The sequence below is a fragment of the Phragmites australis genome, chromosome 6, assembly GCF_958298935.1.
Source record: "Phragmites australis chromosome 6, lpPhrAust1.1, whole genome shotgun sequence".
Taxonomy (NCBI): domain Eukaryota; kingdom Viridiplantae; phylum Streptophyta; class Magnoliopsida; order Poales; family Poaceae; genus Phragmites; species Phragmites australis.
Genome location: NC_084926.1, coordinates 9,697,552 through 9,769,640, shown reverse-complemented (window position 1 = coordinate 9,769,640; position 72,089 = coordinate 9,697,552). Strand labels below are relative to the sequence as shown.

Below are 72,089 nucleotides of genomic sequence, written 5' to 3'. Positions count from 1 at the left end.
AGACAACATTAAGTTAAACCCCAGCTACAAGGATATAGATAATCAATATCTCAAGACAGGGGATATAATGCATCAATATGGGTTCTACCCAAACCAAAACCCGACACCGACTTGATAACATATAAACATACATAAAGCATATGTTATCATATTAAACATATATGATCCAAATTAATGGTAGAAATATGCTTAGATGTTTATCTTGCTACTCAGATGGCTGTTTGATGCTACCCACATAGAATTCAAAGAACTCATGTGGCTCGGAGTCACCTTCAACCACACCCGCGTCAAGCTCCGAATTCTCGTTCACTAAAGAAAAATGCGTGCAATGATGAATATGAATGAAATGCAACAATATATACTACAATATGCATAACAATAAGCTAAAAGTGCAAGATATACGAAACAATAGTAAACTTTGTGATCTAAACAATTTTGGAAAGTTAACAGGAGGTCGAAGACTCTGGGTTGAACTCGGAACCTTTGGGTTCCAAAACCTCCGGGTTGTACTCCGAACGAGGGTTCTCGATTAGCCATTTCTGAATTAACTCTGAAGGCTTGGGTTGAGTCTGAAACCTCCGGGTTAGGCCGAAATGTCCTGGTGAGGCTCCGAGCGAGGATTCTTTGCTAAATCTAAATTGAATTAAACCTGACCCTCCGGGTTTAACCTGGACTAGCCAGGTTGGGTGGATTATCCAGGTGATGCTCCAAGTGAGGGTGCTCGGTTAAAAGCACTGTGAATTATCCAGACTCTCCGAGTTTAACCTGGACTATCTTGGTTGGGCAAACTTGCAGTTCTCGATGATCTTCCTAGGCCGATTCGACTCAGATGTTAAATATATCCTACATAAACATACATATACACTATACAAAGGGTTCTAGACTCAACTTGCACCATAAATCCTAACGATTTTTTAGCACAATTCATCGAGGTTTTCACTGGGCTACCTGGACTATCCGAGTTCTACTCGGACTATTCGGGTTGTCCAGAGAGGTTGCTTCGAAGGGAAAAACTCAGCCAATTTGATTTGTGAGTCTCTCCAAACCAAAGGAAAACATGTTTGAGATAGTTCATAGACTCACCAACCTAGCAACACAATTTCTAGCACAAAACTCATCTGAATCTTTTCTTTTTGCTTCACAGCTCAAGAACTCGAGAACTCTGTAAACTTAGCTCCAACTCAGAATTTATCAAACTAAAACGTGCATCCTTGCCATGGGAGTTTAGGAGACTCAACCAAGATGTTTTTTCAAGGTTGGTGACTGTCATTGAAGGTGGAAAAGCTCGGGAAGAGGAAGAACATTGGTACTCCTCGTGCTTCAACCAAGAACACCAAAAGACATCAAAACCAGCTTGAATCCTTCGTGAAAACGAAAATGAATTGGATCGATGAAGAGCTTAGAAGCTAAGGATCATATTATTAACACATGGATACTTCGATTTCTTCTTTTGAGGTGGGATTTTGGGGAGAAGGAGATAGTGATTGAGAGAGGGAGGGGTTGCTCGGGCTGCATGCTGGGAGTGAGAGAGAGATGGGGGAGAGAGGGAGTTGGTGGGGGCTGCTGCCCCAAGAGGAGATGGGGTGGTTGGCCACCCATGTGGGCCCCACATGCTAGAGAAAGAAGTTCGTTTCAATTGCGAATTCATTTCTTTCTCTCCCAAATTTCTTTCTCTCATCCAATTGATTTAAAATCAAGTGCTCTAATACTCCGAAACAAAATTACACAAAAGTAAACATAATGCTTAATAAGCATGATTATGTTGAATTACGTGATTACGGTTTTAGGACGTGACAAGGGATCTCCGTGCTTGGCTTGGCCGATGAAGCACCATCGGTGGCCAATGGCCTTGGTGGCTCTATGGTGGTTCAGGAGAGAGGGGAAGGGGTTAGGCAGAGGAGCGAGGGAGGTGAAGGGTGGTCGGGTGAAGCTCGCCGCAAGGCCTAATTGGCCGGCGACGGTCTTTGGTGATGGATCAATGACGGTTGTCATCAGAGGGAAAAATAGTGAGAGCGAGAGAGAGAGAGAGAGAGAGAGAGAGAGAGAGAGAGAGAGAGAGATGAGTGTAGGGAGGAGCTTTCCTCGGTGAGCTTGGCAAGTGGCGGTGAGGTGCGAAGGGCGAACGACCGGGCCTTTATAGCCAGGCGAGGGCTACAGCGGTCGGTGGTAGGGTCTAAGTGTCTAGCTTCACTGTGGTATGACGTGCGATGGGTTGTCAACGACAACGGGACACAGCGATGCAGCATCTTTGGATGAGCGTGGCATGGGCAGAAAATTTAGTGCAATAGCCGAGATGGTGGTGGCTTTTCCATGCGTGCGTGCTCGCACCGGCGAGGTTTTCAGACGCTGTCGTCGTGCGGCACCAAAGGAAGAGGAGCGACGAGGTGGCGGTGTAGATTTCAAAATCACTGAAAATTTGGGATGTTATAGTTGCCAAGCTTGACATTGGTGACTTGATTGGTGTTGCTGGCCACTATAGCGTGTTGCTCTCGACCTTGAACATGTTTGGGCTGCTGCTCCCAGCTGGCACGCAAACTAACACACCTCGGGTGATGACCTTGTACGACGGCATCATCACAGCATCATCATGGAACACCGTGCTATCCTCACTGCCAATGAACATCGTTCATGCCGTCAGCCACTGCGGCATCCATCCCTACCTTAACCGCTTCTGGGTCACACTCCAGCTCATTATAGACGCGGTAGATCGCAAGGTATGCCTTGGGCGCCACTGTGAATGTCGTGATGTACTTGATCCCAAGAACTATTATGCACTGCATGGAATTGCCATCTGCATCACTCGTCGGTTGTGCTGCGTGCCCATCCTTGCTGATGGACTTGGTGGAGCCCATAGCTCACCTCATGTCCATGAATGTCCTCAATCCAATCAACATGATGTTGCACGTTTCACCATGGTCACACCTGCCCTTCCACTTGGCATGAGGCGAAAGCATCCCTTTGCCTTCGAGGATGATCGGAAGGTGACCATTGGTGGCACTAGTGTCAAGAACGCAATGATCATCCACACACCATCCCAGACATAATCGAGCCTAGAGAGCAACTGCGTCGGTGTTTCGACGGCCATCAGCTTGTAGCTCTTGTGTAGTCCACTTCACAACTAGGGTTGTTGCATTGCAGTCCACTTCGCAGATGGATGAAGGGGATAAGGAATCAAATTGAGGTCCTTGAATCTTGCCTTGGGCAAGTCTCATTGTTTGCTGTGCTGCTCCATGTCCAATGTTTTGCTGCTTACACTATGCGGAGAGACCCGATAGTAGAGCAGTGAAGAGATGGTGGGTGTTGGACAAAGATTAGCTTTGGTGATGCATGACTGCAACTTAATTTCAGTCTTTAGACGAATCTCAAAAGTTTAGGTACGTGTGAAATTCAATTCCTTCTCGGGGTAGCGACACTTCAGCCTTGTTTGGATGCAAGGGGAGGGAAACCCAGGGGAAAATCCCCAAGGGGGGTTTACCGGTTTAGAGGGCACTTCATTTCCCTAAGGAATTCCTGCCATTCCCTACTACTTTTTGGGAGAAGGGGTCAAAATCCCAGGGAACGGAAAAATTTCTAAAAAAATCAGAAAAAATCAAGAAAAAAAATCGATAACATAAGAAACATGTTACATGATCTACATCAACATAACAAAATCATGAAATATTCAAGAAAAAAGTAGCTCAAATCTGTACCAACATTCAAATTAGAGTTGTATCCATACAACCGTATATATATTTCAAATATAAAAATGAAACATGAGACAATTCATGCAAACTTTGAATTAAAGTACCATCAAACATCTAGCCAAGTTAATCTATAGCAGATGTTTCTCTCGATCCATACATTCGCATAGATAATTCAAAAACAAAATGAGGCATGTGTGACTTCACTAGTGTTGCCTCACATAAGTCCTTTAGAACATGAGCATGATGATGTAATAAACAAAACGACACATGATTTTGAAGAGGAACCATATGGCATTAGCTTGTGGTATGCTCATATACATCTTTGTTGCAACTGAACTAGATCTCTAATCCAAAAAATTGCATGTCCCTATCCACTTCTGCTTCTAAAAAAATACTTTTGAAGAGATAAAATGTGAAATAGTTGTTAGAAAACCTTCTCTCATTCACCTCCAAGATGCATCAACATTTGGGTGCCGCAACCCTCGACACCTGAGATTGCAAGGGAACAAAAGTAAAACAAACTCAGTTAGGCGGCATAATTATTTTGCACACGGTAGATTCAAAATTAAACATCAACAACTTTACATGCATTTTCCCATTTGGTATGTGTACTGTCAGCAGGATTTCGCACCTTTGCAGGTGTATCTTGCTTACTACAATCTATCTCATATTATTAATCCTCTTGTAGAGTCCTACTCACAAGCTCAAAGCAAAGTAGCATATGCTACTCCATAAACCCATATTATAAACAAAAGCTAACTAGATTATATACATGTGTGTACATGAACACATCATACCACTCAATCAATCGAGTCTGTATACAGTCCTGTACAAACTCCATCTTTATCTGAATTCCATCCTTTTCAATTATCATAATGGTGGAAAATCCTATCCCATTGCCTTATCAATTGATAGCAGATACTAGGCACATCACCCAGCGAGTTCGTCCAAACTAAAAAAATGCAGAAATTACCTACTAATGTTTCAATAATTGGGAGTCTATATGCAAATCACACCGCATACAACTAAAAGCACACAATGAGAAGGACCACATAAGAATGATCCTTGTCAGATTAGGATGTCAAAAAACAACCTTAAAAACAACATATGTGTGGACCATATCAAATTGAAGAACACACTTTACCAAGATTTGTAAACAAGTGTACATGAAAATATATAATATCTGCATCAGGGAAATGAAAAGAATTACAGAAAAATGATCATAGATTCAAATGCTTCATGAATGAGGTCAGTGTAAATGGATCATGAATGCCTATACGAAGAACCGAAGACGAACATAAAGACATATGTAAACGAAAATGGCACAATACATCTTCACAAACTATCAGATCGAACTAGACATGTTGAACAATGGCAAACTCGTGCAAGTGGCAATTAGGCAACGATAGGGTTGCAGAGAGAAGTACAGGCAACAATATCAACATGCTATTGTAATTACTCGTATAACAGGAGGAAAATATCTGGTTAGGTTTGAAAGACACGGAGAAAAGGATCATTCACTGCTGCCATTCTTAAGCGCAATTGACAGAGGGACCTTGCAGATCACAGCGTACCCAACAAAAAGCACACAATGAGAAAGACAACAAAAGATATATGTACAGACTAAAGAAATCCGGCTAATTCACCAGAAGGCTACACAACTAACACAAGATCACACTAAACCACAAAGCCCAACCAGATCTACCAAATTTTGCATAAAATCAACACATGTAACTGCCGGATCAACCAAGAACAAGTACCAATCCTCCTCTATCGCCACCACATTTGAGGTACATGAGAGGATTTTGGCTCTATACCTTCGATTAGAGGGGGAAGGAAGAAGCATGTCGGCTTTCAGTGATATTCCCTTAGCCCTCAGTGATATTCCCTTCCCGGAGTCACCTTCCTCGAGATCATGCATGCACCCAACGATCTTCCCTTACCTGGATGCCTTTCTCGAGCTCCTACTCTCTGCTGCCGAGATATGAGAAGTTTAGAGGTGCGGAACCAAATCCCTCACAGCGTGTGATGAAACGCGAGAGGAGAAGGAGGGAGGAAGAAGAGTAGATTCACCTTATGCGCGAGATGCCATCACTAGAGTGAGAGAATGGGCCATGGGACGGCGAGCGAGGGAGGGGAAGACAGGGGCCGTGCCGACTCGCATCGTGAGCGATAGGTCGAGGTGAGGTCATGATTTAGCGACGGGGAATCATTTCCCGACCTCCTGAGGCGTGGATCATTCCCACGTGAAAATGATAGGATTTGGCCCGTGAAATCCATATCATGTGGGTTTCCAAATCCACCATAGGGGAGCTTGCCTCCTGGGTTTCGCACCCAAGGAATGGTCCAGGATCCCTATCGAAATTGGAGTTCCCAAACATACCCTTTAGATTTGATATTAGGTTTCATCACCTACTTCTCCTTCTTTGTTGGTAGAATCAAACACTTGTAATTTACAGTACCATATAGATCCCTCATGTGGCACCATATAGATCCCTCATGTGGCGTTTGGCAACTAGGAAAAGAGGAGTGAGATAGAGAAAAAAAAATAGAGTGTTAGGTTAGAAAGGTGGAAGAAAGGTAGATAACTAGGATTAAATTATGTTCCTATTCCAATGAGATATTATTCCCCTTTGCCAGTACCCAAACGGCATATTTGCAGTCAGCAGTACCAAGTCACATACACATGGGACCCATTTGTCAGTGAACCAACCATATTTTGCTTTTCTTCCTTTTCTGCTTCGCATTTCCTCCACCTCCGATTCGATTCTTGTACCCTCCTTTACCCGATCCGCCCCAAACCCTAACCCTCTAAAACCCCTTCTCTCTGATGGCCGCCGCCTCGCCGCCGCCCTCCCCTCCCCACACCAAGCGCCCCAAGATGTCCTCCTCCGACCCGGAGGCCGAGCCCACCTCTCCTTCCGCCGCCGGTGCCGACCCCGGGCAGCCCCGCCGCCGTTACAAGCGCCGCAAGGTGGCCATCCTCCTCGGCTACTGCGGCGCGGGTTACCAGGGCATGCAGAAGAACCCGGGCGCGCGCACCATCGAGGGCGACCTTGAGGAAGCGCTCTACCAGGCCGGCGCCGTGCCCGAGGACGACCGCGCCGCGCCCCGCCGTTACGACTGGGCGCGCGCCGCGCGGACAGACAAGGGCGTCAGCGCCGCGGCGCAGGTCGTCTCCGGGCGCTTCTACGTTGACCCGCCGGGCTTCACGGACCGCCTGAACGCCCAGCTCGCGCCCCAGATCCGCTCCTACGGCTACGTGCGCGTCACCAACTCGTTCAACGCGAAGAAGTTCTGCGACCGCCGGAGGTACGTGTACCTGCTCCCCGTGTTCGCGCTTGACCCGAGCGCGCACCCGGACCGCGAGGCCGTCATGGCGAGCATGGGAAGTGGGTGCGAGCTTGCGAAGTGCGTGGAGTGCTCTGAGAGGGGTAGGAAGGTGCCTGGTGTCATGGGCCGGGAAGGGAAGGTGCCCTGCCCCGGAGAGAATGGTGTTGATGCTCCCGTGGAGGGAATTGTCGCTGGCCATGGCGAATCTGGATCAATTGGGGATGTAAAATGTGAACCTACAAGCTCAGTTGGTGGTAATGCCAATTGCCATGGTGAAATTGGATCAAGTGGTAATGAGAAGCTTGATTTACCGACCTCTGGTAATGGAACTGAAGCTGAAAATGCTGAGCTGGGATCGAACTGTGTAGGAAAACATGATATTGTACCCTCAGGTAGTGGAATAAAATCTTCTTAAGTTCTAATCTTAATCTGTGCTAACCAGTGTTAATTTGACTTGTTCCAATCTGAATGCAGGTTCAGCTGATGCTTCAATTGTCAATGAGGAGGGGCATAAACTTGAGGCTCCAATTATTGGAGAGGATAAGGTGCAAGCTATGGATTTTGAGAAGAGCAATGTTGAAGAGATGTCCCCAATGAAGAGTACCTCTTCTTACACTGATGAAGTGAAGGAGAGATTCAGCAGGATTCTCAAGTATTATGTTGGAACCCACAATTTCCACAATTTCACCACAAGAACTAAGGCTGAGGATCCTGCAGCCAAAAGGTTTATCATTTCCTTTGGTGCCGATCGTGTTGTCAGCCTGGATGGAATTGATTTTGTCAGGTGTGAAGTTATTGGCCAGAGTTTCATGCTCCATCAGATCCGAAAGATGATTGGCCTTGCTGTAGCTGTGATGAGGAACTGTGCACCTGAATCAATCTACGATGTCGCTTTTCGCAAGTAATGTTCTTATAAGCTGATACATGTGAAACAATCTATATAACATATGTTTGCATGATAAATGATTACTTACGTTTTATTTCTGCTGCAGGGATGTCAACCTTAATGTGCCTACTGCGCCTGAGGTTGGGCTGTACCTAGATGAATGCATGTTCACCTCATACAACAAGAAATGGAAGGATTCACATGAGGCTGTTTCCATGGAACCTTATTTTGAGGAGGCTGAAGAGTTCAAGATCAAGTATATTTTCACTCATATTGCAGCGATGGAACACAAGGAAGGAGCTGTAGCTCTGTGGTTGCACTCATTGAACCACAGAAATTATCCAGATTTCCGCTACATGGAAACTGCTGGTACTGAGGACAGGGTTGGGGGTGAAGCTGAGGGTATTGAAGAAGTACAAATGCCAAGCGATAATGTCAGTGTGTAATCAATTTTGCCAAGGAGCCAGAGCGTGCAAAACTGATGAGGTCGTTTGTTGTATGCACCGAATGAGGGGCTTGAGACATTGCTTTTGGAATAAAATGGAGAGTGGAGGCTGTATCTATTCTCCAATGTAACATGGATATTAAAAGGCTAAGGTGCATGGCTATACATCACAGTGCTTTTTTTGGCAGTAAATCATGATCCCTAGGTTATTCTTCCCTGATAAGGATCTATAGATTGATTAACCTTATATCTGTACTTCGTTAGTTGCTTCCATATGGTTGTATAATAAATTGTGGCACCTGAAAGCTTCTGCAATATTTTGTTTGCTGAAATTATTATGAGATTCGTTAGGTTTATCTGATGACATGCAGCTGCATGTTCTTGCATTTTCCCTTATTGCAATTGGTGTTACTAACACATCTTTGTTTGAGTACATTGAGCCGTAGTGTTATTCCAGGCATGCAAAAATGAGACTTTGATATCATGTCTCAATGACAGACATGTTGCAGTTATCCTGCGTATTGTTGGGGGGGGGGGGGGGGCGATGACAGACATATTTGCCAGTTTTCTTACCTAGCCTTGAAGATATAGTACTTCATGATCTACCTTGATTAGTGATGCTTCTGTCTTGTACCTTGCTAGCTTGCTGGTGTAGAGCTTGGTAGACCTTGCGACCTGATTAACCAAGCTGATAGTAAGCTAGGGAAGCAGGCAGCTCATGCTTTGTTTCTTACACATGGCTGGTCGTGAGATTTTGGTGGCCGTTCGATCATTTGTGCTCGTTCGCAACCGGTTCCCACAGCGTTAGTAGTACCCTGCTAGCTGGCTTGCTGGTGTAGAGCTTGGCAGATCTTGCGACCTGATTAACCCAGCTGATAGTAAGCTAGGGAAGCATTCTTATACACAGGGCTGGTTCTGAGATTTTGGTGGTCCGAGGCCCTAAAAACAGGACCCCATTGAATTGAAACATCAACAAAATAATTAATTTATAAATTGTAAAGATAATATTTAGTGCTTAAAAATTGTTTCCAATAACCACTTAAAAGCATACCGAAAACAACGCATCTCAAACGTGCATGCTTTCTAGAAAACATGATAGGAAAAACTTGCTGAAATTTGAAAAAAAATATATTAACAGTTGAAAACTAGTGCAAAGCTATAAAAGCATCAAATCAACTTAAACAAATCTTACCAATTAACACGAGCTGATGTGAAACTCTTAAGAATTTGTATTCTCGAGACCCTAACCTGTGCTGTCAATTGATGGTTTACACCTAATAACTTACCGTAAAAGTGTAAATCTTACTAATTATATCAAGTCGCCGACGGAGATAATGATAATCTGTTTACTGCAAAAGTGCAATTGATCAGTCATCGTGTGCTGACATGCTATTGTGCTAATTATTACAATCAATCAAGTCATTACTGCAAAAGTGCATGTTGCTACTTCGCTAACAGGTTGCATGTAATCTGATTATGCATGCTTTGCATAAGTGCCCGATGCCCGTGTTAGGCTCTATTTGTTTCTGTTTCTGATTCTGCTTCTGCTGCTACTTAGAAGTTAGAACAAATAGAGTTTTAGATAAGTGGTTTCTGAGAAGTTAAAAACTTACTTCTGAGAAAAATAAACTAAAGTTGAGAAGCTCGCTGAGAGACATTTTATGAGAAGATATATGTTGAAAAGTCAAAAAAATGTTATAAAAACCAACATATTATTTTCAAAAACAGCTTTTCAGACAAATAAAAAACATAGCTTTTAAAAAAAATCCAAAAACAAAAGCTCAACAAACAAACCGTTAGTATATTACCTTGAGATTAAGTGATTGAGTCCTGCTCCTCCTACAGTCCTGCAGAGCGGCCACAGCCTCACGGGTCACCGTCTCACCGAATCACCAATCAGCCATCAGCGGCAGACTAGGGTTCTGCTGCGGCCAGTGTTTGCAGCCATCACCGAATCACCAATCAGCCATCAGTGCCCACCAACTGCTCGACAAAATGTATGAGCCCTAACGTCGACATACCAGGGTTTGCAGGCGTTCCAGGAGCTGCTCCATCGTCATCGCCAACCTCCATACTTCTGGGCATCCCCACCATGTGTATCGTAACATCGAGCCTGATGTCCCTCGTGCATGCCAACCAGGGTGGCCACCAGGTGTTCGAGGAATTGCCATTTGGCTTCGACGCCTTCCCTAGTTACGGCGGTGGCTTGAAGACACCGGGTAACATTTCTACGGCTGGTCCTACTTCGCCTCAACCCACCAGTGGCCTTCTTGACATGGACACCAGCTACATCGACTCTGAAGGTGACCTCACTATTGTGCACAATGCCAACTGGATGGGCGTACCTGAGCTGTGGGGAAATATCTGTGATGAGAATATGTTGATTCAATGGCTATTGTTGCTGAATTGTGTTGAGTGCCATGGCCGCTGCCTTCGAAAATGGAGTTCACAAGGGGTGGTGTTGAGCTACGGCCCATGCCATGGCCATCCTTCATCTTGTATCAGTTTGGAATTCCTTGTGGGTGTGCTTCATCGGACCTAAGGCCACCATGGCCACCACCTGCGCAGTTGAAGATCATGTGCGACCAGGCTGACCCAGACCATGGCCATCCTTTGGCTGCCATGAGTCCGGATTGCAGTCCAGTTCCATCATTGAGGTGCAACTAATTTCCAACTAGTTATTGACTCAAACAAATGTGACTGTACTCCAAGTGTTATATATTATGGAAGGATTTAGGTCCAGGAGCAAACCTTATGCACAAGCTAAATTGGCGGCCGAGAAAGCTTAGGGTAAGCTTGATCTCTCTCCTAGTCAATCTATTTTTATAGAGCTGCGCATATTCAGTTTGGTTGTTGAAAATTCACTGCGAACCCTTGATGCGATATGATGCAATGGTTGTGAGATGGTATACATTGGTGAGTTGTGGAGATGCAAACTGTACATCTATATGTTTGATCGTGGGGATATATTCACACCTGTTTGGTTGGTTCATCTTGATGAGGGTACTAGTTGTGTTGAGCCTAAGGTTTCAATGCCAGTTAGTTGGATGGGAAGCAACATTTCAGGCAGTAGAATCTTGTTTGAGTGGTGACTGGACCCCTGGAATTTATGTGACCTTGTGTCGGGTTGCTGCTCTTTTATTGTCTATACTCCATCAAGTGTCAGTGCTATACACTCAACATCAGGAGATGGTGGTCAATGACAAGTCAATCAAGTGATTCGGTTGTGAGCTAATACAGAGTCAAGGCAGCGGAAGTGTGGTAGTGTTTGTGGGTGTTTGGAGATGACACTCGTTATGGCCACTGTAAACAAATGCAGCTATCATCACTTTTGGTGCTTATACAGCCAATTATCATCATTTTTTGTCATGGAGATACTCACTGGTTTGATGTACGAGGAGCTCTACATGGTGCAAATGACCAGCCTCTTCACTTGCATAGCGAACAGAGCTACTATGACAGTGGCACGTGGGAAGAAAAATCATGCTATTATCAGATAAATTGTAAAGAAAATGACCTTACATTGAAGAGGTATACAAATGGCACATGCAGGAATTTCCATTAGCGTGCTAATATTCATAAACAATCTCAGTCCCAAGTGCTCATCAGGATGCTTCCACTACAAGATTTGGAAAGGAAACCACATGAAGATAATTTCTTAAAGGATAACAAGATTCTCAATACTGAACAATTGCTCTTTGCTGCTGTTGGTAAGTGGTTGCAGGACCTAGTGTCCTTGTCAATGATAATTGTGGATATCCAATTTTGGCCATCTCAAGTGTGTCACGGGCAAGTGAAGCTGCTGTCTGGCAGCATTGGCTTGAGTCCAGGAGGCTCAAACCAGATAACGCTCTAGCCAGATCGATAATGAATCGAACGTATCGTATTTACATTTATGTATGTTACAAATAACCCTCTTTAATAGATTGCTATATGAAAATGACATTTTTATTTTTCATTTGGCAAAATAAAAAATACTAGATTGGGAGGAGTTGTGTCAGTCTGAAGGCTTCACTAAATTGGCTTAGGGGCAAGCCAAAATTGAAAGGAGGGAATGTTAGAGAGTACTATGGATGGGCTGTCGCTATTTGGGCCGTGGCGGTTCAAGGCTAGGCCCAGCTGCAATTACGAGAACATACGAGCACTTGGAGGGGCAAGGAAGACAGGATGGAACGATGACCGGAACACACGAACTCCTCCATTCCAGTTTGTCTTCCTCCTCCCCTGTACTGTTACTGCTCTTCTTCTAAATTTTATAATACTCTATTCAAAAAGATTCTTATGAGATTTTATCCATACTATACATTCTGAAATTTAATAGCTACACATATTATTACAGGAAATAGAATTTTTTTATAAAATCGAATCATATAAAATTTGTTACCGGGTGGGATGGCGCGGTGTGGGCTTGCCATTGGACCGTCGCGCGGGGATGGGCGCGGGTGGTGGATGCGGGATCCCGGGAATATTTTGGTTGGAGGATGGAGCGGATTGGCTCGGCGTGGGGGAGGCGGGATCCGCAGGGAGCAAGCAGCAAACCGGGGAGCCCGTAGCGGGCGGCCAATGTACGTGCCTAGGCAGTCGTTCCTGTTATCCTGTGTAGACTGTGGAGTCGGTTGCCCGTAACGGATTGCCTCTGGGATCTGGATGGGTCGATGGGATGGGTGGCCTGGCCTGTGTAGACTGTGGACTCGGTTGATCCATTGCTGCCCGGAGATCTGTTCGTACAGACTACAGATAATTGTTTCTGCCGGTTGATTTTTCCTAAGTGCCGAAAAAATATATCTTGAGTTGGGAATCTTGACTGAAGCTGGTAGGTAACCTGCAGTGGCGATACATGGAGCCTAAGAGTTTATTTTTAGAGAGGCTTGTAAGCTCATTGAAAAATCAGATAAAATGGTAATTTAGGCCTGCAAGAAAGCCCAATGGAAGACGAAAAATAAGGGAAGCCCCATCGCCACATGTACGCGGCCCACAACACTTTGAGACTCGTTTTCTTCTCCCGAAACAACAGCCATCACGAGCGCTCCCGTCAGCGAGGAGATCCAGCAAAGGCTTTGGGCCTGGTCCAAACAACCATGTGGTTGCGATCCGCGATGAGAGCGAATTAGTGCAGTTCTAACCATTAAAACATATTTTTCAAAAATTATACGAGTCTTGTTGTTTATAATTTTTTATAACTTACAGAGGAGAAAAGTGTTAAGATTTAATCTATTTCGTGCTAAGAATTATCTCTTAAATTTTGAAAAGTATATTGTAGTTGTTAGAGCTGGAGCTGCCTTCAAAACTGTGACATGACATACTAGTGCTACTAGCGGCCCAGTGTCAGTAGGTAGATGAGGGTATGCTTCGGGAATCTCAAATCACAAGGAGTCTGGGCCGTGGTCAGAGAAGTCAGGAGGCACGCTTCGAACCATTCCATTCCCGGGCGGGCGTCGTCAGAGATCAGTGACTGAAATGACCGGAACCCTCTCATTGCACCACATACCCATTGCCGATGCCTTAAAAATACCCCAGCTGCTTGCCCAAGGCACACTATGCTTGGAATTCGTCAGAACATATTTTGGTTGTGTTTGGAAGCAAGAATATTAAGTTCCGTAGGTATTTTCTACTAAGTCTCAAACCTGCCTAAAAAAATGTGCCTTCACGATCCTAACGCGTAGCATAACGTGAGTAGGCCATCAACTATGATCATCATCACGCTTTTAAACGGCTGGGAATGGGACAAACGGAAAGCTCCGTGGCCATGCATGCCACCCGTAATGATCCTCCGGCCCGGATTGTTTTATAGTACTAGTACTGGACTGACCTGTATCCAGAAATATAAAACATTTCATGGCCATCACGTACGTAGGTTGCTCCACTCAAACCAGATTCGAACGCATCATACTCCGGTCAAAGCAGCACACGCATAAATGAATGCGGCATGCAGAGACGGGCAGGGGCAGCCGCAATGATACGCTCGGGCATTGGCCCTCTCAACAACTCTAATAATGTATCTATATTTTATTCTCTCTATTTTTATATAAATTGTTATTTATAAAGATCTCCTTTCATATTACTTTACCACTTCAGTAGTACATCTATATTTTATTATTTATATTATCTCTTATACTTTTTAATAGTATTTTATAAGTAACCATATATTCGTAACGACTATATTTTTTAACGGTTATATTTCTAACTGATATTTTTTCAACAAATATTTTTTCAACGATTATTTTTCTAACGGTTACTTTTCCAACGACTATTTTTTCAGATATATATATATATATATATATATATAAAAGTTCATTTATCATTCCTGAACGATCTCCTCTCTCCAACTCTCTCTATGTCTTTTCTCACATATCTTTGTCTCCTCTCTAACATCGTAATGAGGCGTCACAATATCTTCAAGCAAATTTTCATGGATTCGTCGTCAACCTCATTTGATGATGACAAACTTATTGTTGCTATAACATTCTAAGTGCACGATAAAAATCAACGTTTGAATGCTCGATGTCATGACGGTTTCGTGCCAGGCCATCAAGTAATTCATCATGGCAGAGAAACCGGACATGCTAGTCTATACACATACTACTTTTTAGAGGCTTCCACTATAGCCCGATTATCTTGTGACGCAGGTTTGTAATTAGTGAATATGTTTTTGTTCGCTCTTATGGTTTATCCTCCCATCTCATTTTATTATTATTTCTACGCAGATTTAGAATGTGTCTGTTCTATGTTTCTTTGTATAGTGCAATCTGTAGTAGAGCGTGATAGCTATTTCATGCAGAAAAGAAATGGTGCTGGGATTCTCGGGTTATCTCCTTTGTGGAATATTACCACTGCATTTCAAATGCTAGCTTGTGGAGTAACAACGGATGCTACTGGTGAATTTATTTAGATTGAAGAAAGTACTACTACAGAGAGTCTTAAAAGATTTGTACAAGCTGTTGTGTAAGTCTTTAGAGATAAGTATTTAAGATCTTCAAATAATATTGATACTGCTAGGTTATTTGAAATGAGAGAGACAAGAGATTTTTACGGTATGCTAGGGAGCATAGATTATATGCATTGGAAGTGAAAAAATTACCCTGTAGCATGGCAAGGAATATATATCGGTCATGTGCATGAGCCCACAATTATTCTGGAAGTCGTTGTTTCATAAGATCTTTGGATTTGCCACGCTTTCTTTAGTTTACCGGGGTCTCATAATGATATTAATGTTTTTCACCGTTCCCCTCTATTTGCAAAGCTAGTTGAAGGATAAGCTCCAAAATTGAATTACACCATCAATAATCACAACTATACAATAGGCTTATTACCCGTCAGATGGCATATATCCACCATGGGCAACTTTCATGAAGACAATAACATCTCCACAAGAGAATAAGAAAAATATTTTCTCGTAAGCTTAAGAAGATGCCAGGAAGGATGTCGAATAAGCATTTGGAGTTATACAGGCTCATTTTGCTATCGTTCGTGGACTAGCAAAGTTTTGAGATCAAGAGACACTCGGACAAATCATGACGACTTGCGTCATCATGCATAATATAAAAATTGAAGATAAGCGAGAAGACTTCGATTACGATCATGAGCCGGAAGACTTCCATTACGATCATGAGAGAGAAATGGTGGTAGTTTCTGATGAGCACACCCTTGAGCTATATCAATTTATGGAGTTCATTAAGAGCAATCATGATATCAGGGACCGACAAGCTCACTCTCAGCTTCAAGATAATCTAGTCGAGCACCTATGGCAAGTATGCAGAGTCAGAACTTATCAAGTAGTGTTTTCATTATGGAGGGGTGTAGTGTTTTCAAATTATGTATGATGTATGTAGTTCTTTCTGAATTAATGTATTATGTTCTTTTGACATAACTTATAGTTCGCACAATAAATAGCTCACACAACAAATGATAACATGGTTTGATATGTCAGAAGATCATAAGATAGACATCTTTAAACTCTTTATAGTTTGCAAATACAATTGCCATGTATGATATAGTCTTAAAAGGTTTGTACAAGCAGTTTATGGAGTTTATTAAGAGCAATCATGTTTTAAAGAACTGATAAACTCACTCTCAGTTCAAGATGATCTAGTCGAGTACCTATGACAATTGTATGCAGAATCGTAGTTCTTATAATGTAAGCATTTGCAATAATATAATTGGAACCTATTAAGTAGTGTTTTCATTATAAAAGGATGTAGTGTTTTCAAATTATGTTTGATGATGCATACAATTCTTTTTTATTAATGTATCATGCACTTTTAACATAACAAATTGTTCATACAACAAATAGTTCGTATAACAAATAGTTCATACCACAATACAGAATGGATCAATGCATCCTGCCTTCCAAAACGCTTCAATCTGGATTCTGGACCAGTGGAAGCCCCCTTCAATTTTTAATTGCTGAGACAAAATCAGTGCTACCTGCAAAGCAAAACTGACATAATCCATTTATGCTCACAAAACCATAGCTGCATACCCAGAAAGCACCACAATAAACACAAATGGAAGAGGCATAGACCCATACGTTGAACCAGCACACACAATTCGTCTACGACCCCAAGTGACAACCAAAAACTCGGTCACCTCTCCGTCACACCATTTTCACCAGGAGAAACAAGTTTCATCACTATGTAAAGCTATCTTCACAACTGAGAAAAAAGTCTATCGAGACTGATTACAAGGAGGACACACACAAAAAACACTGAAAAGTCTGGTTAACTAGCAAGCGGCAACATATAAGCATCATCAATGATGAATTCTACAAATGACCATCAACTGCAACAAAATTTGTAAATGTCAACCCTGCCATAACCACATAAATGGCATACTCAAGCCATATGTTTCTATGACCATAAACAATGCACACATAAAGGTAATTGATTCAAAACACTAGAATGTTCCTTGTCATCCGAACAACAATGGAAATCGATTTGGAAAGAATTGGAGCGCTCCAATCAATACCTTCAATGTTCTCTAGGGTCACACCCTAGGACTGCAAGACATCTCTAGGAGTTTTCATCACCTGAGTGATCTCCTTCATCCTCTTGACAATATCGATTGTGTTCGCTTGCATGGCCTCCATGAACCATCTCTTGTCTTCCTCACTGCAGCCAAAACAATAAAAAATATGAACAACACAACAATTTTGTCTTCCTCACTGCAGCCAAAACAATAAAAAATATGAACAACACAACAATTTGACAAGTCCAAGATCGATTGATAATCAGAGAAAAAAATGGAGAGGGGGTTATGTTTGATCACACCCTGATTTTGTTTCGTTGGAATGTCTTATGCTTGATGGGTTGCATCAATTCGCATAAAGCAATACAATGGCTGCAATGACTGTAAGGGAGGGAAGGAACTGGGGGATTGGGGAAATAAATTCTATAGGATTCTGTCAAGAAAGATCCTCGTGAGATCCTATTCATGCTATCTATCCTGTGATCTAATAGTTGGGCCGAAAAGAAGAGAGAGGGAGTGAACACGTGTAATCACAGAGGAGAGGATCTTTTGTAGGACTGGATCCTGAAGAATTTGCTTCCGGATCTGAACACAGGGCACTGTCACACACAACTGGATGCGAGCACGAACCTGAGAGCACGCGGCGGGTTGGTGTCATCGCGGTGGGCAAGGCTCTACTTGAGCAAGCCGTTCCAATCGGGGCCTCGTCCTTCGACAACTCTGCTCCCCGAAGAGGCCTTGCTGTTTTGGGAGTAGCGCGCTCAGGTGCGGTGTGGCTCGGCTCGAGCGCGGTTGGGGCGATGCGCTCGGGTGGCTCGGGCCCAAGGAGCAAGGCGCAGTCGAGTGGGAGTGGAGGGTTAGCCCTACCTATGGCGGTGCTGCTTGGAGATGTGCTCAGAGAGAAGAAAGAGGAACAGGGGCATGACCGAAGCATGGCTAGCGATGAGCGCCATGCGGGAGGGCCCGAAGCATGACCAAGAGAGAGGCGATGGCCTTGAGGGGTCGGGGCGGAGCCGTGACTCCGGATGATCACGGGAGCGAAAGGGGCGGAGCAGCGGTTGGGGAATGAAATGGGGGCGAGACACGTTAGAATTAGCGTGCGGGAGGAGCCGGATGAAGTGTGCGCTAAAGCAACGGATGCGATAGCATGTTTGTTGGAGATCGGTTTTCGATCCTTCTAGCCAAAAATGAGGATAGCGTGGGTGATAGCGTTTCTTTTGGAGTTGTTCTAACGCCGGCCGCAGGGTGGCAATGGCCGCTACGGCACGCGTTAGTACTAAGCAGCGAGCTCGGCAGCAGCAGGGCAATCGCTCGGCATCGGCATGCATCGGCCCATGATTAAGGATGTGTTTGGATGTGTGGCTTGGCTCATGCATGCACCCGCTCATGCAGTACGCTTGTGAAGACATTTGTTTGGATGCATGGATGGCCTGCACCCGCTCATGCAGCTGCATCCGCCCAGTCAGGCTCAGGGAAACGCCGGAATCGGTCGTTTCCGGCGGGCCTGGCTGGGAATACTGTGCATACAATTTTTTATTTAAATTTTGATTTTATTTAGAGGTCCAAAAAATTTAAATATTTTTATGAGTAAATTAGAGATCACTAACAACCCATTTTAATTAGTTTGATCTAAAAAGACTAAGTCAATATTTAATTAAAATTCTCTAAAAAATATAAAAAATTCAATAATATTCTTATCCGGTGATGTACTAATTTATAAAAATATTTTTAACATAGGTTATTTGGTAAAAAAGTGAGTTTCTTGGTAATACAACATATACTCATGCAGACAACCAAACGCAATCTCTTCTCAACCAGACTGAACACATGCAGTCAACCAAACAGACTCTACTGTATCTCCCCAGTCTATCTCAATTCAGCCTGTATGACTCATACAGTCAGACTGAGAACATGTAAGAAACCAAACGGACCCTAAACGGTCGGGCGCAGCACGCACTAAAGAATGGGATCGGTTCTCCCACCTCACCTCACCGCGCGCTGGCCGCCTGGCCGGCAGAGATCAAAGCGGCCGCTTGGATCAATGCGACGTGATGGGCTAGCTCCTTCGGCTTCCCTTGGAAAATGATGGGTAGGTGCCACACTGATCGATTTCGCTTGGAAAAGATGATCTTTTTCTTGCAGGGGAAGAGAGATGAGAATTGAGAACCCGCTTTTCCTTCATGGTTTCATTACTTCGGATGCCTTTGTAAGCTCAACGGCATACAGAATCTAAGGGGTCAAGACAAAAGAGCTGTGCAGTCATCACTTCAGTCGCAACATTTTTTTCGAGTGGCTATCCCAGTATAGGCTCTAGGCAGAAGAGATGCGCCGTGACAATCATCACTTCAGTGGCTATTCATCACGTCAGGAGAGATGCAATCACAGCGTTTTCGCAATACTACCTCTCGTGATCCTTTTTGGCTTGATTGGTATGCTATCCTTTCTTCTATTTCGCTTATGTTGAGTACTAGTAACCAAAAGCTAGCGCCATGTTGGGGACTAGGACCATGCATGTCAGCATGTAGGATTGGGTTTGCTGGAGTATAAACAGAAGGTGAGCAATCTATCACTAATAGCACTGTGGCAGGAGAAGATGAACTTTTTGGCCTTTTCTGGAGAGCTGTGATGGTAAAGCACAAATTATAGTGTTAGAAAATTTAGGTTGTGGGTTCATGTGCTCACTTTTCTTAAAACGAAGGAGGATTAGTTATATGCCATTGTGAATGTTCCCAGTTCAGGATTTCATCGTTGGTGTCAATAGCATGTGGGCCCAAGACCCAAATGTCAAAGACACAGGCGATGCCAAATCGAGGATTAGGGAAACATGACGTTGACTTGGTTTTCTCCTGAAATAAATATCAGATAGAGGATAATAAATTGATACGTAGAAACAACATCTCCAATACATAATATCGTTTTATCGTTTCTTAACCCCCAAAGCAATTAATTGTGGCAAACATTGTAAGTAATTAAGTCATATGATACAACACAATGCATCTCTACCCGGTTTTCTAGTCTTGGATTTTGTGCCTAAGCGATATCTTGTATAAGATATACTTCCCTCCCTTTCAAATAGATGTTATTTTAGAAACTTAATTTTGTTCTTGAATAAATATCTTTTTAGGTTTTTTAGTGGTGTTTTTCCAAATAGTCCCTTATTAAAAGCCATTGAAAGTTGTGATTGAATGGAATGAGCACGGTGGATTGGGTGGTTTAGGTGCTATTAATTAAAAGTAAGAGTAATCAAGAGGGTAGACAAAGGTGAGTATATTTATTGTCACCATTTTCTATATGCTAAAGGCTAAAATAACATCCAAATAAGAATAGAGATATTCAAAATGTAAGTTCATTTGGACTTGTACATAAGAATTAAGCTGATGATACAATGATCCTATTATCGATCAATTATTGCTAGAGTTAAGCTGGATGATAAGTTTACTGTATTGATTATGGTGCAATTAAGTAGGGACATACATAGAAGATTGAAGAAAAATGTGCAGTGGAATTGTGGACTTTTCTTTGATACATTTGAGAGAATACTATATTAACTTATACTCCTTCAGAAATAGTAATAATATTTCTTTTAGACTCGGTTTTCAAAATTAGATTTTGCTTAAAATTTTCTCACAAAATATATCATTTATAGCTACAAAACCTATATAATATAAAATTATTTTGAATTATGAATCTAGTTGTATAATTTTATACATTAGATATTCTTATAATTTGATTAAATATTAGTTAAAATATATAAAATTTGGTTTTTTTAGAAAGAAAGATATCTACTGTTTTTAAACAAGGGAGTATTTAGGATCAGATGAAGTGAAAAATGTTACTCGTACCTGGCACTCGATAAGGACGAAAACTGAGTTGCTGCTGTCTCAAGCTGGAGTACATGGGTTCAGACCTGTACTCGAAGGTTGACAGGCATTAATTCGGTGCAATGTGTCGGTGGCGAAATCCACAGACCACGGTGGGGAGTTGGTCTGATCTCGCATCAAATCGGTGGGTGTAGAGAGTTCATGATAGGTTGGTGAGATAGATCCGGAGCAGTTCAATGCAGATTTTAGCAGGCATGCACCATCGATGCACCTTGCGTTGTGTGGTTGGATTAGATTCAGATTTCAGCAGGGTCCGATGGTGCGTACTGCCTTGCAGCTTGCTGCAGAGAGAGAGAGACAGAGAGCATGGACTCCATGGAGGAGGACGAGGAATTTATGATCATCGATTTGGAGGTGGGGCTGGGGGGCATCATCAGTGACGGTGCATCGGGGGACAAAAGGCGAGAATTTGGAGCTAGCAGCCTGCTGCCGCGGCTGGTGCGCCCACAGCCACCCACGGATATTTCTGGTGCTTCGTCTTGCTCACCACCAGTAGTACTGCCACCCGATCACAGCTTCGCCCTTCTCTTTCTTGCTCATCATCAAGGCGGTGAGAAGTGCACCCACTGTTGCATCGGTATTTGGTATCCTAAGAAGCGGCGATGATGCAATTCTACTGTCGCGGCTGCCGGGGGGCATTCATGCTCTTGCGTACTAGTAGTACTGCCTATGCTTGGAGCTTTGTCGATGTAGCCGAAAAGGAGAAACGGTTCTTTGGACCCTAAGAATACGTTTGGTAGGGTGTGTTTGGCATAGATCTGTTTCTCATATGCTTGCATGACTAGTTTACAAATGCATGAACTTAGGGTAACTTCAAGACTCAAAAAATCACTCTAAAAACCTCGTACAGGAAGCCATCCTAATAAAATTCTTTCCCAATATCGCTACCCTCTCCAACAGACTACTAATATCTAACTCTCTATATCCCAACGGCTATCTTTTTAAACGGCTACAATTCAAACTGTGATATTTTTAATAAATATTTTTAAACATATAAATTATCAACGGTTATTTTTAAATGGAAATTTTTCGAACGGCTGTTTCCAACGGCTATATTTAGAACAGTCATGTTCCAATGGCTATGTTTCCAGCCGTCATCTATCCAATGGCTATATTTCTCTAAGCTTATATATCTACTCTCACTGGTGATTCTTCTCTTGCACACCACTGCCCCCTTCAGCCTTCCACATCTATCCAACGACTATATTTCTTTGAGCCCATATATCTACTCTCACTGATTGTTCTTCTCTTGCACACCACTGCCCTCTTTCAGCCTCCTATATCACAATGAGTTGTCATAGCCTTCTCATGAAACAGGTCATGGATTTATCGTCGTCTGACGATGATGATGAATTCATTGTTGCTGCAGCCGACCTAGCACGCAAGCAATATCAAGTTGTCAATGCGCCACGGCCTGGTGGTTCGGTCCTTGATCATCAAATCGTCAATCGCAACAGACTAGAACAGCATTGGAGGCTTTTCCGAGACTATTTCTCGTACAATTCTACCTACGGCCTGATGTTCTTTAGGCGTATGTTTGTAAATGAAGCCATATCTTTAAAGTTTTCTGTTGATGTTGATCATCGTACCTACGACTTATTCTTCATCTCCAAACAAGTTTAGAATGAGGCGCTCTCTCTTTTTTGCGCATAATGCATGACTATTTTGTCCAAAGGAGAAATACAGATGGACAACTTGGGTTAAGTGCTTTACAGAAGATTACTGCAGCATTCATAATGTTATCTTATGGAGTTCCAACGGATGCTATTGATGCCCAGGTTTGTATTGTAGAAAGTACCATTATAGAGAGTCTGAGAAGGTTTATCAAAACTGTTATTGATGTATTTGGGGATGAGTATTTGAGAGCACCAAATGAGAATGATACTGCTAGACTACTTGCAATATGGGAGGAAAGAGGTTTTTCGGGTATGCTGGGGTGCATAGATTGCATGCATTAGAAGTGGAAGAATTGCCCCACGACATGGCAAGATATGTATATCGACCATGTGCGTGAGCCCACAATCATTCTAGAAGCCGTTGCTTCAAAACATCTATGGATTTGGCATGCTTTTATTAGTTTACCTAGATCTCACAATGATATCAATGTGCTTCAACATTCCCAACTCTTTACGAAGTTAGCAGAACAGCTCCAAAGGTGAACTAAACCATTGATGGTCACAATTATACAATAGGATATTATCTTGCTGATTGTATCTATCCTTATGGGCCACCTTTGTGAAGACCATTCAGAAGCCACAAGGCAATAAGAGAAAATATTTTTCCAAAGCACAAGAAGCGGTTAGGAAGGATGTGGAAAGAGCTTTTGGAGTTCTGCAATCTCGTTTCGCCATTGTACATGGGCTCATTTTTTGGACCAGGATATACTTGGCCAAATAATGACTGCTTGTGTCATCATGCACAACATGATCATTGAAGATGAGCTAGGTGAAGCGCAAGACTTACAATTTGATAGCCTAGGAGAAACCATGACACTATCCCATAAACCCACACCAGAACTACGTGAGTTCATTCAAACTTATCATGACATCACAGGCAAGCAAACTCACTCTTAGCTTCAAGCAGATCTAATCGAGCACCTCTGGCAATGTCATGTAGATCAGTATTAATAATGTCTGAGTCCTAGTATTGGTTATGTATGCATGTACTCTTGTTTTCGGTATGCATGTACTCTTATATTCGGTATTCATGTACTCTTGTATTCGGTGTGCAACTATGAGTTCAAACATCCCAATGGTTCGAAGTTCCCAACATAAGTTCACACACAACATAATAGTTCAAACATCCCAAATATTACACACAACCAACAAAAACATAAAACACAACATAAGGCTCCATACAAGATCAACCTGAGCCACTGCATCGGCGAGTCATGATCTCATTCTGCAAACTCCTGTAGTACCGTTGTTGTGTCTCAGACATACCAGTAATGTCAATATCCATAATTCTCTCTTCTTCTACCATCCTCTTCAATTCTACCTCTTGCTTCTTTACCTCGAGTTGTTCTTTCTCAGTTGCAACTCTCACTTGCTCTAGTGCTAATCTCTCTTGTTCTATTGCAACTAATTTGTCGGTGTATCAGGAACCGGGGATCCCTGAGTCCCGAGGCCAGGCCAGCCGTCCACCACGTGTCACCATCCCGCGAGGTCCCTCCTGCGGGATGAGGAAAATCTAAGTTCCGGGAGAAGGTGCTCGGGGCCACAGCCTCTGGTCCCCGAGCACCCCAGTTCCCCGATGACCCGCAAAGTCCAAGTACCGGGAAGAAAGTGCTCGGGGAGGTGCCCGATTGCCCCCGAGCACCCTAGTCCCCCGACGATCAGAAGAGCCAAGTTCGGGAGAGAGCGCTCGGGGGGTTGCGTGCGGCAGCCCCCGAGCACCCGGTTCCCCGAGGGTCAGTGCGAAAGTACTCGGGAGAGAGTGCTCGGGGTTGCACGTGGCAGCCCCCGAGCACTCGGTTCCCCGAAGGGTCAGTGCAAAAGTGCTCGGGAGAGAGTGCTCGGGGTTGCACGTGGCAGCCCCCGAGCACTCGGTTCCCCGAAGGTTCGTGCAAAAGTGCTCGGGAGAGAGTGCTTGGGGAGGTGAACAGTACCCCCGAGCACTCGATGCCCCGACGACCCAGAAGGGCCCCCGAGGGGCCCGCCGATGAGGTGTCAACCAGTCAGAGGTTCGAGGCCGCATTTAATGGGCGTGCGCGGCCTGACATTCCCAACTGCTCCCGCCGTAGTGTCAGTCACTGCTATGTTTTGGCAGAGAGGCGTGGGGCCATTAATTGCACGGGTCCCGTCCCGTATCATCCGGTGTATCTCGAGATAACGTTGCCAGGATCAAGGCATTCCGCCTGCCGCCCTGCCGTGGCAGAGGAACAAGACAGGACGGGCACGCCAGGTGCCTCTGTGGCTGCTCGGTGGGCCCTCTCAATGGCGCCCGTCGCCAGGACGTCCACAGTGACGAGTGACCGGACGCGCGCCACGTTTTTCCACCGCCCCTGTCACTTCGCCCAGAGGAAATGATGACGCCTTTCTCAATCGTGGCATCTTGGAACTTGTGCCCCTTCCTTCCCGTTCGGGGTATGTCGTGGCCGGCGAGTGCATAAAAGGATGGGCATACAGAGAGAAGAAGACATGGGATATTGCGAGAAACATCGGAACATCGGAGGAGAGGACAAGCCCAAGCAGTCGACCGTGCCACACTCAGACGAAAAACATCGCAAGCAAGCCTGAGCAGAGCTAGAACAAGGAGTCTCAAGCTCTTAGTTAGACAATATATTCTTGTAACCAGCTACATCCTTGAGGGATCCCCCTCAGGAAAAGTTATTGCATCCATACAGGAGTAGGGTATTACGCCCCCGTGCGGTCCGAACCTGTCTAAACTCCGGTGCATTTCCTTCCCTTTGCACTAGGTTGATCATCCCCCACCACCGGCTGTTGCATTTATTTTCACTTCCATTTATTTCTCCGACGAACTTATTCAGGATCATCCCCCCGACCGAATCTTTAAAAAGGGGTCTCTCAGGATCCCTGCGACAGGAGTTAACCCTCTGACATAATTGTTTGTATCTCTCTTGTTCAGGTGCAAATGCTTGTTTGTATCTCTCCTCTTTCTTGAGCTCTTTCTCTGCATCCATCTCTTTCTTTTTTGCCCACAGATTATCTATTGCATCCATGAATACAACATCTCCACATCGGCGTAATTTTTCTTTCTCTTTTTTCATCCCCAATGGTCGTCTTAATATCTCATATTCTGGAGTTGCCGCTCCACTATCATCTGGTATACTTGGAGTAAATGTACTCGGACTTGAATTGATGGTGGTCTTCTGTTTCTTTTGAGAAGATTTCTGAGATGAGACTTGAGCCGACCTAGCAACCCACTTTGGTTGGGTTCTTAGGAGATTCCAGCAATGCATATACTGAAATGACTTATTGTTCTTATCTTCGGACTTGAAGAGAGTACATGCCTGCAAAATCTGTCCAAGGGAACATGTCACATTAAACTGACATAAGTAATTGAGTCATGCATCAAATTAAGGAAATATATTCAAACCTTATCTTCAATTGTAACCCCGCTTTACCTTCGCCCCTCAATCCGGGAAAGACAGCCAGCAAACTTGTTTACATTTTCTTGAATATGAGACCAACGACGCATTAGAGAACTTTGAGTGCGATTTGAATTGAAGTCTTTGTTGGAGTGGAGGTAGTCATGAATTCGCTTCGAATATGTAGACCGTGATTGGTCGTTGCCTTGAATAGCATCCATGCTAATATTCAGCCATGCCAACACCAATAATTTATTTTCCTTTTCGCTAAAATTCTCTAACCTTTTTTGGTTTGGTCTAACAGTGGGAGTCAATTTTTCAACTGCTGGTAGTTGCTCCTCAGGGGGGCTAATCAATTCATTGTCTTCATCCCAATCTAGTGAATGGTTGTCACTAGACCACAAATTAATATAGAATCCATCCATTGTTCCTATCAAATGCAATAAGATGATGATTAGCCATCTATGTCAACATAAGGAATGTGTAAGCAATAAGCAAACGTCAAACATAAATATAAGCATGTGTCGGTTTTAGGCCAACAGAGTGAATCGTACTTATCCAATGGGGCATATTCACATATCCAGTTTTGGTGAAGTTGAATTCCTAGCATGTTGGTCAAACCCAAGTGCAAACAATAGGACTGGATAGCAACCGGTGCGTTCACTAATCGCTCTGATGTAACAATAGGCAATCCACTACATGAGCCAATAGGTGGGTGGTCAAACAAATCACAGGAACAGGAATATAAATATTTTCCCAGTTCAACAACAACAACTTTTCATGTAAACATAGTAACATTCAATCGTTCACAAGACCTACTGAGCTAGCTTAGCTTATTCCTTAATGAGCTAGCTTATTCACAGCATCCAGTCATTCACAAGCTATGTAAAATCAGGCATTTAGTCATTCACTAGATTATTCACAAGCTATCTTATTCACAACATTCAGACATTCAGTCATTCACTAGCTTAAAACCTACATTCAGTCTAAACACACATTCCCTTAAAGCCTACATTCAGTCATTGCAGTGCAAACAAGTCTAAACATACATTTACTTAAACAACGATTTGGTCATTCAATTGCAGGAGGCTAAACACACATCTTAAAGCCTAAATTGCAGCAGGTTAAACACACATTCCCTGCACACATTCAGTCATTGCAGTGCAACAAGAACCCAATACAACATTCAGGCCAGGACTGATTCATGCTAAACACACATTGCATCATTCTAATTGGCTAAACACGCATTGCAAATCCTAAGTTTACATACCTTCAAAATCAAAATAGGACTGCTTCAAACTTCAAAGTTGGCTCATCTGGGCCTGGGCGCTGGCGGTTAGTCATGGCGTGTCGGCGCTCACCGGCTCAGGGGCAACCGAGCGTCGGCTAGGACAGCGGATGTCAAACGGGGTCATTGCCTCGTCGGTCGATTGACTCGATTTGAAGATTTTTGTGACGATCAATGTCGCCGTAGCCTTCTTCCTCCACAAAGCTCCCAGCTCCTAGATTCCACCGCTCACCACACCGGCGAACGCCCGCCTCCACAGAGTCGCCGCCAACAGCTGGATTTGCCACCCTCCGCCGACCACCCGTCCGCCGCCCTCGCCCTCGCCCTCGCACCGCCGCTAGCCGGCCTGCGGGGGGCGCACGAAGCTGCCGCCCCACCGGCGAGCGCGCGAAGGAGGCGCGAGCCGAGCGCGGGATGCGCTGATTTCGTGGATTGGGAGCTGGATTGGGGATCGCTAGAACATGCGAGCCGGCCGGTGTTTTTTGGGGTAGCTACGTTTTGGACGCTATTGGGCTTCTGTTGGAGGCGTTTTTTCAACCATGTTCCCAAAATATAGCTATTGGGAACGCTATTGGGCACTTGTTGGAGTTGCCCTTAGTAGCATCCATCAGAGAGCCCTGTTTACTGATGTCGATCAGTGTAAGGTTTTTTATTTTATCTTTTATACGGTGTCTTTGGTTGGAGGACAAGTATAGACGTGATATGGTTGTCTTTGTTTTTTTGGATATGTCCATCCAAATTGGCTGTTTGGTTGGATGGATAACATGAGCCAGTTTTCTAATTGATTGGAATGATGATGGTAGATTGGATGAGAGTAATTAACTAAATTATATCTCTTAATTTAAATAATAATAGTTAACCGTACACTAATCAACACATACTAACACTATCATAGTAATTGCTAATTAATAATAATATACTAATTATCACTAATCATACTGTAGACACACCAATAGTACGCTAATAAACATACTAACACTTAACAACTATAATCTCATAGTAATAAATACTAATTATTAATACAATATGCTAATTATCACTAATCATTTTACTAATGATCGTGATTAGCTAATGTGGATGGCTTCATCTGGCCAAAATGAATCGATCACTCCATCCAGCATATTTGAGGAATGTTTCCAAAAGTTGAATGGCACCATCCACCCACCCTCCAAGCAAACATCTAAAATATGAATGGTCATCTCACATCCAACCTCATCCCATCAACCAAACACACCCTTAAGTCACTCTATTTTACCTCTCAAGAGGTAAAAGTTGTGATACATCCTAACCGTTGATTAATAATTTTCTATTTTTTCCTAATGAAAGATATATTGTTTGCTTCTAATTATTGCGCAGCAACTAAAATGAAAGTTCTAATACACATGTAACCAAAATAAATGAAAAGTACAACCAAAACTAATTTGCGCTTGCATGTCCAAAATTAGAAATTTTGAAATGCAAAATAAAGTGAAAGCATATCAAAGTTCAAAACACATGTTGTAATTGGTTGAAAAAAAATATGTGCCCTAAAATCTCAAATTTATATTGCGTAGGGTTCGAATCTCAACATAAGTTCAAAATTTCCAAGATAATCTTAAAGTAAAAAATAAACCAAACATACATTTATATTGTCCTCTAAATATTGAACTTCATATGAGTTTAGAAAATTCTACAACCAGAATTCAACATTTTACAAATATTTTAAATTTAAATGCTTGATTAGAATACATATACAATAAATCAAATCCTTTCATAAATGATAGGTGCCAAAATCTTTGGTTTTCTTTTGCTACACCATAATTGAGATCATCTCATAATGGACGGTCCACACTACCTTAGAGTACTTAAAAAATTCTTTAAAAAATTATCCTAGGAGCTCTGGTGCTCGATGTGTGAGGGAGGGTGGGCAGAACGCTTGATGAGGTTCTTTACCAAACAAGTTGGCGCTCGTTCACCTTTTTTTTTTTATTTCTTACGTGAAACTAAAATTCATTTTTTTAATGAGAACAGAGCAAAGGGATCCAAGTACATTCAATTTACCCCTTCTAAATACATATATTTTTCAGTTACACCTCTACATTACCTGCAAGTGGTTTCACCGTTTGATATTGCGCTTGGTGCCCCCTAATAGTAATGATCCAGAAATTCTCTTACTGATACGGAGTGTCCATTTGTTAACGGTCTGTCTAGCGTGACTAAGTTACGGCTCGGATAAAATAGAATGGGCAAGCTAGACAACGATATGCAAGTTTAATACAAGCAAAATCAATTAGATGCAAACTCGCGGGGCCAAGCCTCATGTTGTCCACAGTCAAACTGTAATCTCTCTATCCACATCAGGAAAATTTCATCCGAGATAGTGAGATAGATCGTGACCACAATGGAGTAATATCAAACTAGCATCATAACCCAGGAGTGTATTCGCAACAAAATGACTTGTTGAAAGGACCTTTATGTCGTATAGAGGAGGATGAATAGAAGTTTTAAAATTTCCATTCCCTTTTTGAATAGTTGGCATAAACTAGTAGAAATAAACTAACGGATTTTTTACGAGTAAAAAAACTAAATATGGTAGACTTAATTAGTGCACAAACATCCTCAAAGAGCTATTCAATTCTAGCGAGATATACAAGAAAACACCGGAGCTAATCGGTTGATCCGATCCTACCGATCGGATATTCCGATACAAGTAGGATGTTCTGATCCATAGATTAGATATTCCAATACAAGAGAAAACAACTAGATTGAATATCATAAAATTAACTCAATGTAAATACATATAAGCATACAAGCAATTAAATCAATGTATTGCATAAATGTAAAAAGATACAGAGGCAAATGATTTATTACCAAAGTTCGAATATCCACCAATATCCTATGTCTCCGTTGAGGAAGCTCAATCGCACTTGAGCTGAGTCTCTTTTAACTATTTTTCTCATGAGGTGGCACAATGCACTTCTCGTATCCACTATGACCAACTCTTTTTTCACTACGGAGATGGTGAGTTCTGCTACCACTTTCGAGCCTCGTTACAATCTTCACTTGAGGAGATCACCGGTAATCCACAACAAACCATCTAGGAGACAATGATCTCCAAGAGTAACAAACTCGCAGATGCACGCTTCGAACTACACCAAGTGCTCAACCACAAACAACCAATGCGCCACGTGCAGGCTACCAAAGCACCACACACCTCTCTCTAAACTCACTAAGCCACAAATGCTTTAGATATCATAAATCAATCTTCGAGAGAGAGAAAGAGAGACTCAAAAGTGGAACACAAAATTTCAACACCTCTCAAGTAAATGTGGAACACCAAGTTCCAATACCTCTCAAGCCTCAGCTAGCACCAACAAAACAAACTCAAACCCCTCCCAAAAGCTTGCCCCCATGTAGGGAGGCAAATGGGTATACATATCCCAACTATAAAAATTAGTTGTTGGACAGATTTTGCACTGATTGAAACTTCCGATCCTATAAATCCAATGGTCGGATCTGGGACACAGAGCACACCTAGACATGCTAAAAATCACACATCGAAACTTTTGATGTATAGATCAGACTAACACATTGGAACTTTTTATCTACTGGAACTTCCGACACATCAGAACTTAGATCAGAACTCCCGACACATCGGAACTTCCGACAGCATTGAACACAACTTCCCACACATATATATTGAAAACAACACATCGAAACTTCCAATGCTTGTATCAGAACTTCCGATCTCGACCCGAGAGAACGACCTTTGCAATTTCTGAAGGTTCCGACCAAATCGGAACTTCTGATCTACCCATTGGAACTTTCGATGCTTTTCACACAGCAACCTGAGAATTCTATGTTCCTAAATATCGAACTGTCGGACCCCACTCAGAGCATCCGATACTACAAAGACTTTTGTCTGACAAAAGTTGTCCCGAAACATTCAGAACAATTGATTCCGATACTTACACATATTTTACTAAGCTTAATAACCCAAGATTAAATTAGATGCCACATGGCACACACCAAACACCACTAAGGCTTGGCTAAGGCTTGGCTAAGGCACTTTCCACCACAAAGGCCGACCACGACAAAAAGGTTAAATCTATACCACTGTTTAGATACCTTGAACAGCCTAAGCAAACTCTATTCATAAACCCACCTACACACTAAGCGTATAGTGCACTTGGCAGTCTACAACAATTGAGCTACGTATTCGATAGCCCTTCTTGATAGTACGGCTATCGAACCTATAACCCGGTCTCTCATTAAACTCCTTAAGCTGGCAAAACTAGAAAGCATATTCTAGTTATACCTTTGCCTTGAGCCATCTCATCGGACTTGACAAACACATCATCTGCATCCTGACGTTTCTCATTTCTCTTCTACGCTTGTCATCAAATCCACTTGATCTTGATGACAATGACCATTCTCAATTCCCATTTCGATCCTCTCTTGATCTTTCGAAAGCTTGATGAAGTTTATTTGATTGCCTCCCATGTACCAAGTATGGAAGACATCTCTCTTTTTATCATCTTTATCTGGTTAACCATCAAGGTATGAACCGCAAGCATCAAACATACAAGCTCTCCATTGAGCTTGTCTTGATGTTGCTCTTTCAACTCAGTTTATTGAATATCTCAATTTAATATTTGCCTTCATATGGAACCTAATTCCAACTCACTCTCAAGCACAAAGCAATTTAGTTAGTCCATAAAAGTTTAATTGATAATCTCATACCTTGAGTCACTTGATCTTCATAAGTGACTTGGCATTCACGCTTATCGTCAATCTTCTTGAGTTTCTTCTGCATATCATGAGCATCACCTAGATTTCAATGACTTCGATACATCTATTTGATCTTATGGCATTCCTTAGTGAATCCATACTTTATCTCTTATGCATCACCTGTGCAACAACCTACTAATAATTATTAACATAATTGTTAGTCCATAGGTATTATCATTAATTACCTAAGCATCACTTAGAACTCATTCATATTGATGCATCTCTTTTGATTATATGATATTACTCAATGAATCTATGCTTAATTATCCATGCATCACCTATGGAACAATCTACAAATAATTCTCAACATAATTGTCAGTCCATATGTATTGTTATTAATTACCAAAAACACACATAGAGACTAGTTGAACCTTCACTTGTAAGGAGAGAAAACAAACTTTGGGTTGTTTGTGGGTACTAGTAACCTCAAAGGATGAATTTATGCTCACTAGCACTCAATCTCACTTTCCCAACCCAACTCTTAAAATCTTGCAAGATTTGATGCACTAGATGAGTTAGGAGGGCTATTAAATGGTTATGAATGTGTTTGTCTTGAGTTGGTTCAGCAACAGCAGCATCTTAAAGAAGAGGGTGAGGGGGTATATATACTCACCCCTCAAAAAACTAGTTGTTACAATGATTTTTGTACTGATTCGAAGTATCCGGGTCAACCTCGAGACTCCGGGTAAAATAAAAAAACTAACAAAGCACCCCTGTTGGAGCTGAACTCGGAGACTTTGGCTAACACACTAGAATTCAGAGTATCCGGGTCAGCCCGGAGACTCCGGGTCCAGACTAAGACTTTAACTTTCCGATGTTAGTGGGGTGATTTGTGTCTCTCTTCTTTGGACTAAATGGGTACTTTGAGCTCTGAGACATCTTCAAGTCAATCTATACGTATCCCTCTGATAGAACGATATACCTATACTCAAATTCAAAAATAAAATCAATTTAAATCTATTGAGTGACTACATGCCGCTTCTCTTTTCTTTTTGAGGGACGCCAACATCATTTAACTTATTTGATGGACTAAAACATATTCATGACTTCGATAAACTCATTAGTCCGTAATCGTTTGTCATCAATTATCAAAAACCCACATAAGGGTCTAGATACACTTTTAATATGGTATCATTGAATTTGGAGTATGTAATTTATAGCTTATTTGTTGAACTTGGAGTAAACAACTAGCAGTATTTCATCTTGGGAATTTGATTTTGATTATATTAAAATAGAAAATTATTAAGCAAAGTAAATCACATGCTTGTTTGTGTGGAAGACGAGTGAACTATACTTTTTATTTAAGTCACACGAATGATACTCGAACTTAGAACCTTTTTCATATGTTGCCATTTAGTTGCTTGCACGCACCACTGCGTGTGGGTGAAAATTCATTGGTTGGTAATGTTTGGTTTGTATGTTTGTGTTTATTTTGGTTGTGTGCCTATAATTGATAATATATGAAGGTATATGGTTAGGAGGGTGAAACAAATTTTGGTAGCTAAATTGGAAGGGAACGAAATAAAAGGATGCGGTTTCAATGGAAGTAGTTCAAGTCAATAATTGGAGGATTTAACTCTGATGTTTGTTAGTATGGATTGTGAAAATGTTGTAGTTTATTATCGCCGTGTGATGTGCAAAGTGTTATATTGCTTTCTAGGTGGTGGGTAGTACCATGAAGAGATAAATATTATTTTGTTGTCCATAGTAGGGGTACCAATCATCAATTTATTTACTAGATTTTTACACGGATGCAACAGTGAATAAGATTGCATAACAATGAACAGGGTTGTAGCCACCATTTAAAATGTTTATTTTACAGAGTACTTCAAATGATAAGAGTGGTTCTGTTGTCCACATATCTGGCAGATGTTAAGCGATATGAGTCACTACTGGCAGAGGCCGAGGTTATCCTACTTAGAGTGTCTGTTTGCAGCTGGCTGGTGACATTAGTGCTCTAGATAGCACTTATGGTCGAGCATTATGTACAGATAGTGATAGGAGGAAGAATGCTAGCATGATATCCCACAAATAGTTGGTTGAAAGGTTTGTTAATTAAAGTTCAAAAGCATAAAAAAAACTTGCTTCACCTCATGCGTAAAGCCAAACAATCCTTCACAGTCAGAACACTATAATTATGTTGGTGAACTACAAATAAAAGAGATAGTAACGGTTAGTCGCTCTTATTATTATATTTTTTTCCCTTAGTGTTGTTCTTAGAAAGGTAGAACTTGTAGCAGTGTATTGTGGTTGATATGGACTGGGTGACTGACCTCTATCACGTGTTTTTCTGGGTATGAGTGTTCAGTTTAGGTATCTTTGCATTTGTAGGTGCGATCTGGTGGCAAGGAACCCTGTATAGATGTAGAAAGAATAATGTGGTATTGTTAGTTTTGGTATTAGTTATAAGAAGCAGCATGGATATTTTAACACAGGAGGGACTTTTGTTGTGTAGTTATTTGGCTGCTAATTGAGGCAATGGATCATTTGTTACTGTCCAAATGTAATTTTTAGTGTTTTTTGTAATTATCATTTTTCTGCTATACGAGCAAATCTATATAAATAAAAATAAGTGTACAGGTCATGCTAAGTTGAAGTACATGTATAAAGGGCTATATATTTAATAGTAGGTTTTATACTTGCCTTTCCAGCATCTGGGGTCTCTTCAAATAGTCTTTCGCATGTTAGATTACTTCGACACATCAGTAGTCTCTGTTTGTCATGTGAAGAAATAATTAGTTAAACATGGGATATATTGAGAAGAATATCAATTTGTTCTTTACTGTTGTTGTATACGTACAATAGTTCAATTTTTTTGGATGCAGATCCATCATGTCCCAGTGAAGGGGGAGGGGTCTGCGACATGAATTTAACATGGTAATACCATATGATGTGAAAGAGGCACTGGACGCTGCTATGCATTAGTAAATGAATTATAAAGAAGAGTGCAAGCTTACATTGTCTAGCAATATGCTTTCAGTGGTTGCTTTCTGGTTATTTGACAATGCAGAAGTTGTAGTACACTTTGTTGCAGATGGAGGAGTAGCAGTAGGTGGAGCGAGATGGGGATCGATGTGGTAAGTGTCTGGCTAGTATACTGATGTCATTTGGGAGTATGATGGTTCTTTGTATTGATTGGCTCTTATTTGCGGGAGCGTGTGTTGTCTTCCATAAGCGGTGATGATAGAGTTTACTTGGTATAATTTCTAGGGGTTGTAGTAGCTTTGGTTTGTCAAGGAGATTACAAATGTGAATTTCACAGAAACTATGGCTGCAATGTCGGATGGTGTCTCATTTGTGGTTTTTAAGTATAAAGGAAAGTCTTGTTTCATCTATGCAAGCACGAGCATCAACTTTAGCTTGGCTAGACAATGCATTGTGACATAAATATGGATTTGGCTGGTTTTTTCTATAGTGAAACATATAGCAAAAATAGCCATGCATTGTCACCGTAGTACGTGCTTTTTTGTGAGATGGATTGGTGCCACTATAGGGTATTCCAACCTGCTAACCACGCTCACCATATGGAAAAAGAAGAGGGTACTGAAGTGTCATGAAAGTAGGATACAAAGGGGATATGGGGATATTTGATGAAGGTGGCCAACATGAGTTTGTATTACTATGTCTCACTTAAATGTATCCAATGTGAAGTCACCAACAACAAGCATAGCAAGCTGATCAGTTGTAGGTAAATTACATTGTACTGGGTTACCTTCTTTTGCCCCTATGATTCTAATAATGAACTCTTCGTTGGCATGGTGTTCAAGCCTATCTTTTGCAAGACTAATTTTTTTCACAGATGGGCTATGCTCGCCAAGCATCCTTATCTCCTCTACTATTCTTGGATCTAAGGGATCAGTAGGCCTTTCATCTGGTTTTAAAGCATACAATCTATTTCTAACTTCATTCATAGTATCATATATATAAATATAACTGTATGAACTTAGGAGGGTTACCTTCATGTGGAAGTGAAGACCTAATACGGTGATGGATTTGACCATTATTTTTTAAAACAAGTGGTCCTTGACCGTCATTCGTAGAGTGGTCTATATTTGCTCCGATGGATGTAAAAGCAAATAAGCAATTATACTGGCGTATATTTTTTATAAGCTTTTTTGAACGAGCATCACCATCAAATCTAGCTAAGCTAGCCAGAGGTTCAGGTCATTCTCTGAAAGGCGGTATCCAGATCTTGCCTCCTTTGCAACAAGAATTGTAAATGATTCTATTGTTTCTTATGGATGAATTAGATTTCACTCTTTCCCCGAGCCAAAACACAGCATGACAATATCTTCATCCGTAATTAGGAGACCCGAAGTAGGAGCGTTGGGGATAAGAGGTTGTATAATAAGATGTTCGAATCAGAATATGCACCATTTGCAACATGGCAAAGAAGGTTGTCAGCAACCGGGGGGGAGGGGGGGGTAACATCAAGGATTAATTAGTTGGTAAAGTTACAAACAAATGGGCTTAGTTATGGATTTTTTTAAAAAAAATCATTCTGAAACAGTACCTATGCTATGAAATTATAGATTACACTGGTGAGGTATGGTAATTGCACATATCTTTTAGTGCATCGACGTAATCTTGGTTGAAGTGGCCACATTCTAGCGATATTCTATTATCGTTTAACGGTGCTAAAACAATACAATAAAAATCATGATTTAGTTACAGAAGATAAATATCAATATATGTGAATAAGAAAGTTTAACGGTATTAGACGCTTAAACTAACCACCTTTTAGAGTCAACCTTTGCTGATCTAGCAATTTTCAACGCTTACCATGACACTCAGTTGGGCTCATAACTAAAAGCGAGTGATGCGCAGCACCACTTGCGACATCACCTAGGACCAACAACAAATGTTTACAGTAAACTTTGGAGTTGTTCATGTTTTAAACTTAAAACCACATGGCAAACAAACATACATTGTTTTGTGCGAGCCCCACATTTACGTCGTGTGTGGTGTCTAGATGAAGACATTGCATGTTGCCATAATAGCGTTGAAAAGCATAGCAACAAAGCTATCAATTCTGTAACCGTGTTTTAAATGCAGAAAACAAGGATAGCAACAAAGGGAAGAGGCGGTGAACATACATGGTGAAGGGTCAGTGTGGCGACACGCCTGCATTGCATGTAATAGCCATAGAGTAGCACATAACAAAGTATGTGTACAGCGAAAGGAAGCAAATAAGGTACAATGTACTCAAGTGGAAGTTAAACAAGAAAATTTAGTGATGCAAATTATCTTAAGAAATTTTGGCATTGGCCCCTAGTCCATCACTGGATTGCAAGACATTCTTCATAACATCTGCAGCCATGTCCACTAGGTGTACAACTTTAGCAGCCATAGTAAGCATAGCTCGAGCTATTTTTCTATAGAGTACTAATCCCTGGAAATTATAATCAACTACAAAGAAACTATACATGGCTTGCAGGTATGCAACCGTTTGAAGAGCAACTTGGTCATAAGCAGACCTCCATCCTATTTCAGCGCATGACAAAAAAAATGCTGACGTGGGGCACTGTGCACATTTAGCAAGGGTAACTCTATTCCCACCCCACAAAGGACATTCCATCATCAGTGACCTCACAAAGTAATGAAGCGTATGGCAGGTGGCATCTAGATATGGTAGCTTGCCATAGCCAAACATATGACGCTCTGACGATAAACATATGGGTTGATTAGCTTATTCTGTCTGCCTAAATAGAAAAGGGTAAAAGCAAAGGGAAATAAAAGGTGAAAAAGGGGCAAAATAAGACAAGGAAGGGGGGGGGAGAACAAAAACCAGTGTTAGTTGTTGTAGTATGTATATCAGCATAATGTAACAGTAATTATAAACGATTGGTAATTTTGCACGTGATAAGTCAAAGGAGATGATGCAATCAGCACCATGCACCCAATACATTCATATTGTAGGTACCAATGAATGTTTAAAGGGCATCAACAGGAAGAGAAGCATGAATCTTACTGAAATGGTGATATAAACCCCAAGACACCTTTCGCCGATCAGACAATACCACGGGCCAAAAGAGCATTTAACCTGCAATCAGAGGAGGGCAAAAATATTTGACGTTTAAAAAAGTAGCCTCACATTGACACAATGAATAGGCAAAGAAGGTAACTTCATTTTTTTCTTTCCTGGGGGGTGGGGGAGCGAAAGCAGGATACTGATGGTGGGCTGAAAGGAATCCCTTGTCGTCGGTCCTTGGCTACAAGAAATGGAATCATATCAACAAACTACACATCAGGATCACATTCATTTTTTTTGTTTTTTTTTTCACTACTTAAACGAATAGGAAGAATTAGTGGAGGGAGGGGGGGAGGGAAGAGGAGATGCATCCTGTCGGTTCATTGATTAGATCAGTAAACACTTCAGCAAAGCAAAATCCTGAAAGAAAGTAATAAGGAATCCATAGATTCGAGCAATAAATAGTAAGCACGGAACTTTAGCAGCTCATACGTGTACAACAGCTGCAATGGGGAAAAGCAACAGATGGACACAAAAGCACTAGACCAGGAAACCACGAAAGTGACAATCCAAACAAAGAGCACAAAGGAAGATAGTAGCAAAATGGAAAAGAAGAAGAAGGTGTTGCTGATCTCATCGACAGCGAAAGCGACGTTTGTAAAAAAAGGAAACAAATAGGCGAGGGGAAAATAATCCATAGATCCAATCAATAAAAGCCAACCAAAGATACAGATCAGTCCATGGGTGGTTAGGGAAACCATGAAAGCGACAGTCCAAACAAAGAGCATAGAAGAAGAGGGTGAAAAAGAGGAAGAAGAAGCAAGTGTTGCCTGCCTCATCGACAGAAAAAGCGGCCTTTGGAGGGGGGGAGGAAAAAAATAGCATAGGGGAAAAGAATCCATAGATCCAATCAATAAAAACCAACCAAAGGCGTAGATCAGTCCATGGGCATTCAAGCCCAACAACAAAAAGAAGGAGCTGTAGGTAGCAACACGTGTTTAAGCGGTGAGGTAATCATAGCATAGATGGAAAGAAACTCCCTTGGTCATGCGTCAAAGGGAACCAAAGGCTAAAATTCTTCGACGGAAGGCAGTAGAAACGTGAGAACCCTAGATAGTGACTATACGCAACCACCAATTAGCATAGAGACGGAGTAAGGTGAGGAGCTGGAAAGCTCACCATGTGGGCACCAGGACGGTGAAAGCAGAAGAATGAGGACAACGTTTGCGTATATTTCGCTGTTTTCCCCCTTATCCTAGGTGTGGCTGTCTCCACGGGAGCGACAGAGGAGCTGTGGCCCACGCATGGACAACGCGGGAGGGAGGGGGGTCTCGTTGTGCTCGCCCGACACGTGGACCGCACTACACTATCGCGATGAGAAACTTCACGTCAACCCACCTGCCAGCCTTATTGGCGAGGGGGGGGGAGGGGTCACTGCACAATAGCCCGACACGTGGACCGCATTAGACCATCACGACGAGAAGCTTCACACCAACCTGCCTACCATCCTTACCGTCGGGGGGAGGGGTCGCTGCATGGTACATGGAATATTCCACGAGTCATTTTCAGTGCCCGCAGAGTTGCACGATCTCGGATCGGATGGGCAAAAACAATTCGACTGACGTGGATAGCCTGGCTGGCCAAATACCCACGCTGCTTTAATGTATACTAATTGTAGTGGCTTGCTAGATCTTTGGAAGACTTGAGCTGATGAGAAAATACGTACAATTGATTTATACTTTAACAAGAAATTATTTGAGAGAAAAGAAGTAATCATTTGTTGCACTAGTATTAGCACTAATCCTTCTATAATCCACAGAGATCACGTTGAACACATTGAACCTTTCTACAACCCTAAAAAGGGGACTCCTGCAGCACGACTGTACCCGTTCCGCTGCTCTAAATTATGCATCTCATCCTATGGATCTTTCCAAAGCCTTTGGTCACTAAGGGGCGATTGGTTGTTCGCATGTCCGAACCTATTCTGTATCCAGCTCATTTCAGCTAGGCTGAGTGTATGTAGTAGCAATTTATTTGGTTGGCTATATGTACTCAATCTAGCTGAGAAAAGATTATATTTGGTTGCCCGTATAAGTATATGTTACATGAGATTGAAATAAAAAAACAAGTGTGAATATGATATTTATTTTGTATAAATACACTCTACAGTACTTAATTTATCATGTTAAGGCTTAATCTAATTTGAAATATACTAATATGAGTTAATACTTAATAATTATACGCTAATACCATCATTAACTGAGGCAGGCCTGCATCTCGCAAGCCTGGCTCTAGAGAAACACAATTGAAATATATTTCCCGAAAGACAGGTTCGCACAATGATTTTGCATCTTGTGAACTAGGCTCCGGAGGTGGTACAGCCAACCAAATATTAGGATGTTGCATCCCGTGAGTCTGGTTGAGGTATATACACTCAACCAGACAGTTCTAATGGTCCATTTGGTTATCCGCATGGCCTAAACCTAGCCCATATTACTGACTTGGTGAGCCACTTTGTTTGGTTGACCACATGCGCTTATACTGATGGAGAAGAAATTATATTTAGTTGTTCGTATAAATACATGTTGCATCAGATTGAAAAAAGCAAATGCTAACATGATTTTTATTGCGCATAAATACACCCTATCATACTTAATTTATCATATTAAGTATTAATTTAATTTGAATAGTATGATTTAATACTCATTAACTATATACTAACATCATTATTAGCTAAACGTATGCATCTTGTGAGCCAGACTTTGTATAAACAGCCCGTTTATGAGTTTCCACTTAGCTAGACTGAGAAGCTCTTTTTTATCCCATAAGTCAAGCACAAAAATATATACAGACAACAAATCATCTACTCCCTGTATCCCACTAACCACGCATAAATTATATTAAAAAAACCAAACATATCCTATCCCTTGCTACTTCCTTGACTGCTATCTCCCAACTCACACAGTGACAGCACATAGCCTCATACAATACTCCTCTGGGAGAGAGACTAGAGTAGGAGTAATTTTATTACTGAACTCCAGCTGCAAAATGAACCATGATTTTTATCTCCTTTTGGCTGTAGAATCAAGGTGGGGGGAAAAGGTGATCAACATAGCCTCAAGATCTGTGGCTATGTCGTAGTTTAATATGTAGTGGTGGAGGGAGGGGGAGAGAGATCTCATCTGACTTGCTACTCCTAGGCATGGCTGAAGCCTGAAGCCCTCGCCTCAGATCAAATCCCTCAGATCTCCCACAACACGGAGACCAAGAAGCACAATCTCATCCGTCTGATCTGCATGCCCATCACCCAACCCCCGGAATCTCTCACAAGCCACAACCCTAGCTAGCTCCACCTCCACTCTATGCTCTATAAATAGCACGCCCTGTGAAGGAGCTCTGCCTTATTACAATGAGGAGAGCAGCAGCTGTGGATCGATGCACATTGCACAGCTAGCTCGGAGCAAGCGAGTAGTAGTCATGTGTGCTTATCAAAGGGGTGCTTACTGAGAGCTCTTTGGCATTCTGTCCACCTCCTTGCTGATCTTGCAAAGAATTTCTCTCAAATCGTTTGGTTTTGTGGATGCGCCGGAGGTGGGCATACTGCCAATGGAGCTGTGTAGGCCTCCCTTTGTTAAGCTCATATGACACAAATCAAAGCTTCCTGTTAAATATGATCATCACCTGTGTCAGAAACCTTCACTAATCTTCTTTGCTGTCTTTTCTTGTGTGTTCATTTGTTGGGCCTTTTCATGTTTTCTTGGTTGGTGTTACGGTTCATCATGATTCATGATACTCTTTTCGGAAAAGTTCTGGGGTGAGCTAGCTTCATAAGGCAGTCTGATCTGCTCTATTGCCGGCTTAATTTAGCCTGCTTCCTTGAGGCCATGATGTTGGGGAAGTGAGGATGTTTTCCCCCTCGGGACATTCTCTTGGATTCAGTATTTTTTTTTCCTCGCTGATTGTTCTTTTGTGGCCAGGTTTTTGGGAAGGAATAACCTCGTAGTTCTTGCTTTCTTGCTGATCTCGCATGCTGGCCTGTTCTTGGATCGAGCTCTAATGGAAGTCATCTGCAACATCTCACCATGACCAGGGTAGCAATGAGAAGCGCAGTAAGTGTGCACAAGCAGTTGACATGATTGTTTGCTAGTAGCCTTGTATTTGATGTCTAGAGAGCTGTTTCACACATCAATTCTCTCTCTGGCCTTTCTAGCTTAGCTAGGGTTTTGTGCCTGTGACTGGTGATGGTAATGATGAGATGCGGTTATTCTTTTCGTTGGCTTATAATTTCCTCCGTCTGTGCAGCTGCTGCGTTGCCATGTTTTTGCTTGTTTCAATAAATTTCTCTGTGGATGGATGAGCCCAAGTTCCAGGTAGAACTTTCATGCGCTTCATGATTTCACTCTCAGACCTCCCCGAGACCCAGCTGTACAGCTCTGTCTGTGACCGAGCGAATTTTCTTTGTATTGATCTTTGCATAGAGCTACTGGTAGTATGGTAGTCCATAGCCTGCTTCTCCTTCCATCTCGTCTTGTAGCTTCACCCAATGCAGTCTAATCATTACCAGCATGGAAAATAGACTGGAACTTGACTTTATTACGAATATGTATCTGCAAGGCATAGCTTTTGTTTTACTTGTTTGAATCAATGATGATCACATGCATGCATGGTCTGTGCTAGCTGCGTCTTGTTTCAAGAAAAGGGAAAGATATGTCTTTGGAAGACAGATCAGGTCATCATATTTCTATGCACAATGTCTGGAAAGTATATACTTGGAAGCAGCAATTGTTCATGGTTTGGTACTGCCATGAGGTTTTTACAGACCAAAAATTCTAGTATATGTTCTGGCTCATTAATTAGTTATTTTTATTTGGTATACTGTTTAGGAGTGTACTTACATTCATGTTTTATCCTTTGATCTTCAACAGGATGTCAAGATGGACTATATAATAAATCTAGTCTGGTTATTTGTGCCAATATGTTTGCTTGTTCTATGTTTTAATTGATTCAGCTACATATGTTTCCGTGTTCGTAAACCCCGTCGAGCATATATTTTACCTCATGTTTGGATTCCGACAAAACGTTGCATTCTCTCAAGCAAGAGAATAAGAATGTGTTTTGATTGGTGACCTTTCTCTTGTCTAGACCAGGTTTCAGTGTCCTGATTATTGCATGTTCATGTGATGTTGAATTGTCTATATTCTATGTCCATTGTGAGATATAGGCTTAATGTTTTGGTGCGTAAGGAAAAGTATTTCAAGTGTTCAATACTAATAAAGAGAGCTCATGTTATATTCTTGCATTAAATTGTGCTGTAATGAACTAACGTGCTGCATCTAGAGCATGTCTGCTTTATTCCATATTCAGCTAACTTGTGTTCTGAGCCATGATCAAGTTTATGATCCCAATAAGTCAGAACATTTTCCCCATTCATTCCTATCTTTATTGTAAAATTTGGATTGTAAAATCTATATTGTGGATTGTTACAATCTGGTGGAAGGCAGATTGCTGGATTGTTACAATCTGTGTGTTGGATTGTATTTTTAACCAGCTGATTGTTTCAACTTTTGGATTGTGATCAGAATCTAGCTTTTACAATCTAGCTGTTTGTTTCAGCTTTTGGATTTTGATCACAATCCAGTTTTTATAATCTGCAATAAACAGGGCCTTAGAGTGGTTATCTCCGGCTATTATTTTTTATTTCTCTTAGCATATTTTTTAAAAGATTTTAGTTTCAATTTCTCGTTACTCATTATGCTTAAAACTATATCTTATTTTCTTTCTTTTAAGAGTTAATTTTCCAAGATTTCTCTTCACCTAAGTAAGATTTGCTTTCATATTAGTTTCATCTTCACCCTTTACTTTTCTTTTCTCTGCATGCTATAATAAAAGCTAGTTGATATCTATCATCGCTATAAGTTGTCCTTATATAGTGGGACCTGCTGTGTTTAGTGTTTGACAATATGAGCTGCAATTAGTTCCATTTTTTAGGGTTTTCACATCAACTAGTTTATGTTTTTATTACGATTACGCACACAAGATTGTCACTGGATTACCTTGCTAGATTAAGTCCAACACTCCGACCGTACTAACAATATATGTTCGTCGATCAGTGTGCAGCTCAAATTACAAGAGCAAAAAATCAAAGCAAGTGCAAAAGCTGAAACTACATAACGGGAGTGCAAAATACATCTCGCGGACACTTCGTCCAGTCATTGCTTATTTCAGGTAACTAGGGACACTTAGTCCAGTCATTCCCTACACTATGGGAATGATGCAGGATGTGCTGCTCTATAACTTTGGATGTTCTTTCATGTCGAGCATGCATAGTGTAGGGTGATGATCAGGGGCGCCATGGGAATCAAATCATTATGGACACGGCCAAGATTGAACAGCTGCACAACTAATAATGAAAGACTGACACCTTTCAGTCGTTGCAGCATATTCATATACTCCACTGTATAGTCATTGAAGAAGCTCTCTCTCTCTCTCTCCAGCTGCAGCAACGTGTGGTCTATTTTCCATGCCTGCTTCAGAGAAGTGCTCCGAATTTGGGGCGCAAAAGATTTTGATTTGGCCCCTGGCTATCAAGAAGTGCAAAACTAGGAATTGTCTGATCAAAAAGAAAAGCAGGAGCAGCCTTCGCAACAAGCGGTCATAGATCGAACACCTGCTGCGCACAGAAACACTTGCGCAACAGCACAATGGCAGAAGGGTCTGGGGTCCGTTCATATCACACCAAAAGATCTGATGATGGCCGGGAGATTTCATGCCCGAACAAGGCAACCGGCCGGAGCACGAGAGGGTGGAACGTACATTGTACTATGCAGTGATTGATATGAATGTTACATGTGACTATATTTTCACTCAAACAGAAAGAACTGTATCTAAAGAACTGTATCTTAGAGATCTTCTAATTAACAATGGAGGCTAATTTAGTAGCGTTTAACTCAACGGCTGTAGAGTTAGAATGGATTAGAGAGTTTCTTTCTGACCGGCTAGTGTTAGAAAAATCTATTTTAGTCATTCTTACCTATTGTGATAATCAAACTATTTTGGTAAAAATGAAGACTAGAAAAGATAATATGAAGTCTTTGAAGCACATAAAGAGACGATTAAAGTCACTAAGGTATGCCAAAGAGACAAGTGTTATTACTGTAGAATACATCTAGTCTAAGAGCATATTTGGTAGAGCTCCCAGAGCAGCTTCTCGGCTGTAATCAGTAGGAACTCTGTCAAACAGCAGTTTTCAGCTTTTAACGCTCTGAGTGAAATTTGTGGGAGTGAGTCTCTTAAATGAACTAAAATCTGGTGAGTTGAAAAAACAGATTCCCCTATTCTAGAGAATCACTTTCAGCCACATAATCATTTCTCTCAGAAAATCACTCTCCGCAGAGAATTTAAATCAAAGATAGCTCTACCAAACAGACCATAAAAAGAACTTGGTTAATCCTTTCACCAAAGGAATGGCGTGGAAAGTTATTCTTGTAGCATCCAAAGGAACGGGGCTCGCACCCACATAAAGTTTCACATCAGTGATAATCTATTATAGGAGAGTGGATAAAGAACACGACTAGTATCCCATTTGTTGCAGTGTTCTATTGTATGGTAGGTTGAGTTACAATCTCTTAATAAGTCTGGTGCCGTTTGGCAATAGGTGTCAACCTACATGCACCCTAGGAGAACTCACCTATACGGGCATGATCGTGGAGTCGCGATCAATGGAAGTTTTGGGTATAATCCTAAAAAATGCTCATAAATAAAGATACTAAGACATGATCAGAAAGTCCTAACCTGTGAGAGCGAAGGGAAAGCTGCCTATGCAGGTTGCTACTTGTGTGAAAACTCTCACACCAGGACTTAGGATTTTTCTTAGGCTTAGCCCTCCTTTGTATGTGCATAGTCATATCCTTGAAGCTAGATGGTGAGTTCAAGCTTGGAAGGCACTCATTATCAAGTAATTGTATATTAAACAAGGTTTCATTTGCAACTCAAAATTTGGTGGGGATTATTATGGAAAATTGGTTTTCCTGATTTGGGTTTAAGAATTGACTATGGGCTTTTGGAAAGAGGCCCAATATGGCTTGGCTGGAGGGATGGCAGGAGAGGACCAGGTCCTCTCGATCTTTCGACGGGAGCGGGGGCGGCATTCAGAGGTGGGCGCGGGGCCATTGCGCTGTGCGCCCGAGCCCTGCGGCCGACGAATCCTTACATCTTTCCTTCCACGACCTCTTCTCGAAAAAAGAGAACACAATCAGTTCATCGCTTCCTTTTTTTCCCATTTGAACTTCCCTCGATTTTGTGGTTGACCGGCGTGGGCAACATCATCAAGTGCAAGTTCAGCTGGCTGGTTGCTCTTGTGCACTCGGGTGCCTACATCTAGGGTAGCTGATCTGCGTTGGGGATCAAAAGGAGGGCTTCAGCTTCACCAAGTCTTGGAGGAATGGTCTTGAGCAGCTGAGTCCGAGGCTCGACTCTGCATCACCGTGTGTCACGTTGTGCGGAAGGGTATCGTATCGCTGTCTTCCTCGCCGGCGAGACCGCAACACAAGCGGCGGCAATTGGATTTGTAGGAGAACGACAATCTTGCCATGCCTTCTGTTTCTTCCGAACTGCTTCGAGTGCTAGTTCCTTTGTAAGTATTCTGGGCACAGTAATCCGATAACTTGCCGCATTTGTGTGTGCTCCTTGATGTGAATGGGTTATTAGAATTTGGTTGAGACAATTGCAGTTGTAAAAATTTGGCCTTTAACTGATAGTTGGTTACCTGCTGCTTCCTGTCATATTGGAATGCATTTTGATTGATCTATGTTCTTTGATGACACTTCGAACTAGTCATCTAGAACATGCTGTTGGTACTTTGTTAGGTACCCGTTGTGATCACTACTAGTATAGTACAATATCCTTGTTCTTAACTCTGATTGGTTCGGCTAGCTGAATTCTTTCTTTGATGAATTTTGTTGATTGACTGAAGAGTGCATGCTAATCTGAACAGTGAGCCTTTCTTGATACATGGTGTATACGATTTAGGAGTCTGAGGGTTCAAGACCTTAATTGGTTAGAAAATTCTCTATCTCAACTTGTGATCGAATATTGACCCTGGTATTGTGGAGATAAGAAAGCTAGCAGCACAACACCGTCTGCAAGGAGGCTAGATTTTTAGGTTCTGGTAGCCAGACAGTTAAGAGCACAAATGGTTAAAATCAACTTGAGCATTATGCTAGCTGTTTCATTTCTAGTATCATCTTCTCTGCAATATTGACATAGGAACAATATTCTGTAATATGCTTGACATATGTCTGTATGTCAATTTTCTATGCACTCGATCGTTTGGTCATATGTATATGTACTCTTATAAAATACACGAGTTGGGACAGAATCAAATAATCTCCACCGTCCACCCAAATTGATCAAATAGTCATCATGCAAAGATTCTCCTTGTTTCTCCTTCTAAACATACATTTAATCTCATACTAATTATCTTACATATCTAGATGTTCAATATTTGTCTTCTATACATTCTAAAAATACATTTAATCTCTTAGTATTTGTCTTCTATACTTAGACGTCCAATATTACCTTCCATACATTGCTATATACTGGATTAATTTCATGTGTATAAAACACATATACAGTTTTTTAATAAATGGAATTTGCTGAAAATACTTGCTCATGTTAATATCGCACTGCGTACAACAAAACATATCCCATAAGGCCCTGCTATTCCCTTATCCTCATCGGTTTCCTTATGTAGGCCCAAATTAGGACCGTTATGCAAGACACTTCCTCGTTGGTTTTCAGCTCCCAAAGGCCTAATATCCCCAATGCTCCAATCTCTCCCTACAAGGCCCAAGGCCCAAACGACACCAGACGATTCACAAGAGTTGGCACACGACACGGTGCCAACCGGGATGAGAGCTCATTAGCGAACAGTTTTCGATCTGAGTATCTGAAGTCTTGAACAGTTTTTTTTTTTTCGATCTGAGTATCTGAAGATGGATTTCATTAGCGAACAACATAATGCAGATGGATTTCGATCTGAGTATCTGAAGTCTTCAACAGTTTTTTTTTTCGATTCTAAGAAAAAAGAGTCATTTAAGTTTCTAATCGATAAGAACAAAAAAAATTGACTACTGCTTATTGGTCGTAGGTAGAAGAAGACATCTTCAGGGATCCCCAGAAAATTGTGCAGAATCACAGCAGGGCCAGCTGCCTGACGTTGATAGGGTTGACGAAGGTCCGGTTGCCGGCGAAGAGCGTCTGCGCCGCGATGCCTGACACGGCCTGCGTCGGGTGGTTTGCGTCCCAGAACAGGTGGTCCTCGCGGTCGAGGCACAGCGGCGCCGTCTGGTTGCACGCGTACGCCGCCCCGAACGGCCCCCCGCCGCAGCACGCCGCCTCCAGCACCGTGAAGCCTTCACGCGCGTACAGGTACAGACCGACATCGATCAGAAAACGACTATCGCCAAATTATCCGGCACGTCTGTATGCAAGAAGTGTCGAACGCTTACTCCAGGCGTTGGTCCGCGGGTTGGCGAAGACGAAGGAGACCATGGAGAAGGCGTCGCCGAGGGAGTAGGTCATGCCGGGCAGCTCGTAGGCCAGCTGCTGCAGCATGGCGGCGAGCATCGGGTAGGAGCGCAGCGAGAGGTCGTTCAGCGGGTCGTAGCAGCCCTGGGTGCCCATCTGCTTCAGCCGGCGCAGCCTCTGCGACGGCAGGCAGCCCAGCGGCGGGATGCTGATGACGCTGAACTTCCTCGCGCCCATTGTATACAAGGCCTGCATGCGCGCGGTACATTGCAATACACGTTACAGAACCGCTTTTTCTGTGCAGAATTCTACAACTTCTCTACCTGGAGGCCATGCGGATGAACGTAGAGGGTGATTGACTCGTACGTACCGTGACGTAACGCTTGTAGGTAGCAACGAGGCCACGCAAGAACTCTGTGTCGTTGCCACGGGATACGGAGTACTCGATCATGTCATTGCTGCCGGTGCTGATGAAAAAGATGGACCTGGAGAGGAGACTGGCAGTCTTCCTCGAACCGGACACCCTGGTCATGTGCTCCACAACCGCCGCGAAATAATCCAGCTGCAGGGACATTGGGATCACCTCGCCGAACTGCACAGCATCACAGACAAGTTCAGATTTAGTCCTGTGCCAGTGTGCCTGCATATGCCGAGCTTGGCTGTTCAAGTTATGTGAAGAACTAAATAGTAGTCTACCAGTAAGTGGCCCGTATTATCTGCAAGCCCGGAGCCTGCTGACGCAAAGTTGATGCCCTTGTACATCCGAGATCTCATGGTACTCCCTCTCAGAGAGAGGAAAGCCGGCGGGCTCATTTGGAAGCCAAGTAGCTGAGCTGTTCGCCATCGAAGCAGGTACATACCAGTCAGTCATGTACCACAAATAGCACTGCTGAACTCGATAGTCATGGCCTTCTACGGTCATTGCCATGACAATATGTCAGACTACAGATGTGTATATGCATGTACCTAGCAAGTCTGCCGTGTTGAAGCCATTGCTGAACCGACCGGTCGGCGCCGAGCTGGGGAAGTCCACGCCGTAATGCGGGAAGTTGGCTCTGGCCACGCTGCTGCTCCTCAGGAAGTTGTTGTTTCCGACGTCGACCGTCGAGTCACCGAACACGTACATCGCGGGGACAAGCCGCGGCTGCCTCGCCTCCGCGCCCTTCGCCGCGAGCACAAGCAGGCACAGAGCCACGAGCACGTATGAGGCAGTCTGGTTGGCCATCGGGGCACTGTTGCTTTGCTTGTGCTTTGGCCTCTGTTTCAGGTGATGAGGTCTTCAGGACTGGTGGTCGGCTATATATATTGTGCGAGGAAGCGCATCATTGCGTCAGCAATTGACAAAGAACAGCGTAGAATTCTCATTGATAAGCTCGCCGATATGCTGTTTTTGTTCTGGAATAATCCTACTTGCAATTTCATCATCCCTTATGTCCATGGTGCCAGTTACTAAAAGCCGGTATAGCTGTATAACAACGTAAGGAAGAACAAACTGCCGAATAATCTAGAGGCTAATGCAACCAAACTAAAGCCGAAAATGTATTTGATGAAGTCTATTTGGCCTGTAGAGCGATAGCGCCTCGGGGGCAACCGCGACGTCACGACAGGTACACAACTGGTGCACAACTGGTGCAGCTTAGGACATATCAGCTGGGGCCAAGAACGGCATGGCCTGCAGAAATGTACACACATGCTTAGAGCTTGCGTTCGGATTTAGCAGCACGTAAGGACGTAATGCTCTTGGATCTTCTGCTCATTTCTGAAATCTCGAAATAGCTGTCTAAGAGGGGTTTTTCTTTGGGTTTAGATGTGAACCTGAAGTATAGATGTCTTCTATACTGTTTATATGTAGATTTTGACATAGGTCTGTACAGTCATACTTCTACGAATACCTACTAAATTAATTTAGTTCAACTGGAAATCAAGATAAATTAACCATCTTTTATCGGCAATCGCTTCCATGCCCTGCATCAATTCGTTCAGTCGGGTTTTTTTTTTGAAAAGATTTCGTTTAGTCGTTCAGATGTACGAGCGCACAACTGGAGAGATGCACATTTTTCCTCCGAATCCCAACTACACCACCACCGCCTCCTAAAGCACAAACAACTGATGAACACCACCACGCATATCCTACACACAACATCACCACATAGACGCCGGAAATCTACAGCACAAGTGCACAACACGGTACACGGTGGGCCATGCTAGTACTGGTCTTCCACTAGCTGCCTGAAGTTTATCGGCGCTGCGAAGTGAAGAGAGCCGTTGTAGATGGCCGCGGCGGCGAGCTTGGAGGTGGCGTGCGTCGGGTGCAGCAGGTCCCAGAAGAGGTACTCGTGCCGGTTGTCACACAGCGTGGCGTTCGGCGTGCAGCCTGACTTCCCGTTGAACCTGCCCGACCCGCAGCACGCAGTCGTGATCTCCTTGAATCCTGCACCACATTTTTTTTTTTGTCAAATTCCATCACAATCCTTTGTAGTCTGAACCGCGCTGTACCGAGCATTCGCGTTGGTTGATAATCTTAAAACGCATGTGTTCAGGCACGTACCGAGCCTTCGAGGATGCTTCATGATGCTCTGCACGACGGCATGGGAGCTCCCGATGGAGTACTTGAACCCCTGCAGGCTCACGCTGAGGCCGTGCATGGCGGCCTTGACGCCCTTGTTGAACCCGCGCGCCAGCTCGTTGAGGACGTCGATGCAAGCGCCGAGAGGGTGCAGGCTCCTCGGGTAGGGGCAGCACCCGATCGGCGGGACGTCGATCACGGCGAACTTCCTCGCCCCGAGCACGTACAGAACCTGCCGCACACGTTTCGTTGCTGTGAGATTTTTCGGCGGATCGTGGTTCAAGGCACGGTGCGGCGGCGACCTACCTTCACGTGATTCTGGTAGAGCGACACGAGGTTGGCGATGAACATCTTCTTGTCGGTGTCCGACGGCGTGCTGTTCCGCGAGAAGAAGGCGAAGAGGTCGTTGCCGCCGGTGCTGATGAGGAACAGGGATCGCGACACCACGGTGTCGGCTGCTCCTGTGCTGATGTGCGCGGAGATGTTGAACTGCAAGGTGGCAAACTGCTCGGCCTGCTTGCTTAGTGGGATGATGGAGCTCCCCTGCAAGAAGCCATGAATGGTGATCGGCGTCAGTGCTCATGCAGGAAAGTAAACAAACAGATTGCAATGACTTGGCTCACAGGTGACGTACTGTTGTGTCAAGAATGCCTGATCCTGCAGAGGCAAAGTTGACTCCCAGGAGACCTCTGAAGATCTGCTTGCTGGTTTTGTTGGCCACAGCGAGGAACGGTGGGGGACTGCGCTTGAATCCCATGTTAAGAGCTGATAAAGATGAAATAAACTTTTATCGCTAGACGAAAAATTTTACAACCAAATGCTACTGCTGCAGTACTTTTGTCCAGGACTTGAATAAGCTATCATTTTGGAACCATTCCTTCTCGTACTCGCAGATGTTTTTTTTACGAAAAAAAAGCTGTTCGAAAACTGCTGGCACTCATATGAACTACTAAATGATTCGACAAGAGCGAATTTCAGGGCACTTAGAGCGTCAATTCACAGTCTCAAAGGTGCTCAGCAAAGGTGATGAAAAGTGCTCTAAGGGTCTATTTGGTTGGGAGACAAAGTGGGATGGGATAGGGTCATCCCTGTTTTTAGAATGGGATGATCCTCTTTTTTGTTTGGTTAGTTGGATAGGATGAGTCTCTTTTTTGTTTGGTTGGAGGGACGAGGATGGATAGGGATAAGAATCATCAACTAATTATATATTTTAATTTTAAATAATAATTATTAATAATACACTAATCAACATGCACCAACATGTATTAATGTTACTTTTGTCATAGTCATTACTAATTAACAATAAAATATACTAATTAACCATAATCATACTCTAATTAGCTCATTAATTAGCAATAATTAGTACATTAACTCTTATAAATTCTAATCTCATAGTAATATGTACTAGTAAGTAATACAAGCATATTAATATCATTAATCATTTTACTAATGTGTATGATTAGTAAAGGTGGATAGCTTCATCCCACTAATGTTGAGGGATATCTTCATCCAGCATATTGAGAGAATATTCTTCAGGAGGGATCATCCCATCCCTACTGCCCCTGAACCAAACACCACAAAAACAGGGACCGCACTATTCCATCCCACCTCATCCCTTGAACCAAACGGACCCTAAGTGTTGGGGTCGAGTCGCTGACCACGGGGTCGATCAGATCACTGTTCTCATGTGTCGTGTAGATTTTGGAAGCAATGTGTTTGTCACACCCGGTCTAAGAAATAAATCAAATGTATTCCATATATATATTAGGATCATTTTTATTATATATGTAGCGATGTTATTAATGACAAATAATATTATATCGTATAAAAATAACTTTATTGAAATAAATAACAGAGTTTTAAACAGCAGCAGAAGAACACGATAACCCTTCAACGAAAACTTCAGGGCACACCACATGCAATCGACTGAAGGCAATGTGACCTAGGGCGATCCGTCTTCCTTATAGTCTTCAGCTTTCTTGATCTCTACGTAGTCTTCTTTAACTGAGTAGTACATTTGTTATTGGAAATAGTAAGTATGAGTACTGTCGGAGGGTTAACTCCTGTCGCAGGGATTCTGAGGGACCCCTTTTTAGAGATTCGGCTAGGGGATGATCCTGAATATGTTCGCCGGAGAAATAAATGGGTATGAATGCGATGGCCGGTGGGGTAGAACGATCTAATGCGGAACGAAGTAAATACGTTGGTGTTTAGACAGGTTCGGGTCGCATGGAGGCGTAACACCCTACTCCTGTATGGATACTATAAATGCCCTGAGAATGCCCCTCAAAGATGTTGCTGGTTACAAGAATATTTGTCTATCTTAGAGCCTGAGGCTCCTTGTTCTTCGGTCTGCGTGTATCTGTTGGCTTTGGGTGCTCTCGATCTTCTCTTCTCTTCGCTGCTTTAAAGCCTATTCTCAGTTTCTTCAACTTGCTCAGAGATTTCAAAGCTTCAAAAACTTATTTTTGTCCGTGCTGCCGGCTGCTTTAAATACTCGCCGGCAGTAGCGTGCCCCGAACGGGAGGGGGGGCACGAGTTCCAAGATACCATAAATGGAAAGGGCGTCATCATAACCTTTGTGCGAAGTGACCGGAGGTGGAAAATGCGCCCCACGCCCGGTCATCCGTCACCATAAATGCACTGGCTATGGGCGCCGTGGAGAGGGCCCACCAGGCAGCCACAGAGCGGCCCAGCGTGCCCGTCCTGTCTTGTTCTCCTGCCACAGCAGCGCTGCAGACGGAACGCCTCGGCCCTTACGACGTTATCCCGAAACGGGTCGGATGGCACGGGATGACCCGTGCATTTAATGACCCCAAGCCCTTCTGCCAGAATGTGGTAGGAACTGACACCGAGCGTGGCGGGAGCAGTTGGGGGTGACAGGCCACGCGGGCTCTTTAAATGCGGCATTGGGCCTTTGACTGGCTGACACCTCATCAGTGGGCCCCTGCGGGGCCCACTGTCAGGGGGCTCTCTGAGTCGTCGGGGAACCAAGTGCTCGGAGGTCACTGTTCACCTCCCCGAGCACTCTCTCCCGAGAATGCCCTTTCTTGATCCTCGGGGAACCGAGTGCTCGGGGGTACTGTTCACCTCCCCGAGCACTCTCTCCCGGGCACACTTGTACGGACCTTCGGGGGACCGAGTGCTTGGAGGCCGCTGCTCGCAGCCCCGAGCACTCTCTCCCGAAACTTCCTTCAGTGGGTCCTCGGGGTACTTGGGTGCCCAGGGGGCCACCGCGCGCTGCCCCAGGCACACTTCTCCCGGCACTTAGCTTTCCTGATCGTCAGGGGACTCGGGTGCTCGGGGGGCCACCGTATACCTCCCCGAGCACTTTCCTCCCGGCACTTAGACTTCGCAGATCATCGGGGAACTTGGGTGCTCGAGGACCACTGACTGTGGCCCTGAGCGCCCTCTCTCGGGACTTAATCTTTTTTACCTCGCAGAGGAGACTCCGCGGGATGGCGCCACGTGGCGGATTGCTGGCCTGGCCTCGGGATTCGGGGACCCCCGGTTCCTAATTTACCGACAGCAGCCCCTGGGCCCATTGGCAGGCGATGGCCCAGAGACTGCGGATGGGCCCTTCGTCATCAACGAGGCTGAAGCTAGTACTGACGCCACGCGGCGCACTCTTAGATAGTGGCCCTTCCGGTCCGGGCCTCTAGTACGGCCCACTAACATAAAGTACTCGTTACTACGATTGCGTGAGCGTAAGAATCGTCTAAATGGAGCTATAACAAAAAAGTTACAAGGGGTTTAAGCTCCAAGGGTCTTTCTGTAAAAGAACATGAACTATTTTGTTAAAATAGAAAAATCTAGGGATTTATTTGTAAAAATTTAGGGGCATACATGTAAATAAATAAAACTACAAGGGACTAAATGTAAAATGGTAGCTAATAAGGGCCTTTTGTGAAAACTAAAAAGTATAGGGACCTAAATGCAAAATTATCTAACTAAAAGAATTAACATACTAACTTATAATTATAAAACCCTATTTATTTCATCATGCTAACGTCAGCATGCTGACTGGGCTCCGGAGGCTAACGTGGTCCGACATGTGGCACTGACCGGACTACCATGTGGGACAAATATGACGACGTGGCTCGCTGACATGGCTTCACATAAACCCAGTCATCAAAGTGGACATGTGGCGTGATCTAATTGGCTAGCGAAGAGGTATATCTACTTCTAATCTTGGTTGTTCACCTGAGATCAAGCGGTGGGGGGGGGGGACAAGGCTACCTCGGCTTCGGCTCGGGAGGTGATGGCGACAAGTCGGCTACGGTGGCGCATGATCGGAGGACGGTGACCATGGTGCTGCGATGCTCAGGAGGCGATGATGAGCGGTGGAGCACGACTAGGTGATGGTGGTGAATCCGTTTGATGGCTCGAAGGGCGGAGGGGCAGACCGAAGAAGCTCGGCGACAGAGAGGCTTCAATGGTGGCCTCTAGGGCTCCGTGTGGTGGCTATAATTCGACGGTGATCGGTTGTGGTCAATGAGATGCTAACGACGAACACCAGCGAAGGCTCAGATGGTGTCAGGGTGGTGCGAATTGATTCGGCAACGGCGGAAGGGTTCGGTGAAGGTTCTGCACTGGTGCACAAGCTATCTGGTGGGGGAAATCTTATGGAACTTGGGGGCTTAGGCGCGGTGAGGCAAAGGGAGGCTTGGCCGGGGGTCAATCATGAGTTTTATAGAGGATGGGGCGGTTACGAAGACGGGGGGTGTCGAGTCGTACGGTGGTTTCAGGCGGAATGGAACGAGCGGTAGGTTGGGGTGGTGATGGGGCCCACATGACAGAAAGATATCAGAGGGAGGGAGAAAACGGGTGTCATAGTGCTCATACAAGCTCATTCATTTAGGGTGTGATTGTTTGTTCGTTTGGGTTTTGGCCTTATGGACCGTATATGCAGGCTAACGGAGTTATATTTGTTGAAAAGAATAGTGTTTCATTTTTTTTTATTCTGTTTGAATAGGCTGAGCTAGTATTCTGTTTGGTTGACTAAATCTAAAACCGCATGAACGTGTTACACCACCATGCTTTGTGAACCTCTCTTCCTAACGTCTGCATGACTGCGTCGTGTGGGAGATGCGAGGCGCATCGGCAATTGATTACGCGCAAGTCACTTCTTTGAAGAGACCGAGCTGCGGCTCAGATGGCTAGCGGCGGCAGTGGGCACACAGCCACACAGGTTCAATTGCAGGGATAGAACCCCATGTCTCACCGGAGATTTATTCCACGTTGTCCTAGGTAAAGCCCATGTTAGGCCTCATCACGTCCTGGGTACTGGCGTCCGGGACAAGCGTGTGAGTGTGAGTATAGGATGTAGATCTTAGCTCACGCATAGGGAAGATGTGGGTGAGAGTGTGCGTATAGTGTGAGTATATGCGTGAGTTCAGATACTACAACTTGCATTTTGAAGACGAGGCCTTTAAAAAAAGGGTCACTTCTATGAAAGACAGCAACAATAGTTTACAGTTGGCGTTTTGCAAAATAAGTTAAAATTTGGCCAGTTTATTTGGGACCTTCACTTTTACCATTGAATTAGGCTCATATGTTCGATCCCTAGTAAAACAAACAAATCAGGCCCAGAACAAAATCACATTTCTTGGCGCCTTTGAATAAAAAGCAAGTGAAATTATCCACCTGAAGCTGAACCTCTTTAACTGAATTCAATACCTCAAGGCCACTTTATCGATCATTACTTTTTTTCTGAAAGATCATAGCGAGTTAGAGCTCCAGCCGAGCATATATATATAAAGAAGAAGAGAATTGATCTAGTTTATAAGAAAAACCAAACCCGAAAACCTTTACAAAAGCACAATTTCAGAGAGAAAAACTGGCACACAACCCCGAGATGACAATACAATCTCAACTCGAAATAGAGACGCCCACACCAAAACGCACAACCAAACAACAGATAAGTCCAAACTAACTCAACTCATGCGCTAACCAACTAAACGACTGCCACCCTCACAACTCAGATGACGGAGCCCTACTCTCACACCGCCACAACTCGGTCGGTGGAGCCATAGTCCCATGCCACCACAACACAACTCGGTTGGTGGAGCCTTGCTCCAATGCTGAACCACTCTGTCACACAAGTCAGCAGCGCGTTGCTTCGGAGTAGCGTGCATTGTAATGAATCATTATCGAGAAGCGCCAATCTAGAATGGAGAGTTGTTGTGAAATGAGGACGCATGGGTAAACCTAAAGAAGAATCTAGAGGTTCAAACCGAACCTGACCACACCGCCACTAAGCCGACGACTATCGTGGCACGAGAACCGGACTTCTAGAGCAACGCCCCTAAGGAGGACGCGATATCGAGTCACCATCGTCGCCCATCCGGTTACCTGAACTAGGTTTTCACCTAGAAGACTCAGGAGAGGGGAGTAGGGAGACGCCCTGACAACGTGCTATGGTGCCAAGGAGGAGAACGTCACCAAAGGCATCGTCGTCATCGATGCCACCCAAAAACAAGGTAAAGCTTTCACCAGCGACTCCCACCTCTCGCCCCTTGCACACAGCCACCTCACAGTTGCACCATCCACGACCAACCCAGCGCCACGAAGCTCCCCACGGGCCCAACCTGCAGATGAGGAGGAGGCCAGGTAAGCGGAGGAGCAACACAAATAACAGGAGCTGGGACCGGTACAGTGTCGTTGTCACCAGATGCCAAACAGAGCAGTGGAAGGAGGGGCGGCTACCGCCAATGGCGCCACACAGGCAGTCCCTACCAAAGGCAACAAGTTTGGCCCACCGCTGCTAGCACCAATGCTGGAGCAGACCGTAGGCCCCGTGCCACCGAGAGTGCGAAACAGGACGTCGCATCGTTGGGCCGTAACCCCGCTCACACGGTGCGCAACTGCACACCGCCCAGCAGCACAATGCACTGCATCATTGCCAACCACCCGCGCCCTGCAACGCCAACGAGTTGCACCGCGTCAACAACCTTATCCTCAATGATGGCAGCGCCTGGAGGCAGTCACTGTGACCGTGGAATGGGCAAAGCACGCCGGCACCGCTGCCGTGATGGACTAGATCCGACCGGGAGCACAACAGGGACGCACGCGGCAACCAGCGTCACCACGACCGTGCCCCATGCAACGCGAGTAGCCCGACGAGAGTGGGTGTATATACGACTGGTAGGATACCCGATCTGGGAAACTAGAGCTACAAGGCCACCAGGAGTAGCATGCTGCCCCGCTCCATCCCCCACGTTGCGGCGCCAGGATCTAATACCGAGAACATCACCATGATGGCGTCGGTCGGCAGCAGGAACCGGAACAGCATGCACCGGAGTGCGGAGCCGTTGATGGTCGCAAACGCGCTCGTGGTCATGCAGAAGCACAACGCCGCCATCCATAGCAACAGTAGCAGCGTGCCCAGCCAGCTCGCCGCCCACCCCTGCTGCACCACCGCCTCCACCCGCACGTTGATCCATGATGCTAGCGCCGGCATCGTTCCCCGTGGCGCCGGCTTCTCAGCACAACACATCCGATAGAGACGTAAAGTGGACATGTCATGCAGCTGTTTAGGTCACGGACAACACCCCGATGGGCGGTAGGAAGGGCGATAGCACGATGGAGATGACCCACAGGAAGGAGGAGCATCCGAGGACCCATCGGTGCTCGCCGAAGGGGTACCCCGGCTAGGATAGATCCCTGGCACTAGTGACCGTGATCGCCGCATCCAGCCAAGAATGCGAAACGATCGCGACGTGCTGAAGAAGAAGCTAGACAAGGCCCCTCTTGCAAGCAAGACGTGGATCCGCAGTGGGCTGGACGCCAGGACCCAGATCTGACCGACGGGAGACCCAAACCAGCTAGGCCAGGGGATCTAGCGAGGGCATCACGGCGTGGACCGAACCACCCAACGGAGAATACCAGCCAACAGGGGAGGAGAAAGGGGGAAGGGGAGAGGAGAAAAGGAGGGGAAGAGGGAGGGGGCCACCACCATCAAAGCAGGTCACTGGTGACGACTGCAGCCGATCGGGGTACGGAGAGGGGGGCGCTAGGCAGCGGGGGTGAGTCGCCCCGAGGGGGATGACGCGAGGCCGCTTCCAAAGAAACATTGGTCATCGATTATTATCCTTACACGATAAGTACATTGGTGATGTCTTATAATCTGCATCTGTATTAAAACTTAATTTTGACGTGATTTAACTGACAACTCCTACGATATATATTTTTTTAGCTATCTTCTGGTAATTCCACAAGCTTTTAATTTATGTATGAAACAAATGAATATTATGAGTTGCATGTTAATGACAATTCTAGCAATAGTGTTTGAATAGTCTCACAATCCTAAATTTTAGCTTACTTTCTCATCCACATCATCTAAAGTTCTAAATGACATTACATGAGATGACTTAGGAGACGGACAATGTACTCACCCTTACTATGTGCTACTAGACCGGCTATTTATCCGAAAAATCCGGACAAATGGCCGGTTAAAGCGCGCTAAAGCAGCTTAAAGACATAGCATGCTAGTCTTCACTGCAGCTCTAGCACCATCAAAAACCTTCGCCGCCAAATTCGATCAGAAGAAAAACATGGCAGTGAAAAGGAGCTCGGTCGGTAGCGTGTATAGCATGCATGCAGATATGCTGCAGTCACGGAATTCATCTCGACGCAATTCACAAAGCTTGCGTAAGCTCAAGCTGCAACCACAAGTGAGCTAGGCGCGGTGTAATTAATTAAGTGCTTACCCAAGAAGTCGATGCCGTTGTAGCCATTGCTGAACCGGCCGGTGGGCCGCGACGTGGGGAAGTCGACGCCGTTGTGCGGGAAGTTCGCCCGCGGCACGACGCTGCCCGGTAGGTAGTTGTTGTTGCCAACGTCCGCCGTGGAGTCACCGAACACGTAGATCGCCGGCACCTTATTATTCCCTGCCGCCGCCGCCTCTGCCGCGGCGACGCATGCAGCCGCGACAGCAAGCAGAGCATGCAGTACTCGCACGGGCATGGCCATGGCCGCCGGACGGTGATGGCTACCTGCTCGGCGTAGTGCGCCAAGTGATTATTGGGCGGGGTGGGGGCTAGCAACCTCCCTCGCTGTTTGGCTTTGGGAAAGGGCCGAGACCGGCACGGCTTGGCGCTTTAATGGGAGGTTGCAGGCCGTAGTGGTTCGCTTTAAGACCGGTAGGGCCGTAGGGGGCGTGGCAGTGGCACGGCACTATGGCTAGTGACACAAAGTCACAAAGTATAGTGCCTAGTCACATAAAGTGGGCTTTGTAAAGAGGGGCCTGGCATGACCTGACCCGCCGGGTGCCTCCCGGCCGGGGTATGAGTGGAGGATTGTCTACAGTTCTACTTGTACTTTAGCACCGTTGAGTCGTTGAATCTCCTCTTGTCGAGAAGCTGGGGTACTGTATGAAAACGTTGCTCTCGTTATGTGCTTTTCCAGCTAAACTTGATCATCAAACTCTTGATCTCTATCATATTTTACTATTACTAATTGGCAGGGGCGAAGCCAGCCGAGAATGTTATCCGGGTCAACTCCATTAAACAACGACAATGAACATTAATTTGTGAAGGAATTACAAAATTCTATGAGGATCGACTAACCTGATAACAAGGATTGGCTCCACCCCTGCTAATTGGAGGCTCCTTGGATTAATCATAAGAGGAGACATGTTAGAAAAAAGATATTTAAAAAATTCTCAAAAAAATAAAACATCTGGCTATCGATTTGGTAGACTATAATCATCATTGACAATAATAGACATTGAATCTAACATATTTCTAAATTACCCACATTTACCATTATGAAAATAACCCAAAGTACTCACAATACATGCTTCCAAATTGCACACCTCAGCTATTATGGAAAAATAATCCAAAGTACCCTAATACCTTATTCTAAATTATTCACATATGTCATTATAAAAAAATTAACTAAGAACATAAATACATGCTTCCAAATTACTCACATCTACCATTATGATAAAATTAGCCCAAAGTATCATTGTCTTACAACATTTTATATACTTGTCACCTAAGCATTAATTTAGGTCTCCCTATGTAGTCTGGAGACAAACTAAAAAAGAACAAAATATATACCAAGCATGGACACACATATTGACGAATATCGTGAAGTGAGGAAAACAAAGAAAATTAATTTTGCACAAGATTCTGATTAAGTAGAGAAATATACTAAAGAAATATAGTCAATATAGGCACATCAGCCCTCTCTAAACCCTAAATCATAAGTATTTTACGAAGTTCTTTTATTCACGTATTTTCTAAAATATTTGTAGCCCGGGGTTGATGACTAGTTATGTCAAATGCTGTGGTCCTATAGGATAAGTCCATCAGAGTATAATGATGTACTTTTCCAAAAGAAATGGTGGGACTAGTTTTCTCAGAGAATCCCAATACATAACCGGAGGTAACTTGGCTTGTTAGACCTGATTACTTCGAACAATCACATTGTCAAATAGGAATATATTCCACCAACCAATGCCATTGATGCATTTGAAAATACAATAGTTGCAACACGTTTACAAACTTTCAAGGGTAGAAAGGCCAAGCGGAATCCGCAGGTACTGCGGTTAGTTGCTTTTGATGTGTGCATTTGAGAAGAACTAGAACGGACACACAAGATTGCTCTAGCCCATTCTTCTACGTTTTATTTATCCGTTTTCCTTTTGGCAAAGCATCCAGTAATTCTATCTTTACGTTTAGTTCATTTCATATTGTTCTTACCATTCCTTACATCTGAAGCTAGCTAGCATGTCAGATGCAGCTTTTTACTTGGCGGACATAAAAGAAGATCCCATGCATGTATACTATGACCTTTTTCCCCTCTCGAAAGCAACAAAACTAAAACGACAGCAGTGGACAGAGGGACCTTTTTCTTTTGAGATATGAGACCAGAGGGTAATCTGTGTTTCACTTTCTGATGATCTGATCCCTGCACTAACACCTATAATTACTGGTTTACCGGGTGTCGCTGTTCTGGTTCCAACATCATCTTTACTCACTACTGCTAGTAATACCGGATCTTCTCCCAGATGCTGCCACGGTGAAGAGCACGTACTGGTACTCTACAATGGTTTCCAAGGCAAAATCCCATAAAAATACTACGGTGAGCAAGATATCGAGTGTGCATCGGTTGTTTAGTGTTGAGTCTGAGTTGGCACCACGGGTGTTCAGAAAATTTAGAAAGCATTTTTGTTCTACTCTATTTTATTGAACCTTTTTTCTCCACTACATAGCCACACAGGGACACATAATTGTAGCGTGCAACAGTGCATTAACTTATGAGCCATCTTTCTACCCTTCTCCCTCTGTATAGCCCGAAGCACTCGATCCGTGGCTCACGCACTACAAGAACACCAGCACATGTTCTACCTGTGATCATTTCGATGCAGGTCGAATCAATGGAGATTTCTTGCTCATATTTTTCCACGAACTTTCGGGAGTGACCGTGTCACCCACATCAAAACTGCCTCCACCCAGTGAGGATGCAGTAAACCATGCCGCCACCAGTCCCATAGCCATTCCGTTTGTCTCCGTCAAGCGAGGGCCTGCAGGGGGGAAAAACGCGGCGCAGTCGAGGAAGTGGCGCCATAGGTCGAGCATGGAGCAGAGGTTCAATCCAAACCGCGAGGAAGGTCGCTTGCCGCGCGCGGATTCCGGCTCGGCGAGAGCGTAGAACGTGGCCTAGGCCCTAGGGTGATCCCGAAGGGGCGAGGACAATGAATTTGAATGCGCTAGACTGGTGGTTTAGGTCCTGTTTGTTCTCATAAATTATAGATTTTGGATAGTGAATTCATGAATTGTATATCGTAGAAGCTCATCTTGAATGAATTGTATCATAATTCAGACATATATTTGCACAATTTATTCTCAGAATCTAACCGTTTATTTACAAAATCCACAATCTATAATCCAAAGATAAAAAAACAGGACCTTAGCAACAAAGGAGAGGCACAACACGGCAGCACCGTGGTCTGGCTGGAGCTTTTTTCAAATAATGAAATAAAAGAATATCCCGATCGTTACATTCAGAGATATGCGAAGCCAATACTTATTACACTATCTTTACTATGATGTAGATCCCGTCTACCATATAACCACAAATCACCGGCTAAGAAAATGAGATTTAACAAATAGAAAGTGTTCATCATCAAAGACCTATTCTATGGCTAAATCTCCACCCACATTTAGCAAATACATCTCCAAAAGGCAGCATGCAATAAGCATTGTGCCCCACTTCTCCTCCTTCTGCAGTAACACTCAGAACCTTATTATCTAATATGTGCTCATGAAAATTACATACATAAAAAGTAGATATTTGCTTTATCAAACACTACGTCATTTCGACTGAACCAAATTACCCAATAGATGGCGCTTGCCCCAACCAAAACTTTTTTTTTCTTTATTTCTATCCTGTTTAGCCATGGTCCAAATATATTGGATATATTAGCAGGGGTTGTAAGCCAAAATTGATTTATATGTTCTCTAAATAAACTTAGTAAAACTGAAATCAAAGAAAATGTGTTGAATAGTTTTATTATTAAAAAATAGAACTTTTTATTTCGTTGTCAGTTTCTTTTAACTAAGTTATCTTTAGAACAAATTTTAAATACCTACAATTATTTTAACACATATTGTAAAAAACTATAACATCTAGTACTTATTTCAAAAATCTACAACTATTTTAACATATGTTAAAAAAACTATAACTTTCTTACCGTGGATCTACTTGTCATCCTCTGATAATAGATATGTTCATAGTTAATCCTTCTATTACATATCATAGAGGATAACATGTGGGTCTACGATGGAAAAATTGTAGTTTTTTTTGCAACATGTGCTAATATATTTATAGGTTTTTAAAATGGATATCAGAAATTATAGTTTTCTGTAACATACGACAAAATAGTTATGTGTTCTTGAAAATTACTGTTATCTTTAGTAAGAATTACTTCCCTATACAAGAATCACATGAAAACCTTGATTTTTAGAGGGAGTTTTAAACGTCACACATCGGTTGTGATCAACGAAATTAGAATCCATCGTTGCCCTATACAATGAATTGACAAAGAATTTGTCTGTTTTGATGCAAAGACCACTTAAATGTGTTAAATTGTTCGCTTAGCTGAATATGTATAATTCTTGCAAGTAAATTATCTCAGGCCACTAACGAACAAAGCTCTCCAAAAAGATATATTAAGCGGATCATAATTAAGCACATCATAAACCGAAACCGTGGCATGTTTCCTATACACAATATTATATAAGATGGGATATTATTTTCTTAATGTGCTCGATCTAGTTATTTATCCTGCTAGAATTTAATTTAAGAACTATTCTCACCTCTAAAATTCTCGAGACTTAAAAAGAGTGGTTTCACATTTATTAGACCTGACAAAAAATATGAATTATCTGACATCTTTTCAATTTGAGCAATAGTCTTATTACTTAGATCTGACTGGAGCTAGCCACTTGGTCCGTGTTCTCCTGTTCTTTCCCTCGTGCATGCGGAAGCGCGTGCAACCACATGTACGTACCGTGCGCGTGCAACCACTTGCATGCAGCTTGCTAGCTCGCTCGAACCAACCATGCCGGTTCAACGCATGCATCAGACTGAAGAGTTGTTCTCGAGTTACCTTGAGCAGCAACAGCTCTTTAGCTCCGTTAGAATATTTCTAATCATATTTCCTTTATTTTATTTCTTTCTCGATTTCCTTTCTCGTTCTCATCCTCTTTATTTTCTCTCATCTTCAACAGCGTTCCTTCGAGGGGAATCGTGAAGTGAAAGGAGAGAGAATCTCATCTTGAAGAAAATGATTTGGGAATCCCTTCATTACGAGAACCGTGAAAGAAAACTGTTGGAACGTTGAAGTGAAAAAAATCCCATCGTGAAGGGAATCTAGACCCCGAAGGAAAACCCTTGGAGATAGTCTAGACTATGCCTAAGGGAATCCTTTCACGGTCCAGATTCCCGTCGTGAAAGGATTTTCGTTCACTTCAGCACTCCAACGATTTTACTTCACGGTTTCTGTCACGAAGGGATTCCCAAGTTCATTCACTCCAAGACAGTATTCTCTCTCATTTTCCTTCGCAATTTCCCTCGAAAGAAAACTGTTGAAGATGAGAGAAAATAAAAGTAATAAGAATAGAAAAGAGAATCAGAAAAAAAAAATGAAGAGAATATGATTGAAGATGGTCTAATAAGACCCATGTGCCATCTTGGTCTCAACTCAAGTTGGAGCACTCGACCATTGGAGAACACAGTTTGGCCCATATGAAACTATTCGAATCTTTTTTTTTAATATTTACAAAAGCACATGTCTATTTTAAAATATTATATATCTAGACTACTGTCGTATATTGGTTGGATGAGAGTAAGGTGTCGCTCATACAACGAGCGACACCTTTAAATAAATAAATAAAATACTATGTTCTATTACTTTTAAAATTTAAAATACTATCGAAACTGTCATGAAAATTTCTAAAAAAAAGTGTGTTATAAAGAATACTATGAAATAGCTTAAAAAATTAGATAAAAATATGATTTGTACAATAAGAAAAAACAAATTTCATTGTACACAGACTGTGTATAATGATTTTTTTTTCATTGTACAAGCATTGGTTTGAGTTGAATTTTTTTTTTAGAGATAGATTATAACATACTTCACAACATACTTTTTTTAAAAGAATTTTTCGTGACTATTGCGATAGTGTTTTGAATATTGAGAACAATGAAACATAGTATTTTTTTATTTTTAAGCTATCTCTCATCAGGTGAAGGTAACTTAAATATACAATATTTTAAAATAGACATGTACTTTTATAAATATTGAAAAATAAAAATAAACAAATTCGAAACTATTCGGCACAATCAACAAGAAGAAAAGATAAACAAATTCGAAACTATTCGGCACATGCTATCATGGCCCATCCTGAAGCCGTAAGAAGTATGGCCCATATAGAAGCCCATAAGAAAAGATACAGGATCCAGATTTCCAGCTGTAAGAGCATGTTTAGTAGAGTTTTTTCTAATTTAAAATTTTTGGAGTAAGTGATTATTCGAGAAAAGTGATTATATAGTTGAAAGTTATTCTCTAAGATAAATTTTATAAATAAAGGAATTATGTATATGAAGTGAATCAGAAAAAACTATTTTTTATGCTCTCAATATTTAATTCATTTAAAATCTAAAAATTACTGTTACATAGTTCTCCTTGATTCACTTATCATAGGCTACACTTCTCGAAAGAAAAAGAGAAGTACACAGGCCGCGGTGCCAGTATATTGAAGATACCAATTCATCAGCTAGTGAACGAAATATGATAACATTTCAAATGATAATTCACAAGGATAACAATGAGACAATATATGCTGGGCAGAAACCAGTGGTAATATCGAGGCATAATGCCTAGGTAGCCCAGCTAAATAACAATACGCAACTGCTCATGATTTAACAAACCCAACACCCTGAACCTGACTTGGAACCAAACTAAATCCCGTACCAGGCAAACACAAACAGCATCCCTCACTGGCCGGTTTCTTCACACACGTACCAGACCTTGACCGTGCAATCCATCTTGACACAGACTTACTAAAGCAAAGCAGAACCAAACACACACCAGACTCTACTAATCAAGGCCCGGTCAGGACACGTGGCGATCTTAAGAGCTGGTCTTGTGCTCGCCTGCAGAGGCGGCCTTGTGATCTTCCTCTGCTGCGCCCTTGTTGTAGCCAGGTATCTTGTCCATGATCTTGCCCAGTAAGCCCTTCTCCTTGGCGTCCGGGCTGCTCACGTCCTCAGTGTGCGGCGCATGAGCAGGAGCAGCCGGGGCTGCGGCAGCATCTTCCGGCTTCTTGTGGCAGTAGGGCAGCTTCTCCTTGATCTTGTCCAAGAGACCTTTCTTTTCATCCTCTGTCTTCACGTCGTCCTCGACCTTCTGGACGACGACGGCGTTGTCATTGTTGTGAACGTGCGTCGTCGTTGGCGCGGGCGCCGGGGCCGGTATGTACGCCTTGTGGTCGTCCTCCTCCTTGTAAACGTGAGTTTCCACGGGCGCGGGTGCCGGGGCCGGTACGGCCGTCCTGTGCTGGCCCTCCTCGTCATGGTCCTTGTGACCGGGAAGCTTCTCCTTGATGTTCTCCTTGAGGCCCTTCTTCTTCTTCCTCTTGACCACCTCACCGTTCTCGTCGATCACCTCCTCTTCCTCGTCGCTCGACTGCACGCACGATCGCAGTCAGGAACAAGGACTCACAAGGAATACTTACGACATATTAAAACAGCCCGTGCTGACAAGAGCCGATAGATCATGATTCTAAACTTACCGAGCTAGAGCTAGAGCTGGTGCGGTGCAGCTTGGCGAGGAGGCTCTCCTTCTTCTCTCCGCCCTCGTGCTCCTCCTTCTTGGCCTCGGCCTTCTCAGGCTCGGCCAGCGTGACCTTCTCCATGCCGGTCACCAGCTCCTCCTGCTTCTTCTCCTGGTCCTCGGACTTCTTCCTGCCGAGAAGGGTGTCGAAGAGTCCCCTCTCCTTCACCTCCACCTGATCAGCGGCCTTCTCCTGGGCCTCACCGCCCTGCTGGTACTGGGTGTTCCTCTCATCCTCCATGATCGACGAGACTAAAGGCTTTCGAACTAGGCTAAAGAACAGAGATCGGCAGGCTAGCTAGAACTCGCTCTTGACTTGTGACTTTTGCTTTGGCTTTCGGATGGAGAAGCGGCGAGGCCGGAGTCGTCCTTTTATAGGCGCTCGTAACAGAGTGGAATCTCGAGGAGCGAGAGCTTGCCAACCGAAAGGTGTCTGCACTGTAAACGTTACAGCTGCGTCGATGTGACTGAGGTAATGTACGTACGCGTAGGCTACGCGACGCGAGGAAGACGGACATGACGGGCAGGGACGGGGCCAGTGGCGACGCGACGCGTGGGAAGGCCCGCTCCCACGTGGCGGTGCCCTCGACGCAAATGCCGGGTGGGTGCATCGGGAGAGATCGGTGCCATGTGGGCAGGCCGGTGGTGACGCGCATCGAAGAAATTAAGCGTGGGCGGCTCGCGCGACCGGATGGGTCGGCGTGGTGCTCTGCTCTCCTCTGCTCCACTCTCGCTTGGCGTTTTCTCCTAGCTCCGCTGCCGACGCGACGCTTGTCCTCGGTTGATCAGTTTCGGTTTTTCATTTGGTATTTAAGTAGTCCGGATTGATTAAAATGAAGGAAGGTAACGTAAGCGTTTTTGTTCGATTTGGGTGCGTCAGGTTTGGGTCGATGGGACGGAAGCGCTAACATCATTTCTGGATGCTCTCATCTCCTTATCACAAGACGTGTTCGTAATTCTAGCTTTTACGTTACCAGATTGAAGTTTGCGAGGTGCTAATGGTCGACGGGGCACGAGGGTGATTGCAGGTTGTATGACTCGGACGACGGGAGGGGTCTAGAGGCTTCGACGTTGACATGTGGGGTCGGGTCCTGGGTCACACTAATGCGTCGGGCAGAACCTAACAAAGCCGGTGGGCCTCGTGAGTGGATTTGGCCCGACGGGATTGTTACAACTCAAGATTGAGTTCAATTGATTCATTCACTTTATATATATATATATATATATATATATATATATATATATATATATATATATATATATATATATATATATATATATATATATATTGGAGAGGAGAGGTGGAATAAAAAGCTCGGGATGGATTTTTGAGTCTTTGTGCGAGCCGTATGCGGTGAGAGTCGCACGCACGGTAAGGAGGGGGGTTCGCGTCTATACGTGTAGTGTGGTGATTGGGCCTACCCACCCTATTTGTTCCATGATCTATGGATCTACTAGAGCTACCCACTTCGATCAATTAGCCAAGATTTTGACCGGATACGAAATCACTGATGCTCGATCTAGTGGTATTTTTATGGGGATTCTTTTTATCGCTGATGTAGGGGTACCTGTTGAGGAGACATTTTTCTCCAATAAGCGACTGAACTATAATCGCTACACGCGGTTAGGCACAAAGAGATCATCTGCAACACTTTCTTCTGATCGATTCGTCATCTATATATTGATCAATGAATAATTTCTTCAAAAATCTTAAGGAAAAAAAATGAGAAGAATGATGACCGTAATATGCCATTTAAAAACTCATTGAAAATCTAGTGGGAAATACTTAAGAGAAATGATATGGCATATATGCTTGTATTGATATTACTCATTAAAATCTTATACAAGAAAACTAGAGAGTAAAACTCATAAAGAGAAAATTAGTGCAATATACATGGCCTGATGATCATAAACATGTATAAATTAGAGATTAACTCCTCCTAAACTTTGCAATTATTAAATTCTTCTTATGCTAATTTCACTAATACATTTTGAAATGTTGAAGTAGGCAGTGACTTAGTGATAAATATGCTAGATTTTTACATGACTTCATTTGCAAGATATTTATTTCTCCACTCTTTTATAGCTCATGTGGGAAAAATCACTTATGAGCAATATGCTTTGTAATATTACTATTTATATAACATGTTTGTATCTAGACAATACAGACACATTATCTTCATAGATAATGGTGGAAGATTCTGATGAACTAATCTCATATGATCTTTGAATATAGTTTATCATTCTGCAAATTCATACGTAATCACAAGAGGTTTCGTATAGAGCTATTATTTAAAATGATTGATGGAAGTAGCAACAAGAGATTGATTTGATGATTTCTATGAGAAAGCAGTACCCATATATGAAAAAAAAATCCAATTGACCCCGCATTATGAGGATCAGACATATAGCTAGAATTAATATAACCTATCATGGTCATATCTTAGTTTTTTTTTATAAAACAAACCAAAATCTCTAATGCCGTTTAGATACCTAAGGATTTATTTTGCACCAACCAAATATCTTTTAGTTGGAGCAGCATTACGTCTAGGCAAAAGATTGACCGCAAATGCAATATCAGACCTTGTGCAATTTGTAAAGTACATTAATGTCCCTATGATACTTAGATATAGGGCATCAGGTCTCAATAATTTTTCACCTTCTTCATAGGTCGGAATGGATCTTTATCCATATCCAAAGATCAAACGACCATAGTGGTTTTCGATGGATATAACTTATTCATATTAAATTTATGTAATATCTTTTTAATTTATGCAGATTAGTGAACTAATATCTATGATGGGAGATGCTCAAGTTGCAAACCTAAGCAAAATTTGGTCTTGCCCAAATCCTTCATCTCAACTCCGTCTTTAGATGATTGCTGGCTTCCTTTATATCTTGTGTGGTTCCAATAATATTGAGGTCATCAACATAAATTGAGATGATACAAAAATCCAATGAGAGATTTCTTGATGAACACACAGGGCAATCATCGTTATTAGAGTAACCCTTCAGAAGAAGAAACTCACTAGTTAGTTATACCACATTCTACCCGATTGTTTCAAGTCATAGAGTGACTTTTGCAACTTTACACAAAATATGTTGTGATTTTCCTTTGAATTTGGAATCTTAATACTTCAGAGACTTTCGTGTATATCAAGTGACCAATATAGATGAGTAGTCACCACATCCATTAATTGCATGAATAAATCCATTTATATCGCTAATGAGATTAAATATCAGAACGTTATTCCACTCATTACAGGATAATAGGTTTCATCATAATCGATACTGGGTCTCTGTGTGAACCCTTATGCTACAAGTCTCGCTTTATATATCACCACCTTATTGTTTTCATTTCTTTTTCAAAGAAAAACCCATTTCTATCCAACGGGGAAAACATTTGAAGGAGTAGGTATTTTCATATGTAAATACCTCTCTTTTAGAAAGCGAGCTAAATTATGCCTCAATAGCCTCCTTCCATTTGATCCAATCTAAGCGCTTAAGGCACTCTGTCACGGTCTTAGGTTCTGGATCTACCTCGAGGTTTTTGACAATATTTGAGGCGAATTAGATATCGACAACTGTAGTCTTATGGTTATAAGATTCTCATAAATTAATATAGTTTGTGGAAATTTCATGTACCTCCTTTAACCCTCAGAATTTTCTATCACCATAGAGTTAGGTTGTTTCTATGTCCTAGCACTAAGATTAGTGCACACATTTGTGCTGGGCTCTAGATGAAGAGCATCCATTTGGAGTCTATCAACAATAGGTCGATTTTCATTACTGACTTAGAAGATATCTTACTTTGTTTCCGCGATTACTTTTTAAAAGCATTATTTGCAACTAGATTTCTCCCCCTCTTACTGGGATTTGGGAGATGAGTAAGGTACCTTCACTTTTTCTAGTTCATTCACGGTAGGAATATGAGACTTTGGCACACCCTTGTGGTTAGTAAATACATTTGGCGGGTTATTTATAATATGTTATAAATTTATGATCATCTGAATTTCTTGTTCATATTCTAAAATACGTGGATCTAGAGATTGAAAGTTAGTGACATTCCAATTGATTTCTCAACATTCATTTTTATACAAATCTCTCCCTAATGCTGGGAAATTATCTTCATCGAATATGCAATCAGCGTACTGGGCTGTGAACAAGTCCCCCTGTTAGAGGCTCGAGATATTTAATAATTGACAAAGAACTATACCCCACATATACACCTAATTTTCTATGGGGGTCTATTGAAGTACGTACACATCGCAACATAAAATTCATAGATAGGAAATACTTAGTTGATTTTCACGTACTATTTTTAACGGGGAGGTTGCATGATATGCAGTTGGTCCGATTTGAATCAAATCTGTGGCA

At 43.1% G+C, this 72,089-nt stretch overlaps 4 protein-coding genes across 4 annotated transcripts; 1 reads left to right on the top strand and 3 right to left on the bottom strand.

Annotated features, from left to right (window-relative positions):
- Positions 1–6,427: 6,427 nt before the first annotated feature.
- On the top strand, positions 6,428–8,708 carry LOC133921580 (uncharacterized). The gene is made up of 3 exons (XM_062366520.1): positions 6,428–7,408; positions 7,491–7,917; positions 8,009–8,708. The coding sequence occupies exons 1-3, from the start codon at positions 6,514–6,516 to the stop codon at positions 8,346–8,348; spliced, it is 1,662 nt and encodes a 553-aa protein (XP_062222504.1). The 5' UTR covers positions 6,428–6,513; the 3' UTR covers positions 8,349–8,708.
- Positions 8,709–48,462: 39,754 nt separating this feature from the next.
- Positions 48,463–50,023, bottom strand: LOC133920429 (GDSL esterase/lipase At5g55050-like). The gene is made up of 5 exons (XM_062365047.1): positions 49,765–50,023; positions 49,495–49,631; positions 49,169–49,390; positions 48,780–49,047; positions 48,463–48,683 (listed from the first exon to the last, which is right to left on the bottom strand). Exons 1-5 carry the CDS (start codon positions 50,021–50,023, stop codon positions 48,463–48,465), a joined length of 1,107 nt encoding a protein of 368 aa, XP_062221031.1.
- Positions 50,024–50,743: 720 nt separating this feature from the next.
- Positions 50,744–60,451, bottom strand: LOC133920428 (GDSL esterase/lipase At5g55050-like). The gene is made up of 5 exons (XM_062365046.1): positions 60,076–60,451; positions 51,999–52,129; positions 51,671–51,907; positions 51,347–51,596; positions 50,744–51,229 (listed from the first exon to the last, which is right to left on the bottom strand). Exons 1-5 carry the CDS (start codon positions 60,335–60,337, stop codon positions 51,003–51,005), a joined length of 1,107 nt encoding a protein of 368 aa, XP_062221030.1. The 5' UTR covers positions 60,338–60,451; the 3' UTR covers positions 50,744–51,002.
- Positions 60,452–66,658: 6,207 nt separating this feature from the next.
- On the bottom strand, positions 66,659–68,074 carry LOC133921579 (dehydrin COR410-like). Its single transcript, XM_062366519.1, has 2 exons — positions 67,672–68,074; positions 66,659–67,565 (listed from the first exon to the last, which is right to left on the bottom strand). Exons 1-2 carry the CDS (start codon positions 67,951–67,953, stop codon positions 67,011–67,013), a joined length of 837 nt encoding a protein of 278 aa, XP_062222503.1. The 5' UTR covers positions 67,954–68,074; the 3' UTR covers positions 66,659–67,010.
- Positions 68,075–72,089: the final 4,015 nt, after the last annotated feature.

Coding starts and splice junctions, on each gene's coding strand:
- LOC133921580 (XM_062366520.1), top strand. CDS start 6,514: ATGGCCGCCGCCTCGCCGCCGCCCTCCCCTCCCCACACCAAGCGCCCC. Junction 7,409..7,490: donor ACATGATATTGTACCCTCAG/GTAGTGGAATAA, acceptor ATCTGAATGCAG/GTTCAGCTGATGCTTCAATT. Junction 7,918..8,008: donor TACGATGTCGCTTTTCGCAA/GTAATGTTCTTA, acceptor TTTCTGCTGCAG/GGATGTCAACCTTAATGTGC.
- LOC133920429 (XM_062365047.1), bottom strand. CDS start 50,023: ATGGCCAACCAGACTGCCTCATACGTGCTCGTGGCTCTGTGCCTGCTT. Junction 49,632..49,764: donor CAACACGGCAGACTTGCTAG/GTACATGCATAT, acceptor GATGGCGAACAG/CTCAGCTACTTGGCTTCCAA. Junction 49,048..49,168: donor CCTACAAGCGTTACGTCACG/GTACGTACGAGT, acceptor GCGCGCATGCAG/GCCTTGTATACAATGGGCGC.
- LOC133920428 (XM_062365046.1), bottom strand. CDS start 60,337: ATGGCCATGCCCGTGCGAGTACTGCATGCTCTGCTTGCTGTCGCGGCT. Junction 52,130..60,075: donor CAACGGCATCGACTTCTTGG/GTAAGCACTTAA, acceptor CATCTTTATCAG/CTCTTAACATGGGATTCAAG. Junction 51,908..51,998: donor CAGGCATTCTTGACACAACA/GTACGTCACCTG, acceptor GGCTTCTTGCAG/GGGAGCTCCATCATCCCACT.
- LOC133921579 (XM_062366519.1), bottom strand. CDS start 67,953: ATGGAGGATGAGAGGAACACCCAGTACCAGCAGGGCGGTGAGGCCCAG. Junction 67,566..67,671: donor CCAGCTCTAGCTCTAGCTCG/GTAAGTTTAGAA, acceptor TCGTGCGTGCAG/TCGAGCGACGAGGAAGAGGA.